The sequence below is a fragment of the Centroberyx gerrardi genome, chromosome 20 (genome assembly GCF_048128805.1).
Source record: "Centroberyx gerrardi isolate f3 chromosome 20, fCenGer3.hap1.cur.20231027, whole genome shotgun sequence".
NCBI classification, from domain to species: Eukaryota; Metazoa; Chordata; class Actinopteri; order Beryciformes; family Berycidae; genus Centroberyx; species Centroberyx gerrardi.
This window is the reverse complement of record NC_136016.1, coordinates 22,206,438-22,278,526: the sequence shown is the minus strand read 5'-3', so window position 1 is coordinate 22,278,526 and position 72,089 is coordinate 22,206,438. Positions and strand designations below refer to the sequence as shown.

The following is a 72,089-nucleotide window of genomic DNA, read 5'->3' as shown; positions in this document are numbered from 1 at the left end:
TTAGAGTTTAAATTCCCCAACAGGATATGGAGCATATTAAAATACTTCTGACAGGTTCATGCTTCAATAATTGAACTCTCTGAAAGAATGAGGACTTTTACTTTTGATACTTCACTACATTTTTACTGCTAATACTTCTATACTTTTACTTAAGTAAACTTTTGAATGCTGAACTTTTACTTTTATTTTTTTGATTATTTTTCCATTATGGGATTATTACTTTTACTTAAGAAAAAGATTGAATCATTTTGAAACCACTGCTTAAGTGTGTATTTGAATGTATAATTCTGAAGGATTGGAAAAACAGGTTACAGGATTTAGGAGCTCAGTCAGACTCAAAATTTAAGGAAGCAACCGATTTTGAATATGGAACAACAGAGTTCACACAATAAAGAGTTGTGGAGGGAAACAGCAGTTCAATATTGGGGTTTACCCTTGGAAAAATATGTCTTCAGACAGTTAACATGTAAAAACTGCCTTTTCATGTGTTTCTTGCAAAGATATATTCAACAACATGGGAAGAAAAGGAAAGGAAAGACATTTTAAAAAGATTAAAGTCCTTGGAGCATCTGTAAAGCCTCCACAGGTGTTGAATCTCGTTCATCTGCAATAAAAATAATCAACGCTAATGTTCATCATGTTTTTGAACCGGTCTTGTCTGCTGCATGTTTAGCTTCGCTCTTCTTTCTTTTCCTCCACTGTTGTTGCTGCTGTGACGTCCTGCTCTGCGGCCGCTAGCCTCAGCTTGGTAGCCACAACCATCTCACTGCTGGCCACGCCCACAGGAAATGGTTAACGCCCCAACATCATTGTAAAACCAAATTCAGGCAAACGGGGGGATTTAAGCATGAACACACAAAGTCACAGACAGACACAAACTGATAATATACTGCATTTATTGCCGTTTTAATGTGAAAGAAATTTCATATCATATTGCAGCTTTAAAATATACTCATTTGATCCTGCTGTATGATGTTCAAGGAATCCTCTAGTGGTATTACTGCAGGTTAGATGATCCTTCATGACTTCTACAGTAGCTGGCTCTGTGGCGGCCGGCCTGCTGGTTGTGCCGGCACGGCACCTCCGACCTCCGACCTCCGACCAGCGGCCTGTAAAGCTGTCAGGAGGCAGGCTGCCCCGGGAGGAGCGCAGCGCTAAGCCTGTTAAACCGCCACACATCACCCCGCTGGGCCTGGTACACAAAAAACACCCTGCCTACTTGTTTTAGGGCGAGGGGTCGGGAAGAGAGGGAAGGTCGAGAAAGAGAGAGAGAGGGAGGGATGGAAGGAGGGAGGAAGAGCGTTGTGAGAAAGGAGAACGGTGCTAATCCGCTTTTAAACACCGCAGATCAGCGCTGGTTTTGTTTTGTTTCCAGAATAAAAGCCCTCGTCTGTTGTTTACCGCACAGCGCTCGAGTGAAATTCCACAACATGAGGTCATTACCTTCGGTCGGTACCATGCACTCCGGCACGTCATATTTCTCTCTGCGTATAATCGTGTCTGCCTGCGGCTAATTATTCGTGTAAAGCCAGGCAGGCTACTGCTGCTGGGTTTTATAGGATATATTAGTTATTTTAAATGACGTTGAGCACAGCAGGGAAACAGTGACGGGTAGTTAAGAAAAGGCTGATGTTTTGTGTGCGTGTCGTGTGTATGTATGTCTTTCTGTGTGTGTGTGTGTGTGTGTGTGTGTTGGTTTTGGGTACGCTAGAGAGAGATGCCACACAAGCACTGGGACTCACAAAACTGAACTGGCAAATAACACAGAGTAATGATAGTGGGATGAAACAGACCTGCTACCCACCAGGATAATAACTGTCATTACCAGAAGACTTGGGAAGATTTTAGGAGACAAGACAAGATTTGGAAAATATATTTATTAGTTTTATTAGACAAATGTATTATCATGTTTTTCATCTTTGTGGTAAATGCATTTTTTTCCTGTCAGATAATAAATAGTCGCAGCGCCTCGGCTTTCTCATGTGATCAGTTGTTACACAGCTTTACTGAATACTCAATTCTGATTGGCCAATGAACACATTCTGAGGTCTGTCATTTAGGAATAAGTCGAGAAGTCTGATCCATTTTTTCTTTTATATTTCTGATCCAATTAACTGGCGACACACAAAAAGTGTTACTGTCAATCAATTAATGTCAACTGATTTTCATTGATCAGTGTTTAGAAAACACTGATGATTCCATCCTCTAAAATGTTACTATTTTGTAAATAATCTAATCACTTATCAATAATATTCAGTAGTGACTTAAACATTCTGTGTGATTCAAATACATCTTTTCCTTTTGTTAGCACACAAGACTAAAGACGTATTTAACATGCAGATTTGCAGGAACAGTCGAAGGCTTTCATTCCTAAATGCTACAAAAAAAAAATCATTATATGAAGTTCTGCATTCAATATGTCTAAAATATAGAAGTTCCAGTCTGTAAAGTGTTATGATTTTGTCCACCAAGAACCCAGGTTACCTTGTATCTTTTCCAAAGTAGATAATTTATTTAAAGTTTGTGCCATCAATCATTTTGTCAGTATAGGTGTTACTTTTTCCAAATGGCGAATATCTCATTTTGGGAGGAAACTCGTCTATGTATATATAAAATACGTACATATGTAAAATCACATGAGGAGAAGCCTGTAAGAAGCGGGCGGCCGGTTTGTTTTTCAGTGTGTGGTTTGGTGGACTCAGATAGACAGTCTGCAGACCTCCAGCCCTCTGCCAGGCGGACCCGGCCTGCGGCTGGATCCTGGCGTCCGACTGCAGAGAGCCGGAGCCGGAGCCTTTCATGTTCCATTCACAGGCTTAGCTCCTACTTGACAGAAAGACATTAGCATTCATTACGTGGTGTGTGTGTGTGTGTGTGTGTGTGTGTGTATGGTTTTTATGATCAGTTAGTGGATAACGTTGGGATGTCCTGTGCTGTGTATCGCCCCCCCCTCCTCTCCCCCTATTTTACCTTCAGCTCTATCACTTCATGAGCAGCTGAAGCGTTTGTGACATGGTGAGGTTTCCATGAACCTGTGAACGCTTTGCCAAGACAAATTCGCCAGGCTTTCACACACTGTAAACACACGCGTGCACACATAACATGCACACCGCAATGTATTAGACCGATATGGGATTCTGAAGGCCGATACTGATATTGAAACTGCTGATTGCTGATATTTTGTGCTGATATTCAACATCTTTAAATTTGACAATTTCATGCCAAAAATTACACTTTTCAATGTTTTACCCCAGAATTTGATTCTTGTCAGGCTGATTACTATTGGTTGCAGTGGTTACACAGCAAACACCTTGTTACTAGGTGGTTGCTATGTGATTACTAGTGGTTGTTAGCATGTTACTAGGTGGTTGCTAGGGTGTTACTAAGTGGTTGCTATGTGATTATTAGGTGGTTGTTAGTATGTTCCTATAGGTGGTTGCTATGTGATTACTAGGTGGTTGTTAGTATGTTCCTAGGTGGTTGCTATGCGATTACTAGTGATTGTTAGGATGTTACTAAATGGTTGCTATGCGATTACTAGTGATTGTTAGGATGTTACTAAATGGTTGCTATGCGATTACTAGTGATTGTTAGGTTGTTACTAAGTTGTTGCTATGCGATTACTAGTGGTTGTTAGGATGTTACTAAGTGGTTGCTATGCGATTACTAGTGGTTGTTAGGATGTTACTAAGTGGTTGCTATGCGATTACTAGTGGTTGTTAGGATGTTGCTAAGTGGTTGCTATGCGATTACTAGTGGTTATTAGGATGTTACTAAGTGGTTGCTATGGGATCACTAGTGATTGTTAGGATGTTACTAAGTGGTTGCTATGCGATTACTAGTGGTTGTTAGGATGTTGCTAAGTGGTTGCTATGTGATTATAGTTATAAACAGAGAGATGGAAGGAGCCGTGCTGCCTGCAGACCAGATATCGCAGCTCTCCATCCTCTAATACTGTTTCTACTGTGTATGTCCAGAGCTGGGCCAATGCTAACAGCCTCAAACACACATGGGGGGAGGAGGGGGGTCATTTCCGTGTGTGTATGTGTGTGTGTGTGTGTGTGTGTATATGTGTGTGTGTGTGTGTGTGTGTGTGTGTGTGTGCATATGTGAGAAAGAGTGAGATAAGAGCATGAGTGCATTTGTGTGTACAGATAGATAGAGAGGGATCAACGGTATCAAGTGTGTAAACAGTATTAGTTTGCACAGTGCAGATAATGCCTGTGAGAGAATGTCAGAAAGAAAAAAGAAAGAAAGAAAGAGAGAGAGAATTAGTGGTCATGTACTGTATGATCAGTTCTGGCCTGTCAGTACAACGCTGACAGTAACTTTCTGTTTATCTGGGTCAGGATTGGCACTGAAAACCTTTTAGCTAGCTCATGCCAACATACCAGTCATGGACATGTTTCTGTAATCCATTTATATTTGCTTGAATATGGACAAGGCTTACACACACACACACACACACACACACACACACACATGCAGCAATAACACTGTCAGCATGTGCAGGGAGATCCCAGCGCTGCCACTGTCTGTCTGCCACCTTGTCATATAAATCTCTCCTACACAACTCCCTGGCACATGCTGCGGTGTGGATGGATGTTCACTCAGTTGGTGCACAGATTGTGTGTGTGTGTGTGTGTGTGTGTGTGTGTGTGTGTGTGTCTGTGTGTGTGTGTTTCTACATGCAAAAGCTCGTCCATAATCAGGAACATATAAAAGTGTGTGTCTGCCCGCAAAAGCCTGTCCACATTCAAGAATATGTAAATGGTATTTGTGTGTGTGTGTGTGTGTGTGTGTGTGTGTGTGTGGATGCTGACAGTATTATTGGGCTGTTCAGGACTGCTTGTGACGTTGACTGATGCCTTAATGTACAGTCCGGAGGTGTTGAGGGACGAGGGGTGTGTTGAAGGGAAAGGTCTTAGCAGCTTGTTCATGCACACACTCCGAATTTCAATAAATTCCCTAAAGCATGTATTATAAAAACACAACAACACCGGAGTGCTGCTGTCAGGTTCTCAGGTCATATTAACTCATGTTTACCTGTGTGGTATAAAGATTTTCTGAGTTTATTTTAAAGCAGCACTATGCGATTTTCACGTTGGCTGAATTTTGAGGACTTCATTACCCAGAAATCCTGTAACATCGCCTCAGAAAACTGCTTTATACCAAAGGAAACCAAAGAGATGAGAGAGGAAAAGATCTAAGGTTGGCGAGTCCAGTTTTTCCAGCTGATTTAGGTTGATAAGACAGATGTGCTTTTACATAAAATCGTGCCTAGTACAGCTTTAAACCCTATATAATAAACTTTACAATAAATAGAGGAAAAGACTAATTAAGGTAAAATGCAGCGTGAGAGAAAAACAGATCAATTTAAAACATTAGACGGTTTAGAAATCACATAAGAGTTAAAACAGTGAGACAGAAACAGAAAATTAGCAATTTGAAAATGAAAAACAGTAAAAACAGTGGCTAATTAAAAGCAATACTAAACAAATATGTATTTAGATACTTTTTAAAAGTGCTGAGTGTATCAATATATATGTAAACCACGTTTCCCTTACAGGACAATAATGAATTGATTAGTTATTTAGTGCACCGAAACAAGTACCGGCTGAATATTCAGATGAAAATCCGTATTACATTACATTGAGGTTGACCTTAAAACGAGCTAAACGTGTGTGTGTGTGTGTGTGCCCTCAGCTCTTCGTCTCGCTCCTGCAGGCTCCTGTCCTCGGAGGCCGGCACCTTGTCTGAATCACGTTCATTATCCTGCTACTGCAGCACTAATGCCGCTTTATGGGAGTGTGTGGCGTCCCACAGGACAAATTAGGCCACAGATCGCTACATTTGAGGAATAAAAGTAGCCATTCAAAAAGCAGATTGTTCCAATTTTGTCATTAGTTTTACTGCTGGCCAGAGAGAGGCCGTCTGAGGCGCTTTGCCGCCGTTATTGGAAGGGTTTCGTTCCAAAAAGATATATATCCATTTTGAACAACAACAACAAAAAAAACTGTTAACTGAAACTCATCAGTCAATATTTCGAAGGCATTTTGTCAGAAAGGGGATACATGTTTTCAGATGTCTCATTTTGTTCCTTTACAAACTATAAAAATCTGTCATGTTGTCCTTCCAGTTAGTACCTGTTATGAGTAATTTACATTTGAATATCTACTATAATATTATAATCATTTGTCGTATGCAGCAGAATATTTAGCCATGCATGGAACTCCTGTCCTTTTGGGAGTGACAGTAACAGATGTAAGATAGATAGAGAGATGTAAGATAGAGAGATGGAAAGGCAGACTGAGACAAAGAGAGAGAGACAAAGAGAGAGAGACATTTACATGCACACAAAAAATTTGATTTAGTTTGTAATAAAGTCATTTTAAATGAATATTTCGTGTCAAATGATGTAAGTAGCTGGGAAGAGTCACATTATTGTGCATGTAAACAGACACTGACCGACCACAAAGATCAACAGACTTATCTCTAATGCTCCTACACCTACAGCCCCAGTGCTGTGCAGTTTTGGCATACCTCCACACACACACACACACACACACACACACACACACACACAGTCTTACTTAAGTCACTTTTGAGGTATTTACATAGACTTACATTCATTTCCTGGAGACTTACCCGAACCCTAACCATAACCACTACTTGCCTAAACCTAACCCTTACCTTAACCTTAACCTTAACCTAACCCTAACCTTAACCACTGACCCAAAAATCATCTTTTTACCAATTGGGGACACAGCTTTTGTCCCCAGTTGCACAAGCCGTCCCCAATCAACTGTGTCTTAAGTCTGGTGTGTGTCCCCCCCCCCCCCCCCCCCCCCCCCCCCCCACCACACACACACACACACACACACACACACACACACACACACACACACACACACAAAAATTCAAAGTGACATTCCTAAATGAGCAGGGCCATTTATCTTCCTCTCACTTATCACTACATCCACTGGGAATAGAGGGGACAGGAGGATTAAGTAATACACACACACACACACACACACACACACACTTTTGTACTACCGTACCTATACTTCACCTTCATCTTTCTATCCTTGTGAGGACATTTGGTCTTCCTCATGATAGAAGAACAAAATTGCACACACACACTCGCACATCTCTCACACTTAACACACACACACACACACACACACACACACACACGCATGCGCGCTATCTAAGGATTATTTTCAAGGCTTGCAAAAATACACAGAAAAAAGTGGCAGCCGCCTGCCAGCAGTGAACACTAATTGTGTGTGTCGTTCCTCTTATAAAGAAGCAGTTCACCAATTCATGTGGAGCTGTTATTGCATGGCCTGCGACCCTTGTGAAAATGTTATGGTAGCGTGGCTCTGGATTAGGTGTCAGCATACAGGTCTACAGCCACCGGGGGTGTGTGTGAGTGTGTGTGTGTGTGTGTGTGTGTGTGGGGGGGGGGGGGGGACTGGGAATGAATGCACTGAGTGAATTTCGAGTGATATGTATAGTCTATTGTCTGTAAGCTATATCCCGCAATGTCCCTTTGCACTAAATGTGAGGTCCTGTTGTCTCTGTATGTGCTGCTGTACTGTGCATGTGACTGTGAGTTGTCGATATGTTGCAGCGCTAATGTGACCAAGATCAATTTCTGTACATTTATTGTACCTCTTGAATAAAGTGATTTAGATTCTGGTGTTGCTGTTGCTTCAACAGTCAAACTAGAACGAGTTAGCATCTTCTAACATGCTAATAGCTACATGTAGCTTTTCTAGTTGCATATTTACGCTATAATCATATCATTATCTCATAGTTCCAGAATACATTATAGTCTACTTGTAATATTGATTTGATTATTGATTTTATTGAGTATACTATTTCTACAACTATTGCTGCTGCTACTAATACTACTACTACTACTACTACTACTACTACTACTACTACTGCTGTTGCTGCTACTACTACTATAAAACTGCTACTATTATTACTGCTACTACTACTACTATAATACTATATTACTGCTACTACTACTGCTGCTGCTACTAATAGTGCTACCACTACTGTTACTGCAACTACTATTACTACTAGTACTACTACTACCACTGCTGCAACTAATACTGCTACTACTACTGTAATACTGCTATTGCTACTAGTTCTTGTGCTACTACTTGTACCACAACTCCTCCTCCTCCTCCTCCTCCTACTACTGTTACTATTTGCTTACAATTAACCACACATTTTTCTCGAGGGAATGCAGCTTTTCTAGTTCTCAAAGAGCCGTGGCATCAGGTGTGTTGTGCTCGACTTGCAACTCCCTTGAAAGGAAAAAACATGATAGTTGATCAAAGCCTAGTTTTGAGCGTACAGAGGTTATTGTAACAGTATCTGCAGTGATTCTCTGTCTGTCTGTGGCGTCCCTGTCTGCAGTCCACATGGTGGAGGTGTGCAGTCAGAAATCTGCTCTCTCCTCCAGAAATCTCCCTCTCTGACTGCCTAACACCCTGGAGGAAAAGCCCAGCCAGACTATCAGACTCCAGGAGCACCGGGCCGACCCCCCCCCCCCCCCCATCACTCCTCCCTCGGCACGAGTCAAAGAGCCCTTCTTCTCCACGCCAGCTGACTGCAAGAGGAAAGAGAGGAGAGCAGGGAAGAGTAGAGTGGCCAGGGGAGAGCAGAGAGGTGTGTGTGTGTGTGTGTGTGTGTGTGGGGGGGGGGGGGGAGTGAGGAAGAGAGGAGTTTGGGGAGGGATGAGCGGAGTCGATTAAGTCGAAAGTGTTATAGACTTCAATTCTGAGCATCAATAGTCCCTTCTGCAGGTTCTGGCTGTTTCTGTTGATTGGGATTATTTATAGTGAGTTAAAGGTGCTACATGTGGCATTTTAACATCAATAAATCATCACCACATTCAGTTTGAGAGATTAGTATGATTACTGTAAACAAACCAGAGCATCAGCGGTCAGCCTGTCAGCCTCTATCAGCCTCTACTCTGCATCCTCCATAGTTTCTCCACCTGGTGGATCTGGAGGGAAATCTGCTGGATCGCTTTACGGCACAAAACAGGAAGAGGTTCTGTTCTTCCAGAGCAAACGGAGCTAAAGCTGAAAGAGTTTCTCACAATGACAGGTGGTGGAGTGACAGTAAAGCCAAAGAAGCAAAGAAGGCAAGGCCAGGGGGGGGGGGGGAGGGGAAATCTGGTGAACTGCTTTATGGCACAAAGAGAGACTCCTTTAAGACCCAAAACAGGAACTGTTTTTACTTTACAAGTAATACACAACTTTATTCCAGCTCCACTATTCTAACTGCATTGTTTTAACTTCACGGTCACTTACCTGGTCACAGTGTATATTGGCTGTTATCCAGGGCTGTAATTGGCTCTTCTTCTTCTTCTTCTTCTTCTTCTTCTTCTTCTTCTTCTGGCTCTTTAAAAGAAACAGAGCAACACCAGGGAGGAAGCAATGGTGTTTATGGCAAAAGTCTTCATTTTGAGAAACAAAATGGAACATGTAGCACCTTTAAATTATAGTGAAATTAAACTGGACTCCACTGTAGGGATCACCAACTTTACATGCAATCAATAGTAGGGATCCATGATTATGGATAAAATGATAATCCCAATCATTTTGCTAGATTTTGTCTAGCAAAATAATTGTTCCACCGCAGATTCAGTGTCCAGTAGCACATCCAAGATGCTGCCATGAAATACTCATAACACCAGCTTCAGTCTCTGACCTCAGTACCACACACACACACACACGCACACACACACACACACACACACACGCCATGCCAATCTTCCACTCCTCTGTCTCACATCACATAACACCTGAACCTCACACACAAACAAACACACACGTCCAAAGTGTTAAAGACGAGACCCACCTGCTGATCTCTCAGACAGTCTGGCTACTGTAACCAGAGGGGGTTACACGTGCACGCTCACACACACACACACACACACACACACACACACACACACACACAGGCATACACACATGCATGCACACACTTAATGCACCTACACACAGAGGAACAGTGCACACACATGCAGCCTACACTTGCCACAAGCGCCTTCTGCACAAACTACACACACACACCCACACACACACACACACACACACACACACAAAGCGAGACAAGGTTTCCCCCACATTTCCTCCCCCATGGGATGGAACATGTTCCTAAAGCACAGTGCACTCTTACAGTCCTTTGCTGAACAAGCAGTACTATTTCTAATAAGCTAGAAAAATAAATATGGAAAGTCAAAATTATACTGTGAGTCATATTGCATTGCATGTTAAATTGACACACAATAACAAGTCATTCACCTAGGCTACCCACAGTTATGATTAATGAACGGGGATGAAAATATTCATTCAATTTAGGGTTTCGTATCAAATTTCAAATTGAAACACAATAAAAAAAAAAAAAAGAAAAACATTCATTTTTGACTGGGAGGTATGTGGATCCAGATGAGAGGGCTGTGTGTTTGGAGGAAGGGGATGTTGGAAGTTTGACCAATGAAACGCCAGAACAGGATGCATCAGGGAAGTGTCAAAGCTAAGCCTGATGGGATAGCTGGCACCCTTTAGGCATAAAGTGGCACACGGACACACACACACGCATGTGCAAATAGACACACACTGTGCAGAAACACACATACCAGCAGTGCACACACATTGGCCACGAGCACACACACACACGCACACACACACACACACACACACACACACACACAGCTAGACGGGCAGGCGTCCATCAGTTGCGTCGCTCCTCTCCTGCCTGGCGCTGGCAAATTAGCAGGAATTTGTTGGGGAGGGCCGATTGTTTTCTCTTTAAACGGCGCTTGTTTTCGCTGGGGAAGTTTCTCTCGCATGCCCCGTGATTACTGGGTGAGCGGAGGTGAATGGAGGCCTTCATGAGCCGTGAGGTGGCTGCGGTCTCCGCCGCCACGCTGCCAGCCACGCGTCCTCGTCCGCAGCTCGCACGCCGATTGGCCCGGCTGGAGGAAGGACTCCGGGACTCGGATTCAGAGAGTCTCAAACTACAGACGAAGCCATTGAAGAAGTCGCACTTTCTACTGCAAGCTTGCTGGCTGAGCTCCTGAGTAGAGCTGAACAATCCATCGGGAAAAAACAAAATCAAAATTGTAATATGAATTTCTGCGACTTCCAAATCGCAGAGGCTGCAATTAATTGCTTAAGAGAGACTCACTTTCATCAGACTCAAACTCAGTAAATCTTGCACACTTATTTTTTCTAACAAAATCACTTTTCTTTAAACAATTTTAAAGTTCTAAAAATTGTCAATCAAGAAAAACTTGATGATATGAATCGCAGTTTATTTGATTTTTGTCAATCTTTCAGCAATTTGGGTGACCGTGCAACTGGTGCACCAACGCAAGATGAACGGTTGAACAATGAATGAAATATTTGAATGAACTGCTTTCTCTGTTCTCAGCTGTTGGAAGTTACAGAGAATGATCCAGCCTGGTCTCAGGAAATTTCTTGAAATGAGCATCATGTCTTAAAATGCAAATAACTAACAAACTCTGAATTCACGGCATCGCAATTAGGAATGGGGCGCTCTCACCTGTTTCAGCCCCACTATAGCTTAAGGGATTTAGACTTTTAAGGCGGGTGTATTGTATTTTCAATGTGGAAATGTTGCATTTTGTACCTTTTTACATCGACAACTTCGATAGTCCATGGCTGAAACTTACTAGTAGAGTTAGTAGGACAAAATCGGGCTTTTGAGAGCGACATCTTGAGGCCATTCAGGCCGGCGGCTCAGCTACTGTGCGTTCCTCTCAGCTTCTGTCACAAGTAAAGAAAATAAAAGTCCTCGGAGTAGCGGACCTCCCATTCTCCCTTCAAAAACAATACGCTTCATTTCCCTTTGCTTCACACTCACACAGTTACGCACATTCACACCTGGGAGCTGCCCAGCACAACCGCAGTCTTCTGCTGTTGGACACCGAGCGGCAAATGTGGGTTGAGTGCCTTGCTCAAGGGCAGCAGCAACCCCCCCTTCCCCACCCCCCGACCACACACACACACACACACACACACACACACACACGCTCGCCACCCAACGTTTTTTCCCAGCTGTTCTTGGCGTCTCAGCCTCCGCGCGTCAAACTCTGACATTTCTATTAATCACATTCACATCCCAGCTAAACCTCTTTTTTTTCTCGCTCTCTCTAGTTTTCCAGGAAGAGCTGTATATCCACTGTCATGTTCTCCATGGTGACCGTCCCGTTGCCGCATGACAGGTGTGTTTACACGCAGCAGGCTCTCCGAGGGAACTAATGAGGGAAGACGCAGCTCAGCGGAACATGACGTTTATAGAGATTTATGGATATTTTCCTTTAAACGCGACGCATGGAGAGCGGCGTACTTGGGAGTCGGTTTTGTCTTAATGCAAACAGCGTCAGCCCCGAGTAAAGCAGGTGCATGTTGGTGTGAGAGCGAAAGAAAGAAAGAAAGACTGGGTGAGATAAAGAGAAAGAGAGAGAGAGAGAGATGCCTGGCATGCATTTGTCTGTGTGTTTGAATTTTTTGGAGTGTGTGTGTGCTGGCACACGTGCACGCCAGAGAACGCGTACGTGCGCGAAAGTCGGTGCGCCGACCGCAGATGGAGAGCATCCACACCAGTGTCATCTATCTCCACAACACCGTGTCTGAATCACAGCGGGTCTGGCCCCATGTCAGGCTGTTAAAACACCCTGCCCTCACTTCCAGTAACAGCACAGAGGCTGGAGGGGGGTGGGGGTGGGGGGGTGGTAATGGTAGCGGTGGTGATGGTGTAGTGTGTGTGTGTGTGTGTGGAGGGTGCTTGTGGCAACTGTGGGATGGGGTGTATTGGAGTTCGACAGACGATAGCTGATATTTTGTCCTGATATTCAACAATTTTTTTTCCATTTTGATGCCAAAAATTACAAGTATTCAGTGTTTCCCCCATAATTTTCTTCTTGTCAGAGTAGAAAAGCCTTTGAAACAGCATTCAGACCATCATGGAACACTAAGACTCTCCTAGGGTGTTACTAGGTGGTTTCTATGTGATTACTAGTGGTTGTTAGGGTGTTACCATGTGGTTGCTATGTGATTACTAGTGGTTGTTAGGGTGTTACTATGTGGTTGCTATGTGATTACTAGTGGTTGTTAGGGTGTTACTAGGTGGTTGCTATGCGATTACTAGTGGTTGTTAGGGTGTTACTAGGTGGTTGCTATGCGATTACTAGTGGTTGTTAGGGTGTTACTAGGTGGTTGCTATGCGATTACTAGTGGTTGTTACGGTGTTACTAGGTGGTTGCTAGATAGATAATTATTGAGCAATTAAACAAAATTAAATGTGTATAGAATATTATACTTTTAATTTCATTGCAGGTTTTCCAAACTGTTTTAATGTATCTGGAACTTCCATCATATCAGACGTAACTCACTTTACTGATTATCTGATATTTCATTAAAGGCCAATATCAGCCCGATAAATGGAAATGTGGGGAAACCTAGTCTCCCTTTGTGTGTGTGTGTGTGTGTGTGTGTGTGTGTGTGCGTACTGTTGGAATATGTCTGTGTGTGTGCTGTGTTTTTGACATTTCAGGCTCCCTGAGGAATCCCATACCCTGTTCTATTAAAAGCAACACATTGTGAATGGATACCTTCAGCATGTTTTCACTCTCCAACCTGTAAATCATCAGTGTCAGACGGTGGCAGATCCTAAATAAACACTCTTTTTTTTTTTTTTTTTTTTTGACTGAGCAATTTGTGATATTGATTATTCAATTACTGTTTTTTTCATGGGCTGGGTGTTTCAATTGATCTGATACTGCTCCACATCGTGAAATTAGTGATCAAATACACTTTTAATAAGCAAATAGACCGGATAAGTTTGTTGTTGTGTTTTTTCTCTCTTTCTCTCTTGGGTTGAGATGTTTCTATAGGTTAAGTCTCTTTGATTCTGTTCTGGACTAATATAAAATCTAATCGAAGGTAAAGTAAGGTAAACTGAGATGTTTGTCTTTTCTCTTATCTCCCGGGTGACATGCTCATCTTTGAGGCTGACAAGACAAATCAAGCGCACCTCAAGCAGCAGCTCTAGATATTTTAAATCCAATCCACCTCCATGATGTTCTTCACCAGGTCGGTCTGATCCTCTGCTCCAGGTGTTTCACTGTGACCCAGTCCACCCAGCTGCAGGAACCAGCTGTGCGTGTGTGTGTGTGTGTGTGTGTGTGTGTGTGTGTGTGCGTGTGTGTCCAGCCAGCTGTGAGCAGAGTGAGAGGTGTTTTCCACAGTAGTCAGCAGCACCTGGGCCAGCTGAGGGCCGGACCAGCAGCCAGCCAGGCCACCCAGCTCATACTGTGGCCTGTTAGTCCCAGACTGTCTGCTGTTGTTTTAAAGGAAAAATCCCCTCAAATGCTCTTCCACTGTTTTATATCATCAATCTGAAATGTGTTCCAGCAGTTATTTTGTGATGAAGCGTTCTAATTTGCTTTTCTGATGTACCGACTTTCCCCTCAACCTGCCTCGTCTACTTCTACTCCAGTTAGTGATTTCCTACATTTCCCAGAATGCCTTTTGACGACAGGGCCTGAACTTCTTGCATTCAGCTGAGAGTGATAGCACTACTATAGAAAGGGCAAGAGAGCAAGATTTTTTTTCCAGTTGAGAAAAAGCGAGTCTTGTGGCTGCATTTATTTTATGGATCTTCCATATCTTCCCCTTCATTTATGACGTTTAACTGATTTTCTACCCAAAATGGACACACAGCATTTTGGAATAAGACCCTTCAACTATTTCTGCAACATTAGAAGGGCCAATCCAGGGCGATTTTGAATTTTGTGATTGAAATATCTGCTTTCAAAATGGCTTTCCATGACTTTCCTTAGACCCACTTTCTCTACAAACCAGGAAATTATATATAATTGTATTCACCCCCTTCAACTGATGGCCTTCTCTTAGATCCCCAAAATCCCTCAGCCTTTCTGGTGTTAAATGTGTCCCTAGTCTTCTATGTCCTATAGCAGAAATAAAAGCTGTAATTGAACCACACCTTGGTTCAGCAGAGCTACAGGCTGCAGTTAAATCTCAAGTCTTTTCTCTTGGAGGAGAAATGTGACTTGAAGCTAAACGGCGTCGCTCCTGCAGAGGTTAAGGCGGCTTTTAGCATGAGCAACAAGCCGTGAAAACCCTCGCTCAGGAAAACAGCGGCTTTAGCTTTACTGCAGGATCCGAGCCCCATCTTTTTCCCCCTCTCCCCCTCTCTCTCTCTCTTCTTTTACCTTGGATAAACAGAACATACTATTCACGTCACATCTTGCCAGTAGCCATCACCTCGACGGGAGCCAGCGCTCCGCGAATGTTCTGGTGTTGAGTTCCACCAATAGGGACAGGTTACCGGCTCCCGCTGCCAACAATGTCCGTGGAGTGCAAATGTTTATTTAAAAAGTTATGTTCGAGTATTGATTTTATTTCATTTTCCCTCCCTCCTCACCCGCCCGGCTCTTGGCTCAGGTGAAGTGCCTGTCCATCACGAGGTTTTCCCGCTGGAGCCGGGCGTGTTGTCTGTCTCATAAAAGCCGCTACTATAGTATAATGTAGCTCCGTCCCCCCGAAACGTCCGCCGCCCCGACTCCGAGCACGCCGCGCTGCGATGGAGGACGAGTGTCTGCAGTGTGTCTGCAGTGTGTATGCAGTGTGTATGTAGTGTGTATGTAGTGTGTATGTAGTGTGTGAAGGCCCAATCCAAGTAAAATAAGTTAGGGGGCCTCGGTTCTTATAATAGTCCTGACATAGAATATCTCACCTCGTAGTAGGAAAAATATAACAGTTAACATTAATACATGATATGTCCTTTTTTTTTGCCTTTCCCCACTTTCTCATTTTTTTTATTTTTTTTTTTTTACCCCGACCCTCAGGTTTGTATTCAATTAGCTTTAAATGGGTTTATGTTTCATATGCAGTCATAGTTCCATATAGTTTCTCTTCCCAAAATACATAAAATAAAATATATTATCTTTCTCTCATCCTATGTGAAGGGCTGCTCACTTTTTACAGCACTAATGCTGGAGAAGAGAGCAGGATGCTGGTTTGTGAAAAGGATAAAAAAAATAAATAAATTAAAAAAAAGGCTCTGAGCTCCGACTTGTTTTGTCGCCATGCGGATGACAAGAGCCAGACGTCCTGTCATGGCATGCAGCACAAAAGACAAAAGATCATTTTTTAATGACTTTTTAATGTTTTGATGATTGGGCTTTTCTTGATTTTAAACTCAAACTCAACTCATATGACAGGTTAAAGCTTCACGAGGCAACTTTGCACGTTTTACGGCTCTAAATAGCAGCAACAGGTAACTTCAATACCCAGAAATCATGTTACATAATGTCAGTAAACTGCGCTCAGGACGCTCATGTTTACCAACCGGCCGGTCTGCGATGTTTTATACCGAGGGAAACCAAAGAGACGAGAGAGGAAAAGATCTAACGCTGGTGAGTCCAGCTTTCTCTGCTGCTGCTCAGGAGACAGATTGGACTTTCACTCTGAAGTTTGGATTCGTCACTTTCTGTAGGTGGAGAAGTGAACATACCTGACACCAGAATCTACAGCGTCTCAATAAGTGAGGATGGGACGCTCTTTTCTATTACAGCTTAGGCTGATAATACAGTTGTATTTTTACATAAAAATCTTGCCTAGTGCAGCTTTAAATGCACCAATTCATCTGTCAGCTCCTCTATATTGTGACATTATTGCATTTTCTTTCCCTCTCCATCTTAACAAGTCATTTAGTCTATTATTGAGTCCTAAAATCGTACTTTTCTTAAAATAAAAATCTGCCAGTGGGGATAGTTTCACTTGTTTCCAATGCAAATCAACTTGTTTCGAGTGTCATTTTCTTGACAGCAGTGCAGTGATCTGCCTTATTCTGACTGGTTTCAACACACTGACACTCATTCATAGAAAACTCCTGAAACAAGTGAAGCTGCATTGGAAACAAGTGGAGTTATCTCTCCTCACTGCAGAATGTTTCTCTTGGTTTAAGAAAAATAAGATCTGAAGGTTGAATATGAGACTAAATGACTTTTTGGCTTATTTCACGTTACATGTAAACTAAAGCCCTGCACACAGGCGTCCTCTCACCCTGCAGCCTCGCCCGTGTGCGTGACCTCAGTGGATCTCCCCCCTCGTTACACATCCTCCCTGTTTGCCCACAACAGACGGCAACAGCCAAGATCAACTCAATGCTCAACTGGACTTTTACAATCATGCCAGTGCCCTGTTTTATTGTGCCAGTGACTTTAATAAGTTTAGAGGACTCTTCCAAGACTAATTCCAGAGGTCCTGAACCCCAAGTTACCATGATACTATTGTCTCTCGCCCTGAATATGGCACAAGGGTTGGTCCTGTTAACCTGGCACAAGGGCACACTTCACATCCAGCTGTATATTTTTCAATGCATGCACGTAGAAATGCAAACATGCCTCTAAGCACAAATGCATGCACACCACACATAAAGACATGCACACACTGTATATATGTCTACACGAAAAATAAAAGCCAATAAGGGAGCACACAGTTGTATTCTTTTCTTTGGAATGGGATTTCAGTCATTGCAAGGGATCCTCTCAAAACATGTACAAACCTTTTTCAACCATCACAAAATATTTCTTTTTAAATATATAAATCCATTGTTTTTCCAGTTGCAGTGGCCGCTAAATCTGATTACTTTACTTATTTTGGCATAAATATGGAGCACAACTTCTCATATCTAAGCATCGGGTCATAAATTGAGCAATTACGGCGGCAAAAATTGCTGTTTGGTCTGTCGTTGAAGCTTATGAACCTATCAGACGGGGTATTAAGCAATCTGAGAGACGGTCAATTTTGCCCTCTTTGCTTCTCATTTTCCCCAACATTTACTGCAAAAACGGTATGAGAATCCACCTCGAACAGCTCAGATGTAATCATTGCAGAAGTCCCACATTTTACTGTGTGCTTGCTGAACTTTGCTGCAAAAATCAAGTTTCTTTTCACCTGTCGGCAGTAACAAAGAACAGAGGAGGAGGACTGCTGTTCACGTTTCAGTTTGCGAGCTCAGTGTCTCGTATTTTTCAGGCAGTAAAGTCTCTCACTATAGTATAAGCCAATGATCGAGGGTAGCATTAGCTCAACTACTACTGCTTATTGCTATTAATCTTATTGCTACTTCACTGAAGCAAGTTCAACAAACAGGTAATTATGAATAAGTTGCCTCCTCAACATATCATTTGGCTACGTTTCTACTTGAAGGAGCGGAGGAACTGTTCACCAACACTATCCAAAGTAATGTTGGTCGTTGAAGTTCACCAACATGTTTTCAGTGCCACACAGCATTAAAGGGGCAGTAAGTAATTTACGACCTCCATTGACAAAATTGCAACAACTTCACTTGCCTCATTCCTCCCGTCCCTTTGAGCTACGGTGGCCTGTAATTGACGTAAACAATAAAGTCACATTTTCATAACCACAGAACATAAAATGGATAGAATAGTCCTTCCACTGTTTGCTATGGTAATAATAATAATAATAATAAACTTTATTTGTATAGCACCTTTCATACAAGAAATGCAGCTCAAAGTGCTTTACAACAGAGAAATGACATGCACCGAGTGCTTCACATAAAACTTGATAATGATAGTGAGAATAAGATAAAGAGGAGAATAGAATACATAAAATGCATCTTCACATGAAAATAGACATAGAATGAGCATAACATAAGATGGAAAATAAAACCCACTGAATAACAATAGTAAAAATATGAGGAATGCATAACATAAGATGGGAAATAAAATCCACTGTAAAATAATAATAAAAATAAAGTTAAAAAATAGAGTACATAGGATGCATAAAATCAAGTAAAATACAAATTTTAAAAGAAGTGCAGCAGTGCATAAGTGCGAAGCAAAGTGAGAAAAAAAAAAAGAGTTTAAGGCCTGTATCGGGAAAGTCATAGCTAGTTAAAGGCTAAAGTGAAGAGATACGTTTTTAGCTTTCTTTTAAAAATATTTGGTAATATAAAAAATATTAATAATTAAATATATGGTAATTTGGCTAGTACAACATGGGGATTATGGGATTTTAACTGTCAGTTGCTATGGCGACAACACAAGTCTGGACATCAAGGCCTTAAAGTCTGTCACACTGTGAGAACTGAGCAGATGAGTCTGTTAGCAAACTGTCAGAACTCGACTGGAAGCTAACGTTAGCGACGAGGCTAACGTTAGCTTCATCACAGACTGTACTTCTCTCTCTAGCTCTTCTAGTCAACATTAGCATGTTAGCGATCCATGGCAGCAAGGAGACAGAGAAGCTGCTTTGGTTCTTGCTGTAAAACCTCTCAGCTCAGTGACTTGCTGTGAGTCCGTTTATACAGAAGCTAGTCCGACGGGTCACAGCAAGATGGCCGCCGCTCCGACCGTCCCGGAACGTTGATTTGAATGGGAATGACAGTTTATCCATTGAAGTTCTGTGGGGAGAGTGAAGCAGAGGCGTGGGCGGGGCTTTGAGAATGGGATGTGGCTCATTAGCTGTCAATCAGATATTACTCAGCCACTGACAGGAGAATTAGGGAGTAATTATGTGTGTTAACCAGGCTGGCACACTGGAACACATTACAAATACATTATATCTGATCAGAGAGAGAAACATACAGTACACACACACACACACACACACACACAGACCGCAAAGAAGCCACTTGAGCGTGTCATTACTCCTGACGATGATGATGATGATGATGAGCTGTGACCAGACACACCGGGCCGGCCTCGCTTCAGGATGGACGAGGAGGAGGAAGAGGAGAAGGTGATGCTGTCAGCCCCTCCTGCTGAATTATGGGATTCGGAGTTTGACAGGGCAGCGTTTCACAGCCTGTCGGGTTTCAGAGGAATGCAGTCGGTGTTACGCAGCGGAGGGTAATCTGTGCCACATGTGCCTCCATGTTCCCTCTCGAACAGAGATAGGAGGCTGCAGGTCCCTCTTTTAGGTTCCTATGAATAACGTTGAAGAAAGAATCTCCTGCAGTATAAAGTCAAGAACTCAAATTAATTTATCACATGTGGCTCTAATCCTCTTCTGCATATAAGCATGAAGGGGGACTTGTACAACTTTTGCACTGGCCTCCTACCCTTACTTTGACCTTTGTGACCTCTTTGACCCCTTTCATGATGCTGATCCCGCTCCTGATCCCCACTAAAAAAGTGTTTTAAAAAAACATTCTAGCCTCCTTTGCAGGTCAAAACTACAGTATTAAGTAACAGGATCAATCCAGGCAGGACTGGGAGCAAATCCATGTTAAAAATGTTTTCATAAAAATCAAAGCATAGTAAAATAAATCAATAAATCAATAAATACAAAGGACTCATTCCTGTGTATTAACGTATGCAAAAGTATTATAAAAGCACAATAATAGGCCTACTATGTTAATACTGTTTTAATACAAGTTGCCTGATGCCCAAAATTGTATTCCAATTTCATCACATTTTATGACTATGATTAATGATTTCATTATTCATTAAATAAACTACCTATACTTGCATATTTTTTATATACTACTTTTTTAATTTTGCATTTTATGTTTACTGTGATCTACAGGAGCAAACCACCAAGTTATAAAACTGATTCCGATTCTAAATACTTACTTAGAAATATTGTGTTCTTATTTCTTATAATACTTTTCTATTGGTAAATACCTAGATTAATACGCTGGAATAAGACCATTGTAAAGCGTTACTTAATTGATAGCAAAGAGAGGGATAATAACACTTTGTTGCTGTGATGGACTGTGCAAGACTGACTTTGAAACAGGAGCTGATGAAGTCAAAATGACCCCCCCCCCCCTCCCCCCCCCCCTCCCATCCAGGTTATTAAACAGTGAGCAGGAACAAGACTGACTGACAACAAAGCATGATGAAAGGAGTCTTCCACCGCTGTTCATCAGATGTCGAGTGATGACAGCTTACTGGTCTTCTCCTGCAACACCTCCAATACACATGATCTTCATGGTGAGTATAAGGACGAGAGTGTGTGTGTGTGTGTGTGTGTGTGGTGTGTCTCTCTGTCTATCTATAAATAACACATTAATAACCCAGCTATGTTGCATCAGTCCCCTTGAAAACCAACCAGCCCTTCCTTTAAATAAACTCAAAGCAAGCTGAGAAAACTCCACTCATGTCCGCAGCCGGGCAGCTCTGCGTATTAGAGTTGACAAACGTCATTAAAATTCACCGCTCCGAATAACAGATCTTTCAGCGGCTACACACACACACCATATAACCCCACACACACACACACACACAGATACACACACACACACACACACACAACTTTCAGCAGCTCAACCGAAACAGGGATCTGCTAGCCCCGGCGGAGGCTGTCCGTCGGGACGCCGCGGCCAGACTTGGGTTTCCCTCCTGGGGCCGACGCTGGCTAGCGCGCATGCTAATGCTTGGATGGCTCTCCTGCCTCTCCTTCTCTCTTCATAAAATAATCCGCTTCATCTGGGCCTCCAACCAGGCTTTTCACCACCTATTAGCTCTCAAACCGGCGGCGCTGACCGAAGACGGGTTTTGACAAAGCGCCAAAACATGTTGTCACAACGCGCTGGTTTTCAAAACCTCCTCGCCCGGCCGGATTACTTCCTCAGAGCGAACGACTACTGATTAGCAGCCGCTTGAGAAAACCGAATGTCAGGAGTGGTTTGCGAATGATTTAGTCATTCAAATCGGTAAACAGTCAGTCAGTGGGCGAACAGAGAGCGGAGGCGGCTTCAGTTGGTCGGCGTACTTAAGCCTCTATGTGGCTGAAGACAAGTAGTCAATACAGTCGAGTAAAGCTCAACCACAATCTCTCGAAGGCCAACAACCGGAGTGCCAGCCTGTTCCAACTGAGGCGGAAATTTGGCACTTTGGGAAGGTGCAAAGTTTCAAGGCTTCAGGGTTTGAAGGTTTGAAGGTGGAGGTGAAAGCTGCTCCAGCCGCTGAGCTCTGCTTTCCCTGCAGGAGCCTTGTCAGCACTGTGCACTCAGCAAAATGATTTTGGGCATCAGTTGGTTTAAAACTAACAAATTATGTCAATTTTATTCAAATATAACATGTTATTATAATGGCACATATTTATACCTATTAAAATCCATTAAAAAGTCAGTGTATTGGCACAACTTACCCCTGCCCTGGGGCAAGTTGTGCCAAAATACAAACTTTTTCTCGACGGGTCGTACTTCTACAACTGTATTAACAACAGAAAATGTTTTAATTTCCATGGATGCCCAACAGCCTTAAGTACACACAGCAATTATTGTTTCAAATAAATACACATTTACTTTGCTGTAGTTTACCCTGCTCTCCGCCACTACAGGTGGAAATGTTATGAGAACTGGAACTGTTGCATACGGAGCCGGTCTAGACAGCAGCGTTGATTAAAATTAATTTTTGTTCCAAGAGACGGACGATTAGAAAATGCAGCTGAAGCTTATTTTATACTTTGATGAAAGTAGCGTCTCTGCACGTAAACTGATGTTATTTGACGCATATTTGGGGTTGAAAAGTGTTGGAACCTGCCCAAAAATCTGAACTTCACCTCAAGTCTATGCGGAGTCGTGCACTCTGATTGGTCGATCATAGGGCCGAGTTGCTCATCCAAGCATCCGACTCTTTGAGCTCCAGCTGCTCCAACACATCCCATTCCTCCAGCTGCGTTGCAATATTGTTTTTACCGGTGATTGTTGTCACGTCTGCTTCCTTTCTATGTTTAATTTTGGTGCAATATATATATATGTATAAAACCTTCAATGTAAGCACGGCTGCATTCTTTACATTTGCGCTTTATATTACATTTATGTTACGTTCGACTATGAAATGCTTCTGGTGCAGACTGGGCTTTAGGGTCTGAAAGCTCGATTTTTGCAGCCAGTTCCTGTTGGGGATGGAGCCAGATCACCGGAGCCAGATCACCGGAGCAGCTCAGTAAGCATGCAGATGCAGTCAAACCTGGGCCTTCTACTGTGGCTATATCTGTAATTGCTACGAGCATAAAAACATAACAGCCATTAATAATCCAATAATTCACACAATCACCCAATTGCATACCAATGACGCGGTAACTGAACAGCAATAACTGTCATTTATAGAGCAGCTACATGATGTCTGAGCGGAGCGGGGCAGCAGACAGGCGTCTCCGGGACAGATTGTAAACCCCGCTGCCTTGTAGAGGAGCGGGCCCAAAAAACAGACAGACAGCATGGAAACTGACTGACTGCTGACATACATGGCACAGGGAACATGCCTGGCTTTGTCAGACTTCCACATGTGTTTCCAATGGGGGGGATATTAGATCCCGGGCCGGTACTGAGTGTAGGCGACACGTGTGCACGGGGTTTCGTCCACGTACGCGCACGAGCGTACGCACGTGCACGCCGAAATGTAGTACGGGATGTAGAGGGGTTGTGATAGGAGTGCGGTGGCAGTGGGTCGCCCTTGTGTGAGTTTAAGTGTGTGTGTGTGTGTGTGTGCAGGGTTCAGGTTACCGCGCGGCTGCTGAATGTCTAACGAGGGAGGACGTCAGTCTTGTTTGAGAAGCGGGTGTGACAGCAATGAGATTCAGAGGAAAATGAAACCTCAGCAGAAAAGATTATTTACACAGCGGTAGCCATTTTAGAAGTCATGCTAAAGTTTACCCTGCATCCAGCCTGCAGTACTACTGCTGTCAGGTCTTTTTTAATGTTGTACAGCACAGCCAAATTGGTATACTGTAAGACAAAACTCTTGCGTCTCTCAACTAACAATTTACCATTCCTTGTAACTTCCGACGAGTGAAAAGAGCAGAAAACTTGTTTCCAAGCAAAAAGAGTTCAGCAAGCAAGCAGAAAGAACTGGGACTGCTGCAGTGGTCACATCTGTATGTTACTGGGAGAATGGGGAGGGGGAGGAGGAGGGGAGGGGAGGGGTACTTGACATTTCATAACACTCAGAGCGCTGAACACCACAAGTTAAAAACTTTTAGCAAAAGGGCTTCAAATAAGTTTTCAGCAGCCAGCACTTCTCCCAAACTTCTGTTAAGCACTGCCAGTTTAAAGGTTCTGCATGTAGCATTTTGACACATCAATATGCTAATAATTTTGATACTTTGACAAAGCCAATATGTCGAAACAAGTTGTTTTTTTTAAACAATAGAGAGAGCTTAAAGGAATAGTTCACCCAAAAATGAAAATTCAGTCATTATCTACTCACCCCCATGCCGATGGAAACTCTGGTGAAGTTTCTTAGTCCACAAAACAGTCCTGGAGCTTCACAGCAGAACAGCGTCGCAGCATTCTCCTAAACAACCGAAGTTGCTGGGGACTTTGAGCTCGTGCGCCCACTTCAGACGAGGTGCGCGCTAACGTGAACGCGGCTTTGAGCTCAGCGGCTACAGTGAAGATTTCGGCTAAAAAAAGAAAAAGGGTGTAAATGATGTCTTTTCAAGTCAGTTTGGGATCTCGGGGCTTCCGGAGACTTGGATTACGCCGGACGAGCTGTATGGAGCCATTTTATGGATTATTTTCGGTTGTTTTTTTACGTTTTAAGACAAGTCCCCAGCAACTTCGGTTGTTTAGGATAATGCTGCGACACTGTTCTGCTGTGAAGCTCCAGGACTGTTTTGTGGACTAAGAAACTTCACCGGAGTTTCCATCGGCATGGGGGTGAGTAGATAATGACTGAATTTTCATTTTTGGGTGAACTATTCCTTTAAGAGAAACAATGTTGCAGTCCGGCTTTGGAAGTTGCTGTCCTCACTGATTGAGAATCTTCTTCATGTTATTGTGACTTTTTTGACAAAGACCTAAGAATAAATGTTTTGTTGCACCGGCAAAATACTAGAAATAATTTTAATATTTTTGTATAATTACTGTAAACAAACAAGACTGTGGTTGGTCGCCTCTATCTCACACCAGTGGTATTGTTAGTGCCAGTGTTTCTCCAAACTAAGACTACATTTCCCATAACCCCCTTTGCTTCCTGTCACTCGAGGATGTTTCTACTTGCCCTCCCCTCCCTCCCTGGCATTTGTTTCGAAAGAGGCAAGAAGAAGAATAGGAACCAATAACAGCCCTTGATAACAGTAAATATGCATTTCGATGAGGTAAGCTAACGTTGAAAACTATTTGCCGGAAGAATGGAACCTCTTCCTGTTTTGTGCCGTAAAGCGATCCAGCAGATTTCCCTCCAGAGCCACCAGGTGGGGAAACAATGGAGGATGCAGAGTAGAGGCTGATACAGGCTGACAGTAATTATACTAATGTCTAAAAATGTATATGGTAATGATTTATTGATGTTAAAATGTTACACACAAGCGCTCGCTCCTTTGTCAGTGACAGGATAGACGAGGAAAACCCCCCAACTCAAGAAACACAGACACGCCCACACACACCCTGCCTCCATCCCCAGCCTCCTCTATGGAAAAAGGCTTACATTCTAACAACACACAGCTAAGTAAAAGTTTATGTTTTCAGCGGCCGACAAAATAAATGAAAGAGAGCAAACGTGGACGCAGGATCCCGGCGCTCAGAGTGGTTTTTCTCGCTGGAGGAAGCGGAGAGAGAGCGGAGAGAGGGCGGAGCGGCACCTGTGTATTTGTCCAGACCGTAACTCTCATGATGTCATCTCTAGACTGTAAACATTTATCTGTGTTTTATGACGGTAGAGCAGATCCGGGGTCATTAGCGAACACACTGAGTCCGGGAGGGAGACCACCGTCTGAGTGTGTTACAGCGTCTGCAGGTTTTTGTTGCTGCGTTAAACTTATCGAAGTACAAATGAAGTGAGTTCATCCAGGACACATTTAATGAGTTGGTCTCAGTGTCTTTAATGTGTCAGGGGGTCAGGAGGGGGGCAAAAAGTGTCAAAATGTCAAAAAATGCTGAATGTTATTGTGCGTTCACACTGCGAGCCACATGATCAACAAGTCACCACAAGTCCACTAATTTCCTCCAGAGCGATAATTATTATTATCGATTCATCTATTGATTATTTTTTCGATTAAACATTTACTCTATAAAATGTCAGAAATAATAACAAATGCCCATCACAAGTTACCAGAGTCCAAAGTGATTCTTAAAATGTCTTCCTCAGTCTGACCAGCAGACGAAAACCCAAAGTATTCATTTCATAACGATATGAAACAGAGAAAAGCAGCACATCTTAGCATCTGTGAAGCTGTAACCAGCCAATGTTTGGTATTTTTACTTGATAAATGACTAAAACGATTAGTTGATTATCAAAATGATAATCGATTAATTTTCCATCTATCAGCTAATCAATCAATCAAGTACAGTAATCATTTCAGCACTACTTACAGCCATTCAAAGCTCCTCAGTTCTCTTAACTTTTATTTGAGCGACTACAGGAATAAACGTCTAACAAACGATTTATTATTTATTTATTTATTTATACGTTTATTTTTGATTATTGCGACCTAATTAGAGCTCGCAAGCTAGCTATGTTAATTTAAATGACGTTACATTTTGACAGGCGATACCAAAACAGCAAAAATACATGATCGATCAGAACAGAGCGACACATCAACCAAGTGTATCAAATGTATACAACAATTATTGAATATTTATTGTCTGAATTTGGTTGGAAATGTCAACTACATAAACACCTGTTGTGGGTCAGATCTGGCAACATAAATACCTGTATTGATCAGTCTAATCAACATCCACAACTACCAGTCATCACCTCTTGATTTAGTTTAGGTTTTATTTTTGATTGGGAAAAACAGTTTATCTCAATTCAGGTAACGCTCTAAAACCAGAAGCAATGAGTTGCTGATTTGCTTTACATCTAAATATATCTGCAGGGTATGGTGTGTTTATGTGTGTGTGTGTGTGTGTGTGTGTGTGTGTGTGTGTGTGTGTGTGGCCCCTCCATACCTCCCACGATGAGGGTAAACCACCATGTCTTCCCCAATACCTTTCCCTTTAGCTGTGCTGGTTGGCAGGAGCTGAAGTGGACAAACTGTGGTCAGAGAGGTATTAACTGAAATGCGTGTGTGTGTGTGTGTGTGTGTGTGTGTGTGTGTGTGTCCTTACATGTGTGTAACTGCAGCATAAAGTGATTGCTGTACTCGCACTGTTTAAAGGGTGAGTGTTGATGGAGAGAGTTCGATGCAGTGGAGATACGGAGTGAAGCTGAATAGTAAAGTCAAAGTAAAGCCGATGCAGGAGGATTTCAACACTGCTGCTCTTTGAACTGCTGGCTGTATTTCTGCGTCATGCTCCGGCCGCCGAGGTAAACAAGAGCGCCACAGACTAGTTTCCTAAACTAACCCAATGCAGCGAGCGAGGCCTCGCTGCTAAATCTGCCTCAGTTCCTGTGTTTTGCCCTATTCACCTTACGGTTAAAGTGATGATGAACTGTGGTAGTGTCTTGGGTTGTGTATCTTCCTCCGAAATCAGTGATTCTGTGATCTGTTGCTCCGGTAGGTAGAGGAGACTGGAGAATTGCGTTTCTGAAAATCACTTCTAGCACATAAAGGAACGCCGACAAAGCAGATTCTGACAATATATTAAAAAAAACGAGTCATGCTGCTCAGTTGTGGTTAAGTGAATCGCACGCCTACTCTTACAAAGTGCTTGATAACACAGAATTAAACCAAATTATGGTGTTTTTTTTAAAGGATGGTAGATAACTTAAGACCTTGGTTGTCAAAATGATTGATAAAACACTTATAGACTGAATCATCTGTTAGAAATACTGAATTATGAACTTCTGGTAATAATTTCTTTCTCCAAAATGAATATATAGCGACTTGGAAATGTACTGTTCATATGCAGATGATTTGTATCTATACCATCCACAATAACTGAGGCAGCCAACTGACTGAGTGGGATGTGATGTGAAACAGTATGAATGAAATGGACTTGATGGTAGGAAATGACACGCCCTCTCTCCCTCTCTCTCCCTCTCTCTCTCTCTCTCTCTCTCCCTTCCTCTCAGTTATTTTCGAGCCGTCGGCAGACTTTGACAAACCCGGTGCCAACTCATAATGACTGGTCAGTGTTTGTGTTCATTATGAGTGATCAGGGTGGTTGCTTAGTCTGGAAAACCTCTAGACTGTAGTGAGTGACACATGCTGTTTGTACAGAGGGCAAAGTGTTAGCTTCACCTGAAAACAACCAGCGAAGAAGAAACTGCATTTCTTGTTGATCAGAAAGGAGCAAGCTTGGCTCCGTTCAAAGAAGCTCAAAGAAGAAAGGATGCATCTTATCTTATACACTGTAAGATATCTTTGAAAATGAGAAAGTGAAGCAGTGGGCAGCATTTAAAACAGCATGCATGAGTTTAACAAACTTCACATTAGTATTATCGGTATTATTATCAGTCTGTGCTCATAGAGAGGACAACAGCATGTACAGTGGTAGGTTTATATCAAAGTGTCATCACTTTTTCTTCCTGGAAAACTGAAAATCTTTAGTGGAGACTTTGTTGTGTACCAGGAGGCGTACATAAATACCAACCAATAAAACGCCTTTCTCTCCCTAACTGATAATGATACGTTCCCGAATTCGACAGGAAATACATCACCTTAAGGAAGCAACATGCTCCCAAAATGTTGTTTCATTGTGACTTCAAGGGTTAGGGCTTCAATTCCCACTAGGGCCATTTGTGATAAAAAGGATAAATACATAGCAGTCAGCATTGTACACGTCTCTGAAAGCTCATGCATCATTCCTGCATTAGTACTGCAGGCAGTTCCCTCTTGAATATTGTACACAGAAATCAAATAAGTGTACTGTAACACAGAACTCAAGTTTCTCCATCAACTAATAACCAGACTGTTCCTTGTAACTTGTGATGACTGAAAAGAGAACAAAACTTGATTTTTCTGAGTGATTCCACTTGGGGATACAGCCAAGTTGCAGCAGTAGTTCAGCAAACATGCAGCAAAAAGTGCGACTTCTGCAATCCGAAGCGCCGTGAGAAAAGTATCTACCGAACGGCGAAACATTGCGGTGTTTCACGGCTCGCACACAAGCTGTTCTGGTGAGCCGGTCGTCCGGGCGTGCGTGACCTTGTCCACACAGCGGGAGGCGATGCTGCTGTTGTTCACACTGCTGACAGTGGCTTCACAGCCGCTCGGCGGGGGGTCTGGCCCACACACACACACACACACACACACACACGGCTTTACTGCGGTCCAAGCATGGAGAAGGTAAACAGTGATGAGGCTCTCTCCTCCCCAACGCAACATGTGGCCTCAGCACAGACAGGAGGAAAAACAATGAAATGGCAGAGATGATCCATGTGAAGGTTCAGACCAGAAACCCCTTCTTTAGGTCTTGACAGGTAGACAACAGAGGGGTAAACACTGTACAAGTCCCCCTTCATGCATCTATTATTTTTATACAGCACAGCTAAATTAGTATATTGTAAACCAAAACTCTACCAATCAGCTAGTTACTAGATTCCTTGTAACTTCCAACAGCTGAGAAAACTAGATTTTTCTGAATAATTTCTCCTGAGTGTTAATGTGTAAACAGTGTTAAAGTGTAAACCAATGGGAGATCAGTTAGAGAGAGAAAAGGCAGTTTTATTTGATGGGAAAAATCGGTGATGTTTTTATTGGTTGGAGTTTTTATTTACCTCTCCTGGTACACGATGATGTCACCACTAAGGATTTTCTGTTTTCCAGGAAGTAAAAGTAATGAGATTTTGACACAAAAATACAAGAAAAAACATTTTGGGGTAATTTTTTGGCGTAAATGATCAAATCCGCCGTACGGTATGATAGTTACAATGGTCTGGTTTCTAATTGGCTGTGTCAGTGGCCGACGCTCCAATGGGAGGCCTCCGGTCGAGTCGGTGTTCCCCGATCTCCATGACGACGACCCCGGGAGGGTTCTGTGTTCCGTCTCATTGGGCCGCGTTCAGAAAGCAGAACTGAGAAACAGAGTTCAGAGAGAGAGCAAAAAGAGAGGGAGAGAGAGAGAGAGACATGGGGAAAAAGGAAGCAAGAAAAAGAGTGATAGAAGTGAGACGGACGAATGGTGAAGAGACAGTGGAGAGGTTTTGGTTTTGGAGTCATTTTCAACATCAGAGACACCGACAGGATGCCTGAAGATCAAAACATCACGTGTCGCTTAGTGGACCTTTTCATCCAAAGTGCCTCACAGAACCAAGAGTGCACATTTTGGGGATACATGACCCCAAACGAAGCCCTAACTCTGTCAGCATTAACACCAAGACAGATGGAAACGCATAACTCTATGTTGATGATATGAGAATTACTTCAGATTCATAAAATACAATGTCATTTCCAGCCATGAAATCCATTTCATTCATACCATTTCATTTCATTTCTGTCAGATATGTACAACCTTTGGCATTTCCTAATGGTTTCATATACAAAGAGTTGGTTGCCTTGGTTGCATATGAAGAGTCCATTTCCAAGTCACTATATATTCATTTTGGACAGAAAATGATTAAAGAAAAATACATTTTTGCACACATGAAGGTATTTGAGTGACAGGTGCGTGGGACAAAAAGATAGATACTGAGAAAGAAATATAGTCCCGCACACTGTTTACACTTGCATAACACTTTAATGCAACGCTTCGGTTAATAAAACCTTTGATTGCGTCGCATTAAATTCTCATGCAAGTGTGTGAGACAGAAAATGATTACCTGAAGTCAATCATTCAATATTTCTAAAAAAATAGACTCCAGTTTGTAAAAGTGTTATAATTTTGTCAACAAAGGACTTAAGTTACCTACCATCCTTTAAAAAAAACAAAAAAATGTTGTCTTATCAAGGATTAGGCGAGTAGTAGACGTGCCATTTTTCAAAAGGTAGATATCATTGTTGATATTTGGTGACATTCCCACACATTGTGGCCTATAATTAAGAGAAAGAGTTCAGCCAATGAGGTGAACGGAGCAAAAAACAGGAACTAACCTACGGCCGCGCGTCGCTCATTTATGCAGCGGGACTGTTTCTGTTCCTTTGACACCTCCGTAATTACAACTCATAAATTACACTGCTGAGGCCGGCAGGCAAGAGTTAACCTGCCGCTGGTGTGTGTGTGTGTGTGTGTGTGTGTGTGTGTGTGCGTGTGTGTGTGTGTGTGTGCGTGTGTGTGTGTGTGTGTGTGTGCGTGCACAAGTCAAAACATCCATACATAGGTGCATGCAGGCCTGTGAGCCAGACTGAGGAAGACACTTTGATTTACGGCAGCTAAGCGGAGCATCAGGACTCGTGCGTGTGTGCTAAAACAACCTCAACGGCGAGATCAAAGGATGGAGGAGGAAGGGATGGAGAGGTGAAGAGGAAGAGTGAGAGACAGGGTGAGAGTCTTATCTGACACATTACTGAGAGAGAGAGAGAGAGAGAGAGAGAGAGAGACAAGATAAGGAGAGACAGGAGGAGGAGGAGAAGTTTTCCTCAGATGCCAAAAAGATTGAATGTAGGGCTTCCCAAAGTAATTCTCATGCTTTCAAAACAAACACTGTGACAGAGATGAAGCTCTGGGCTTTGTAAGAATTTGAAAGTGTGTGTGCGTGTGTGTGTGTGTGTGTGCATGTGCATGTTTCATGTGTTCATATGTGTCAGCTTTCGTCTTAATGAGAAGAATCTGAGGAGTAAAAGAGAGAGTGGAAAGAGAGAGTCTGTTAATGTGTGGGAGCTTTTGTCTGTATAAGAAGAATTTATGAGAAAGAGAAAGTGTGTGTGTGTGTGTTTTATGAGTTCATATGTATCTGTGGTCGTGTGTGTGTGTGTGTGTGTGTGTGTGTGTGTGTGTGTGTGTGTGTGTGTGTGTGTCAGAGGTTTCGGTTCAAATGAGAGGCAATCAAGCAAAGTTTGTGTACCTAGGCAAGGCATGAAGCATCTGGGTAGTGCTGGGCTTTGCTTCCCACAACACTTCCCATATCTCTCACTCTCACACACACACACTCACACACACACACACACACACACAGCCCCCACAGATCGAAAGCTATTCCTATGATCTACGTTCAAGGGTAAAGACCCAAATCTGAGCCTGGACCTCCAGATTCCACTCTTGTCCCCTTTAATCCCGTCTCATCCCGCTGACAATCCTGCTTCCTCCCCGCCTGCTGTCCTGCCGCTGATCCACAGCTCAGACAGAAAAACATACAGCGCTTCCACAAGCCACACACACACACACACACACACACACACACACTCACACACACTCACACACACACACACACACACTCCCTCCCCTTCCCTTTTTCTCACCCGCTCCTCTCTCCTCTCTCTGACCTTCTCTTCCCTCTTCTCTCCCTCACTTGACCCCTCTCTGCTTTTTCCCTCCCTTTAACCCTTTCCCCTCCCTGTAGTTTGACCTTTGACCCCCTGTGTTGTGTCCCAAATGTTTTTTTACCTTTATTATTGTTTCTCCAAGCAAGGTTGAGTGAGAATTTACGCTCTTTTTTTGCAGCAATTTCATGCTTCAAACTCACAAAGTTACAATCGTTCACACCTGGGAGCTGGAGCAACTGACTTCCCCAATAAAGTAATGAAGAGGATGTATTGTATAGGGATGGGATGATATATCGAAATTCAATATATTGCAATACAAAAATGTGACAGTACGTATTGTGGGGCAGAAAAATTTAACGTGATATTAGCTCCATGTTATTCTGCTGTAGTAATACAAATGAGACGCTTGACCATCACAGTTTCACAAGCTCTCCATCCAAATTATATTATTGTCACTTTGTAACGACATTTTGAAATTGTTGTTTACATTCTAGCGAGCCAATGCCATCGCTAGAAAGATTTGTGGCTCAGAAATAAATATAATTCTGCACAGTCAGACTTTGTTGACACTGAACTTGAATTGAACTTTCATTTACTGCATCGTATCGTAGTTTTATCGAATCGTGAACCCCGTATCGTGTATCAAATCTCATCGCGAGATAAGCATATCGTCCCATCCCTAGTGTTGTACATTATCAGTCTATGTCTGTCTATGATCATATATGTATATCATCCAATATCGTTTGCCTGAAATTGGCTTTTCAATGATGTTCGGGACGTGTGCGGTGAGCTGGTTGTGGCTATCAAGGTGAGGCTAGTGGCCACAGAGCAGGAAGTCACCACAACAACAACAATGGAGGAAAGCAGGAAGAACAGAAAGTGGCCTACATGCAACAAACAAAGAGTTTATACTGCCACTTGTCGGGGGATGGCGGCTGGGTTTGTTTGAGAAAGACCAGCTGACTCCCTCGGAGAAACGAAGCGGTCTGTAAACACTTAGGATGGATTAGGTCCGAACATGCAGGAGGTGGAGGAGGGGAAGGGAGGATGGAGGGAGGGAGGAAACGGAGGAGGAGATGGTGGAGATACTGAGCGACAGGGGGGGATGAGGAGCGTGATAACAGAGTGAGGAAGGTGAAGGTGTTAGATGAAGAGGATACAGCTGATGTTTAGATGTTTAACACCTTTTTTTCCACAGCTCTTTGGTTCTTTGGTTGCTTGAAATTATCTGAACTATTGCAAAATATTTCTATTTCAGTGAGGTCAAAACAATTTTAGGAAAGAGGGAACATTCATGCCAAGTCAAAGATTAGAAATTTTAGTTTGTAAATGTTCCCTTATGTCAGAAGAGATGGGCATCTTGTATGAAGACTATCAATCAGCAAACAAAACAATCCTTTCTTCGTCTTATCTGAACAATCACCACAGTTACAAATCAAAAAAATGTGTGTATATGTCTTAGAGCAGTGGTTCTCAACTTGAGGGTCGGGACCCCCCCGGAGGTCGCGAGATAATTTTGAGGGGTCATGAGATGATTTATGGGAGCAGAAATAAACACATTTCTATCGTACAATTTCATGATCATGTTTATTTTTTATTTTTGCTTTGTTCTTGTGACACACTGAATAGTTTTCAGCCTCTAGGCCTTCTCTGATCTCAGATGAAACAACCTGAAAAGGGAAAATCATTCTCTGGTCGGACTGTCTTTGACGGGGGTCGCGAAGAGGCATCACTTCGTTTTAAGGGGTCACAAGCCAAAAAAGGTTGAGAACAGAAGTGACACAGAGAAAAAGGAAAGATTTCTGAAGCTACCAAACGTCAAACAGAGTGGGCTCGAAAACTTTTAAGCACATAATGACGGGTCACAACCACAAACCTAATGGGTATCACAGACTAAAATGCTTCATAATCGCGTGCCAGACATTGAATGTCAGAGATACACCTCCTGCAAACAAAGCACTCTGGGTGAACTTAACAGCAGAATCCAAAAATGGCATCTACGTGTGGTAAACGCCATTGTAAACAGGACCCAGAAGAATTACCGGGCCGGAGCTCTATATTACCTTCCACCTCGGTTTTGACCGGCTGAAACTGGACCCACACAGGCCCATTTTGTCTCCTCACACACTGGTATTTGTGATCTGTGGTTTGCAGGTCGTGTTCTGGACTGTTTTAAGTATAAACCAGAGACCCGAGTTAAAGCCTCGCCGGGTTCAAAACAGAACCGGAGAGCGGCTAAAAGAGAACAAACACACAACTCAGCTCCCCCAATTTTGATTCCCAAATCCTTTAATTGGTATAACAAGTCACAAACGAATGCTAATGCACGCCCTTTACAAGCCCGGTGTTCCTTTTACTAGCAGGTAGCTTTCCGCCCTCGTCCATCATCCGCTCCGTTTCCAAAAAGCCGATGTAAAAGCCATGCATATAAAAGTCTTGGTTTCCAGAGCGGTGCCAGAGTAAACTGGGTGGTATATGGTTTAGAGACATTTCCTTCTTCAAGAGTGAGGGTCCCGGTCCCTGTTTGTGATGGAACGGTCCGCCGCTCGCCAAACGCCGGCCGTTTCTTAGGCCTCTTTGTGGCTCTGACGAACACTTCGAAAACCGCAAGTTATCATTGGAGCGGGGGAGGCCGGCGGCGCGCGAGACGACCATCCCTGTCACCCTGCACCCCATTATGTTCTCCTCCTCCGACCCCGCACACCTTACCCAAACCCCACCTCGCTCTTTCCATCTGTCCGCCCGCTGCCAGTTTACACACCTTTCTCCTCTCCTGTCCTCCGCCCGTCTCTCTCTCTCTCTGCCAGTCTCTGCCACCTTTCGTCTTTCTTTCCTTCCTTCCCTCCCTCCCCGCCCATCCATCCCCGCTGTCGGCACTCCATCAGTCTGGTCCGGCCGAGCTGTCAGGAGGAACGGCAGCGCTGCCCGCCAGGTACGTGCTGTTTCATAAACACGGCTGATAGTTTGGGTCTGGTGTGTGGCCCTCCCAAAGACTTAAAGGTGCAATATGTAAAGTTTGTACTGCCCCCGTAGCGCTAAATGATCAGAATATATCAGCGGGGGGGGTTGATAGGGTTGTTGATCAATACTTACGACTCGATTTCTTTGCAAGATGCTGAGATTTTCAACTACGCAACGAAGGACGCCGCTACGAGCGTCCAACCGGAGTTTCAAGACATTTTAGCAACAAAGACAAAAAAAAAACCTCGTTCTGAAGCCGAAAAGCTAATTTATTTGCTTATAAGCGGTTTTATTATTCCAGTATTTAGCATGGTGATATTTTACCTCTTTACTAGATGAGACTATGGCTCTCTGTTGTGAAAATGTGACTTTGTTTGTGTCATCTACAGGCCACCGTAGAGATCGATAAAGGTGATAGATTACTTATTGCCCCTTTCAAATTTTGCTCGTTTGGACTCATTTGGCCTTAAATAATGGGTATTTATTGACTTGTAAAATCCATGCTTGTAGTCTTAACAATGCTTTAATGAATCCACACTTCACCGACTTCTCGAACATGTTTTCTTCTGTCTTGAACACTCCACTGTATCTCTTCTCCCAGATATTATCTCCAACATCTTGGGCATTTTCTCCTCTCTTCTCCTCTTCTTCACCCCCCCCCCCCTCCCCCCCCGCTCCCTCCTTCCCACCTCATGTAACTTGCCTCCATCTACTCGATACAATATTTTCACGGGAAATGGAGTGAGGTCTAAAGAAAATACTTCTAAAAATCTTCTTCGTCTATTTTCCTTCTGTCAGCCAGTCACGCTTACGTGCAAGTACAGTGCCCTGTGAAAATATTATCATATGGTTTTGCAGTTATTTTTAGTTGCCTTTTCCTGGTTTGTTTTTTTGACATGTATGGTGCACCTTGTTCCACAGAATAACTCTGATTTCTTATATGTAAATACTGAAAAAGTGACTTGAATTAAATGTTATTTTGCTCTGATGAATGTGGCCTTTTTTTAAAATGGAACACACGAGGCAGTCAGGACAATATACACTACATGACCTGGACTTAGGAGGCAATTAAGTTTTGTACCCAAATCATTTTTGCAAAATGTTTAAACACACAGAAAGCACACATTCATGCACATGGGGAACATTTGAAAAGCCACAATCAGGAATAAGTTGTAAAACCTGCGCTGAAAGCATAAAATATACAGTCATTTAGTCAGTAACAATATACAGAACTGACATTATATAAAGTTTAGCTTAGAAGAATGATGACCATCTGGTGTTTTACACCCACTTATATCCCACTGTGTTTCTTATTGTTATTAACAGGTCTAACTATTGGGTCAATATATTGTGAACTCATTAAAAGAACATTGACATGATCAATGAACTTTAATCTGAAATTCCATATTTGACTCCTAAACAAATTGCAGCAATTATTGAAATCTGAATTTCCTAATTAACGACCCAGGCTTTAATATCTGCAAGGAAACATCATGAGTCATGAGGGGATTCCTCTGAGACAGCAGGTCGGACCAAAACATCCCCTCTCACCGGCCTGCTGGCAGATGAAATATTAAAGCTAACTCATCCAGAATATTCTCTCCTGATTAGACAGAGGTTGCTTTCACAGCCGGTCCCAGGGTGCTACTGTAGAGAGAGTAAATATAACTGAGATCTGCAGAGTGCTGGCTGGGCTCCCAGCTTTTTTTTTTTACTGACAACTTTGCTCCGTTGGCAAGGAGAGCTGATGATTAATACCATTGCAACGCTCGCTTACTAATTCAGGAACACGTAAACATTCGGAAATGGTCCAAGAGCAAATACGCCGTATTTATCTAAATAAAATGATTTAGAGTTGCAGTGAGCGTTAGAGCTGGAATTAGACTTAGAGATCTGAAAGTGTTGTTTAACACAGCGATAACACCCAAGAGGGAGTTTTTTTACTGTGGGCACAATGGGTACAACTCTGATGTGGCAGCACTTAGTGATGTTGACCTCTGGTAGTACCTTGGGTTGTGTCTCTTCCTCCATGATAAAACCCCCAAAATCAGTGATTCTGTGATCTGTTGCTCCGGTACAGGAGACTGGAGAATTGTGTTTTTTTTTTCTCTCTCCATTCACTGCCATTGTCTGGAGGAACAGTCTGAAAATCACTTCTAGCACATAAAGGAGCGCTGACAAAGCAGATTCTGATAATATATAAAAAACTAGTCATGCTGCTGAATTGTTTGAAATGAATCTCTTTCTTTATGTTTATTGAACCTTTCAGTTTGAACAAGTGGAACACCAAAATCCGGTCGGAGAAAACTTATGCCGATGGAACGAAGAAAATATGTTTATCAATAAAAAAAAAAAGGTGTGAGACAGGACTTTGACAAAGCAGATTCTGCCAATATATAAAAAACTAGTCTCACTTTTTTTTGCTTATTTACAATTATTGATAGACGTACAATTTTTTTCATTCCATTGGCATAAGTTTCCTTGATTTCAGGGTTATATCATGTCCACAACCCAAGGCACTCTCTTTCTCTCACTTGACCCCTCTCCCCTTTTCTTCTCCTTTACTCAGATGCCCCCCCCCCCACACCTCCTCTTCTCCACCTCCCTCTCTCTCTCCCCTTCACCCTCTTCCCTCTCCGTTGTTTGACCCTTCACCCCCTTGTGTTATGATCCAATTTTTTTTTCACTTTTATTCATCCAGGAAAGGTTGACTGAGCATGCACGCTCTTTTTTTCAGCAACAGCCTGCTTCAAACTCACAAAGTTACACAAGTTCACAGCAGTAAAACCACAGTGTTGTGCTGTTCTGCTGCACTGGAGCAGCTGTTGGTTCAGCGCCTTGCTCAAGGGCACGCTGACAGTAGTTCTTAACAGAGGGGGAAGTGTTAATTCATTCACTTCCCCAACCAAGACTGTCCCAGTAAGTCAGGGATTTCAACCTTTGGTCTTACAGTGCATGCAGACTAAATACAATTTCATTTCATTCTGATTGGCCATGTGGTGTTGAGATAATAAGCTAAAATGAATAAAAGTGGCTTGAATGTGAACAGGCAGATCTCAGGTCCCATTTCAGGTCCAGTCATGAAAATGTGAAACAAGTTGGTAATGTGGCATGGAAGAAATTGTTAACTTTTGGTGAAAATCTGACATGTGGAACTGGCATTTATTGACAATTGCATAGCGTGGGTGGAGGTATGTGCTCTACTGAGTGTGTGTGTGTGTGTGTGTGTAAGACACTGCAAAAGATAGCAAGCTGTCAAGTAATTTTATCTTGTTTCCAGACCTATCAAGCTTATTTTGTTATATTTTTAGTCAAATTATCTCACTGCACTGGCAGATAATCTGCTGGTTTCAATAAATTTCACTTGATTCATGCCAATATGACTTCTTTCAAGAAATCATCATAAAGCAATGAAGAAAATCTTGAAACACAAAACTTTCTCCGAGACAGTTGAACTTTTACAAAGTAAATGTCCTGAGACAAGTTACATCATCCTGAAAGAAAGCCAAATTTGTTGAAACCAGTAAAAATGATCTGCCAGTGCAGTAAGATGATTTCCCCCCCCAAAAAAACCCCTAAAATAAGCTTGATGAGTCTGGACACAAGATGAAATAACTCAAGCTGGTCAGTTTCTGCAGTGCACATGCGGGCTCACTCGTGCAGCAGAGGGACTTTGGGGATTGCCACGCTTCGGTATCTTACCTCGGGCCCGGCAGCCTGTTGGCAGCTTGAATCCATCAGCTGCGTACCTGAGACTGTCTGCACTGTCTGAGCTCTGCTGGGAGCCCGGGGGAGCGGCGGCCACAGCGGTGGTCCGCTATATGGGCTCATTCAGCGAGCTGCGGACCCGTTAAAGAGAGTGGCGGGGGCCGCTGCGGACAAACCCTAGTCACATATGAAACCCGAGGCACGCCGCGGATTATGCGCAACCCTGACGGCGTTGCCAAATGAAAATGTAGATTTTGGCCCGGGCCTTCGAATGATTTTATTATTACGTTTTTTTTTTAATCCCCTCTGCTGCGCTCTGCTGTTTAAGTCCCCCGATGCACACGGTGCTCGGATGTTATAAAAAGGCTTTGTGTATTCAATAATTGCTTAATAGTTATATAAAATGTCATTAACTGCTCTTGCTGGTTAGGTTACATCCACACTGGCTACCAGAGGGACCGAGGCCTCTCACCCGACATCCTTCACTCTCCTTCCCTCTCTCTCTCCATTTCCCTTGTCATTTTCTCGCAGAGATCTCCTCATGTTTCCCCCTTTCCCCTCTTGCCTCTGTTACTCTTCAAATCCCTTCTCTCCAGCCTCTTTTAACTTCTCCTTTTTTCTCCCTCCATCCATCCATCCATCACTCTCTCCCTTCTTCCATCCATCACCGTCCACCCTGTTAGCGATACGCCTCTTGACATCTGTTTGGTGAAGCAGCTCCTTGGCAGCCCGGGCGCCTGTCAATCTGCGGCACGCGGGTCAGTCAAAGTGCTCAGGTAGTGTACCGACCCCCCCCCCCCCGTCAGCCCGCCTCATGTCCCATCACCCATCACTTCCAGACGCTCAGGGGGAAGAAGAAGGCCGCAGCTTCCTGTATGAGGTCATCACCGCGCTGCCGCGTCCCAGCCGCGGGCGATTTATGCCTTCCGCTGTTCACTAGCTCCGCGCGCCATTCTTTTTTCAGCTCCATTAAAAATAATTGGCATATCGCTCCAGAATAAATGTTGAGGGGAAACCGAGGCTGGTCAGACCGGCTTACTCCAACATATAAAGAGGATGGAGAGTATCGGTGAATAGTGTAAAAGTTCACAATGTGTTTATTTTGTTTCCTCCGTCACTTATCCAAAATGGTGGTCAATATTTGCTCCGGTGATGATCGCTTCCAGCGGCTAATTTTCTGAAAAGGATATCTCTCTGCTCATGGTAGCCAACGCTGCCAGCTCATAGCAGAGACCACACTGAAAACATTATTCACCTCTTCTGCCAGCCACCACTGTGTACTTTCCCTATTAATCCACCATACTAATGACATTAATGATAAATAATTCTAATCTAATTAGCCGTTCTATCCGATCTGTCTCACGTCCCATTTCCCGCTTAGGTTTTGTTAATCTGTGGTATTGGGAAATTGTCATTTGATTCTCTCTGAAAACATTTCAGCTCATTTTGTAATCCATGGAGCCGTGTGCGGCTAAGGAATTAAGTCTAAAGACAGATGTAATGATATGACAATAGGGTTCGACTGATATGGGTTTTTGAAGGCTGACACTGATACTTTTGTACTGAAGCTGCCAATAGCTGATATTTTGTTCTGATATTCAGGGGTGAATTCACAAAAGGATTGCGCGGCTTTTGCTGACGCTAAACCTGTGCAAATAAGACAAAAAGAAACCGTGTAATTCACAAAGCACTCCGTAAAGGGTGAAATGCACCGCTAACTGCTCTGCCACGCAAATAGCGTCTCGGTGCTCCTGTGCTATTTGCACGTATTTAAATTAGGTAATATGCATACATTTGGCGCAAAATTGGCCCCTTTCTATGCAAATGAGCCTCATTGCAAAAACAGTCCAATTCACAACGATCGGCGCTAATTGCCACACGCAGTTAGAGTGAAATTATTAGCGTCTTCAGAGAGTTGGTGGTAACTGAAGTGCATTTATGCCAGGCGTGCTCATGAGCGGATATTTCGAAGGAGAATATCACTTGTTGATTTAACTGAGAATTGAATTGAATTGACCTTGCAAATGTCTCTGCAACAATTCCACCTTTGTGTGACCTAAAAAATAAAATTGTCTGTAAATACAGTCTGTAAATAATATTTTGACATATTATTATTATTACTATAGAACTTTAACACAGATTGCTTCACAAACAAAAGCAAATAAATCAGTACAACCAAACAATCAATACAACTCAATTTCTCACTCTGAAAATATTTTCACTTATCTCACTAGTCAGCACAGTGGGCTTTATTTTGGCCTAAAGATTCAGCACCATGGACAGCTCCGCTCAAACTCATTTATTACCTCCGCCATGGAGGTTATGTTTTCGGTGCCGTTTGTTTGTGTTTGTTTGTCTGTCTGTCTGCAGGATTACGGAAAAACTACTGGCCCGATTTTCATGAAACTCTGTGGAAGGGTGTAGCATGGGCCAAGGAAGAACCCATTAAATTTTGGAGCGGATCCGTATATTGGTTGCGCTTGCACATTTGCATATCATAGAAGACTGGATTGGCCTTGGCGGAGGTCTGCGCTCTCCGAGTGCCCTTCTAGTTTATTTTGGGATGCACTGAGATGCAATGACAAACAAAGGATGCAGTGACAGGATGCAATTGTGTCATGAAAAATAAATGGATAAAGCTCCCCTACATTCTCCTTTGTTCTCCGCTTCAAATCATGCCATCTTCTTTTGCAGTCTGAAGTAGAGCCCGACCGATATGGGATTTTTGAGACCGATACCGATTTTAGAGGGGAAAAATTCACAGATTACCGATATGGCGGCCGATATAGTGAATTTTTGAGCTGGAATGAAAATAGACCTTTTCTATGTGGACTGTGCACCGATTTTGCACCGATAGGACTATGTAAAGGTACTCAGAAGGCTGCTTTCTTAAACAAATAACTTTATTAAAGAATATTTAACATTATTATACATTGTCAACCAATTCTAGAAATGAACACTGAGAAAATAAAGAATATTTCCTACTTTGTTGTGCTGTAGCCTACAGACAAAGTTAATACAGTTAAGTCCAGTTATGAACGACATGGATCAAAGATTTGTGGCTGTGTTTTAGTTGTTAAAAATACATTCATCCTCATAATTATTTCGTATCCATATTTCACATACAGTGCCTGTTAGCAGGAGGAGAACTTGCATTTCTTCTGTGATGTGATGTGATATACGATCGGGAGTCTGCACGGGGTGTTTTATTTTGAAAATTGACCGGATGCTCTATGCCGTTCCTGTGTCTGACTTCCTGCCCAGCTCGATCTGCTCTGTGCAGCTTGACGCGGCTCAACGGTGGAAAACCGTTATTTTAACTTTTGTAAACGCAACGACTGGAATTGTTCGGTACCGCCATGTCACTCATGCTTATCACATAGCCAGTTATAGTTTGTCAGTACAGTCAGTAACATAGCAGATTGAAAGGCAACGTTAACAGTTAAGCATCAGAGCAACTTTCTGCAGCTCTGCAAACGACGGTGCGGTGGTGGAAACTGTTAGTTGGTGAGACGCAATGCTGGAAAGTAAATAAACAACGTCCCCATCTTTTACTCTCCGTGACAACGAGCTTATCATACTCGTTTGTTACATTAGCTAACTAGCTAACCACGTAGCTACTTTCATACCTTGTCAGCTGAGTGAGCATGTATTCACACCAAACTGTTTTGTTCAGGACTCGCAGTTTGGTACGCCCTCCGTTGTCAGGGACAGGGGTAACGTTACATTAGAGTTATATTGAAAAGGGAAAATGATGGGGTCATTGTTTATTAACTTTCCAGTATGTATTTCACAAACTAGTTAGCAACTTACCGTGAAGACGCCGCTTGACTCCGAGTCCGCACCACCTGCTGAGAGTGGAAACACTGGAGTCGGAGCGCACTCTGCTGGACAAACTACGTGATGACACCATTTCTAAATCACCCAAGCATCATAAGTTCTGTAAAAAAAGTTTTAATATCGGCGCATATCGGAAAACATATACGCCGATACAGATATATCTGTGATAGGCCCGTATCAATCGGTCGGGCTCTAGTCTGAAGGTGTACGTTTGGAAACACCAACAGCGATGACAGACTGGGATATTAAATCCCAAATATGGTTTCTCGCAGTCCCGGTTAAATTTCTTGCCTGAAGTTTTTTGAGGAATGCCTCTGCACCTCGTCCGTCAGGACTTGCAGCTCGCGGTCTAAAAATTTCATTTTTCTCTTTCTCTCTGCCATTGTCCTGCCTACTGTGTTCTTGGCGCAAAGGCAACATTTATACTTTGCCACATTGATAATTGCAATCAGACGCAAAACAGGGGCAAATTGCACTCAGTTGCAACAGGTTATGGGCGTGTTTGCGCGGGCATATCATAAGCGCAATATCTTTTGTGAATCGGTCCTTGAGACGGAGCAAATAGCGGTTGCAAATGATACGCAATTCATGGTGCTATTAGCGGCCGCAGTCCATTCTTTTTTAATTCGCCCCTCAGTATCTTTAAATTTTTCCATGTTCCTGCCAAATAAATTACAAGTATTCAGTGTTTTCCCCCCCGAGTTTTCTTCTTGTCAGGGTGGAAAAGCTTCTGAAACAGAATTTAGACCATCATGGGACACTAAAACTCTCCACTGAAACCCACACTAATGAAATTTTTTTTAGGGTTAGCAGCTCTTTAAGGCAGATATCTGTACTTGCATGAATATGTATTTTTGCGTGTGATAGATTTCATGAGATGTGGAAAATCCTCCAAAGTGACATTTTGGCGGATCTCACTTCTATAAGGGGCTATTATATGTTAGGGCTTAGGTTTTGTGTGTGTGCGTGTGTGTGTGTGTGTGTGTGTGTGTGTGTGTGTGTGTGTGTGTGTGTGATTGAATGCCACATGCTGTTCCACATTGGGTGTCCCATCCTCACAGCAGGATAATCTGCTGGCTCTAATTCCCATCCATAAATCACTGGACTAATTTGTTTTCACAATGTTGCGCTGACAGAGAGAGGTTGTTGTTACAGCACAGGCGCTCGGGGTGCACATGCAGAGTGTGTGTAGGTGCATGTGCTATGTGTGTGTGTGTGTGTGTGTATGTGTGTGTGTGTGCCCTCCTGCCAAGCAACCCTGGCAGGAGTGCAGCCATGCTGTCAGTAACCGTGACGTTGGCATTATCAGATAAAAAGGCCTTGGCTCCAGCGACACAGGTCAAACAAGAGCAAACAGAGTGACAGAGTATAAAGTTATGGGTGTTGAAGCTTTAAATGAGCCCTCCTTCTCGTTGTTGTAAAACAGTCAAACACTCCCAACAAGTGTCACTTGATAAATTCTTGTTAACTTTGTCAGAGACTTGTACAATGGTAGCTATTACAGAAGTCCCTTTCATGCATTTATCCTGAATCAATCCTGCTATAGTAATGCAGACAGCTTTTTCTTGGAATATTATACAGTAGAACCAAATTAGTAAAACCGAACTCTACTGACTCCCAACCAGCTGAGGAATGGTCTGGTCACCAGTAATTACCAGGCCATTCCTTGTAACTTCCACCAGTTAAAAGTAGTTTAAGATTTGTTTGATTTCCCTGTTGTATCTTCCAACTTTTGCTGCTGCAACATCCCAATTCCCCTGCAGGGATCAATGAAGTTACAGTTTACCTGATCTTAGAGGAATAATATTTTTCCAAACTATTCCTCTTGGGTGTAGAGCACAAGTGCAGCAGAAGTTCAGTGAACTTCTTCTGGTCACACACACAAATCTACTCTAAAGTGCTAAGGATAATATGATAAACGAAGGTTAATTGATATTATTCAGTTATGTTTTTCACATTGTATGGTCACAGATGGTTAATACAGACGCAGTCCAGAATCTCCTGTTGGCATGCTGTGCAGGTTTTGTTTGTAATCAGATTGTTTATTTGCTCTGATAATAGAAAAAAGGAAGCAGTAAATATTGAACTGGTCCTGACTAAAAGAGGTAAGAGCTGGATAAATGTCTGAAACAGCACAATGAAGGAAATTATTCTGACTTTGTAAACCTGGGCCAAGAAATAAAACAACTCAATTTCAGCTGCTTCTCAGCGCTATGTGTTTTTTGACTCCACCTTTTACAGTGGCCTCCTTTTTCCTCTCCACCTCCTTCTCTTAAAGCTGCACTAGGCAAGATTTGTATGTAAAAATACACCCGTCTTATCAGCATAAATCACAAAGCAGGGCTGCAACAGAGAAGACCATCTCATCCCCACTTATTGAGACACTGTAGATTCACTCAGTTGCCCAAATAAAATTCTGGGGTTAGGTATAGTCACTGGCAAGAAAAAAAGTGATGAATCAAGCAAAATCCAAGAGAATGAGCGATTTGTCTAGAGAAAGATGGACTCACCACCTCCACCCCCACCAAAGAAGAAGACATTTAGCTCACAGTTTACTGAGGTCACGCAGTTACCTCTCACTGCCATTTGAGGCCGCCAACGTGCAAAGTTGCTTTGTGTAGCTTCAAAGGGATGGTGAACTTTGATAAGACCTTGGGTTTATTTAGCTTCCTGGACATAATATAACCCCAAAATCGATTCTCTGTTATCTGTTTATTTAGTTAAATATCAGAAAAGAGCTGCAACAGCATTAGTTTATCCTTGATTTCTTGTTTTTCTTTCCAGGTACTATGAAATCACGGGGGGCTTCGACCACCTCCCGCGGGCCTTTTACAATTCTCTGAAAGCCCCGGTCCTTCTCAACTCAAGGGTTAAAGTCATCAGCCAAAGCGATGACCAGGTGACTGTTTCATACCAGGGCTGGCGAAACTCCGCCACCCTGACCAACCTGTACGCGGACTACGTCCTGGTGACATCTACAGCCAAAGCCACCCTCCTCATCGACTTCCAACCCCCCCTCTCCAACTTCAAGCTGGAGGCTTTGCGCTCTGTCCACTACGGCAGCGCCACCAAGGTCATCCTCAGCTTCCGAGAGCGTTTCTGGGAGAAGGAAGGGATCATGGGGGGGAGGAGCATCACAGACCGGCCTGCGAGGTTCATCTACTACCCAAGTCACAAATTCAATAACACAGAAAGAGGGGCCCTGCTGGCTTCCTACACCTCCGAGGACGACTCTTCATTTTTCCAAGCGGTGGACGACGAGGAGCTGATGGCGCTGGTTCTGGAGGACCTGGCGAAGATCCACGGCCCGGAGGTGAAGGCTCTCTGCACAGGGGGAGTGGTGAAGAAGTGGACGGCTGATCCGTACGCCCTTGCACCATACACTGTCTTCACACCTTATCAGCAGCTGGACTATAATCAGGAGCTGTTTGAACATGAGGGGAGGGTGCACTTTGCCGGGGAGCACACGGCCACTCCACACGCCTGGATTGAGACTGCCATGAAATCTGCCATCAGAGCGGCCAAAAATATCAATAATATGGATTAAAGGTCCCATATTGTGGAAAACGGGATTTCCCTTGCCTTTTTGGTTATAAAGGAGTTGGATGGTCTATCTAAACATGGTGAAAGTATCAAAACGCACGGTCGCCAACTAAATCCACACAATCCATATTAGAAAAGCGAGCCTCTAAACGAGCCGTTTGGACTTCCGTAACTTTGTGGCGTCACAAAGGTTCGCTCATTATCATTTCTGTAAGAAATAATAGACTAACAAAGTGTTTTTTTCAAAGCGGTCGAGCGGTCGTCATTGTTTATTACCGGAGAGTTTTCCCTACCTGTAGCCGCCGGGCCGCGGCGTCTCACGTTTCACTCTCGAAACGGTTAGCCAATCGGAACAGAGGGGTCGTTAATATTAATGAGCCTTAAAGACACGGCGACAGAAACAGCCTGTTCTTGGTAAGGCTCAGAGAGATGCTGGAAAATGAACGTGGAGAAATGGATTGAGAGTGTTTTTGGTTCATGACACCACACACACAGCTTTGAATGGACCTCAGGACACAAAATAAATCACTGGAAAGTGGAGAATATGGGACCTTTAAAAGTGAGTTTAATTTATCAGTGATGAAAAAACCCATACACAGCACAATAAAAATCAGATATCTGTAACACTTTTGAGTTTTTGTGTTAGAGATGATATAATGATAATAATTTGTGAAAGATCAGATTGTTTATTTGCTCTGATAATAGAAAAAAGGAAGCAGTAAATATTGAACTGGTCCTGACTAAAAGAGGTAAGAGCTGGATAAATGTCTGAAACAGCACAATGAAGGAAATGATTCTGACTTTGTAAACCTGGGCCAAGAAATAAAACAACTCAATTTCAGCTGCTTCTCAGCGCTATGTGTTTTTTGACTCCACCTTTTACAGTGGCCTCCTTTTTCCTCTCCACCTCCTTCTCTTAAAGCTGCACTAGGCAAGATTTGTATGTAAAAATACACCCGTCTTATCAGCATAAATCACAAAGCAGGGCTGCAACAGAGAAGACCGTCTCATCCCCACTTATTGAGACACTGTAGATTCACTCAGTTGCCCAAATAAAATTCTGGGGTTCGGTATAGTCACTGGCAAGAAAAAAAGTGATGAATCAAGCAAAATCCAAGAGAATGAGCGATTTGTCTAGAGAAAGATGGACTCACCACCTCCACCCCCACCAAAGAAGAAGACATTTAGCTCACAGTTTACTGAGGTCACGCAGTTACCTCTCACTGCCATTTGAGGTCGCCAACGTGCAAAGTTGCTTTGTGTAGCTTCAAAGGGATGGTGAACTTTGATAAGACCTTGGGTTTATTTAGCTTCCTGGACATAATATAACCCCAAAATCGATTCTCTGTTATCTGTTGTTCCGGTAGAGATGATTGGAGAAAAGAGTTTTTTTTTCTTTCCATTCACTGCCATTATATGGCGAAACTGGTGTGAAAATCACACTTTTAGCACATATACAAGCGCGAACAAAGCAGGTTCTAACAATATATAAAAAAAACTAGTACTTCTGCTAAAATGTTTTGAAGTGAATCAGTCTCTTTATCATATTAAACCTTTCAGGATTACTAGTTCTCTTTATATACTGTCAGCGCTCCTGAAAGTGGTGGGATCAACTACTGTAGGTAGGGCAGCTTGCTATGAAGCTTAGGTAGGTGCCAGCATGAAAAAGTAATATAAAAGCATATTCCTCTTCCATACTACCAACTACATGATGGTATGAACTGAAAGACTGTATAAAAAAGCTTTGAAGATATTTAAGACCCATTTTCATTCTTTTTAAATTAAATCATGAAATCTTTCTGTCACTTTATTTTTTGTGCCACCAACTGTAAACATTAAGTGGGGTTCAACCCCTCTGTGTGGTTAATTTGAACTTTGAAATTTGAGTGGGTGCACCTACATGCTGTATGTGTGTTTCTCTGCAGGTTTGTTTTGAGTCATCGTTGCATCATCTGCACAGCAAATACAACTGTGAACAATAAGCTGTCTATATAAAGGGGGTCATTTGGGGGGAGAAGCAGCATCTGACTCTGAACATCAAAGAATGAGAGAGAAACAACATGGGACTCCACTCAGCTGTTCACCTCTGTCTGGTTCTCCTCACCTTGCCATGGGTAAGCCAAATGTACTCTTTATAGATAAACCAGAATGCTGCGTTACTCCATGTCATTCACCAGTTGTGTCTAGACTGAGGAAAGGATGTACAGTGGTAGACATTTTATACTATGCCAGTGTCTATTTAAGCCTGCGCCCATGAGAGTAAACTTAACACTTTTGATCGTTTTGAACAGCCGCCCCTGTGCCATATCAGTTGTATGAGAGGACAAACTGTCCCATCAACACTTGCCATCTCCAAATACTTTTAGGGCTGATTTAGGGCTGCCACGATTTGGCATCATGACTATCAAGATCGGAGCGAATCCATGCTGCTGTTGTTCTTGAATGTTGCACAGTAGAAACAAATTAGTATATTGTAACACAAAACTCTAACATTTTTCAAAAAACTAGGGGCAAAATAGGGCAAAACTTGATTCCTCTTGGAGATCCAAAGAAACCAGTACGGTCAGCAGGCATATATTAAAAAGTGGGACTTCTGCAATGGCTACCTCTGTACAGAAAATGCATATTTACGGATGTTTTACAGAATTTAGAGCTCAGTTGCAAACAAAGATAATTTCTAAGATAGACTTTGACTCACCTGCAGTGCAAGAAAACTTCCCCAGACAATGTACTTCAGGATCAGATTGCATTCTCTCCTTGTCTCTCCAGGTCCAAACCGTTCACAGTGCCGACCCTACAGCTGACCCCTCTGACGACGTCTCCCCCCACCCTACAGAGGACGCTCTCTCTGTACGCATGCAGGATAATAATAATAAGTGCTGAACACCAAAAGATTAAAATGATGACATAAAATAAATACAAGAAATAGCATAAAAATACACTAGGAGAATAAAACAATTAGAAAAAGCGAGTTTAAAAAAGTTTTCAATTGTGATTTAAAGGGGGGGGTATCCTAGGATGTGACAATTCTTAGTATTTCTGGTGATTTTGGTACTTGGAGGTGTGAAGTAATCACAGTAAAAAAATGAAATCATGTTTCTATGCCGTTTCCCCACAGTCACTAACTATAAAACACGCCCCCTTGTACAAGCCAGTCAGATTTTGCTCCAGTGTCTACATAGGCACTGTCTGAAATCGACCAATCAGCGCTAAGAGGAGGGTGGGCCTTCCAGAATGGCCAGCCAATCAGTGCAGTAGCTCATTAGCATAAGAAGCTGCTTATGTAAAACGACCTATTTTCTTGTAGGTGGGAAACAAACACTGGGAAGTGAATAGCTAAAGCTAAAACTAAACGATTTTTACTGAAAAAAACTTAACAGATGTATTTTATAGACACCAGGTAATTATATAAAATTGCTGAAAAAGCAAATGATACCCCTCCTTTAAAAGCAGTGACAGACTGGGCCCGTCTAATATTCTCAGGCAGGCTGTTCCATAACTTGGGGGTCCTCACCGCAAAAGCTCTGTCTTCTCTCTTTGTCTCTCCAGGCCCAAACCGTTCACAGTGCCGACCCTACGCTTGACCCCTCTGACGACGTCTCCCCCCACCCTACAGAGGACGCTCTCTCTGTACGCCTGCAGGATGAAGACTATAACAAACTCCTATAAACTCCCAGACAGTGTACTGCAGGATCAGCATTTGCATTCTGTTAACAATATTCTTTCTTTGTCTCTCCAGGCCCAAACCGTTCACAGTGCCGACCCTACACCTGACCCCTCTGACGACGTCTCCCCCCACCCTACAGAGGACGCTCTCTCTGTACGCATGCAGGATGAAGACTATAACAAACTCCTATAAACTCCCAGACAGTGTACTGCAGGATCAGCATTTGAATTCTGTTAACAATATTCTTTCTTTGTCTTTCTAGGCCCAAACCGTTCACAGTGCCGACCCTACACCTGACTCCTCTGACGACGTCTCCCCCCGCCCTACAGAGGAGCCTCTCTGTGTACGCCTGCCGGATGAAGACTATAATGAACTCCTACATACTCCCAGACAGTGTACTGCAGGATCAGCATTTGAATTCTGTTAACAATATTCTTTCTTTTTCTTTCTAGGCCCAAAGCAGTCACAGAGCCAGTTGTACACCTGACTGCTGGGACGACGTCTCTCCCCAACCTAGAGACGACCCTCTGTCTTATTGCCTGCAGGATGAAGACTATGAACAACTCCTATACATAGTGCGGCACGGTCTTTGTCTGGCTAAGAAACCTCACCATGTGGTTATCGTTGGAGCTGGCATATCTGGGCTGACCGCAGCCAAGCTTCTGGAGGATGCTGGCCATAATGTAGGTAGAATAGATTTTTTAGCTGACTGTAAGGAACCTTTAAGGAATACGTAACGTTTTTGAAAGATTGGCCCGTAGGTCAAGTTACCAGCTAGTTAAACAACAGGCCAATCCCCCAAAATCCCAGTTGGTAAGTAATTGGGTGGGGCAAGTGAACAGGGCATGTTCTGCTTTCCCTCAACTATAGATGTCCTTGAGCAAGGCACTTAACCCCTTAACTGCTCCAGTGGATCTTCTCAACATTAGCAAACTATGCAAAAGTGTAGTACTGAGCAACTTAGAGGTATGAGTGTCTGTAACTGGTGGAGTAGGAAGAAGGGAATTGCTGAAAATGAGCCTTCATGTTCAGCAGAACATCCCTGGGTTAATAAAGGTCAATAAAAATATGTTGCTGATGCAGTTTTATAGTTTATTTATCTGTCTGTTGTGTTGTTGCTTTTGGACCACAATATTGTGTTTTGAGATGGGGTCCTTTGCCACTAACTTCTGAGCCATTACTAATGTCTGCTGTATCTTAAATAAAATTTTAAACATCAATTCTTCACAACAACTCACTTCGTTATGTAGAACACTGTTACTAAACTACTGGTGCACTCTGCCCCAAACAGGTAACCATAATAGAAGCAAGTGATCGTGTTGGAGGACGGATTCATACGTTCAGAAATCAGAGGGAGGGCTGGTTTGCAGAACTGGGGCCTATGAGAATTCCTGACTTCAATAAGTGAGTATCAGTGATTAAGTCTGAGGCCTGTGTCGCTCTGCAAGGACTAGGTAATGTGCTTTATGAGAAAAATCAATAGGAATAACTAATCAGGGATTTTCTTGAGATGTGAAGTACTTATTAAGGATGAATCAGCAAACTATCAGCAAAAAAAATAAAATAAATTGCCCTACCTGATTGTTGACGGTCCTCTGCATTTTCCACATAAAATAATTCCGGTGTTTCTTTAAGTTTCTGCCAAGGGTCCAGGTTCCTTTCCATTCTTCCTGGTTTGTCTGCACAGTCAGCATAAGTGGAGATATCAGGGCTTGTTTTCCTCCTTACAGAAGAAGCCATCTGCTGCCATTCATTCTATGAAAAACAATTTCCACAGACTTGAAAGTTGGCCAAACTAGATAATCCATCACAGTTAACATGAATCCTTAATTTGGAAGGTGAATCCTTCATTTCTCCTCCAGGAAATAATCCCTCAAAAACATGTCGCCTTACAAACTTCACTGTCACATCCATGTTTGTTTTATTTAGGGCATCTGTGTTAGCCGGGACAATAGTTAATTTCAAGCTAGGTTTGACGCCGTAAAAATCCAAATACATATAGCACCCATTACAAAATGATTGTGGGAAATATAAACTAGACAAAGACAGAAGTAAACTGTGTGCTCAGTAGAGCACCGCCATGTCTAACAACACCTCACAGGGAAGTTATGCACCTTCTGGTGATATGCCAGGCCCACCACCACGCCCCCTTTTGGCCAATGACATGAAAAGTTAACAGACGGACAGACGGACAAACACACAGACGCGGGTGAAATCCTATAAATGTATATGACATTGTTATTCTCATTTAAGGCATTTCAAGCATGCTAATGTGAAAGGTGTTCCTTCAACAGAATCCTGCTGTGTTACATTTGCAAGATGGACATCCAAAAGAACGAATTCATTGAAGATAACAAAAACACTTACTACTTCATGAATGGGATACTAAGAAAATCCTCAGATGTAGATAATAACCCTGACATATTGGACTACCCTGTACGAGACGACGAGAAAGGAAAATCAGCTGGAGAGCTCTTTGATGAAGCCCTTGACACGGTAAACAAACAAATAATCACATACAGTGGTAGTCATATTAGAAGTTCTCCTTCATGCTAAGGGGGGAATGGTCTCCCCTTATGCCACCTTAGTATACCTACTTAATATGGTCATATCCATCTTGTATTACATGTATTATTCGTGCAAATTCCTTCAAATTCAACATGCTTAAAAATTATGTATTTGCAGGTGAGGGAGGATTTGAAAACACATGGCTGCACAAGGGCCATGTTGAAGAAGTACGACTCTTATTCTGTGAAGGTAAGGAGATAAAAAGCAGCACCCAGCGCCATTTTCACAGCAGGACAACAGAGATGCGAATGGGGTCATTACCTCCGCCTTGGTGCAGTTTACCTGGTTCTGAATTACTTTCTTATATCAAATTCGCATTCACCTATGTCTGCTGCACATTCTTATGCTAGGAACTGGGGATGAGTCATGTTCTGATTAGGCTATGTGATTTTGTATCACCACGTAGGGAAGGGCACGTTTCAGTCTATAAGATTGGATGCATCCTTTATTACCTCTGCCAAAGTGGTTATGTTTTTGCCTCCATTAGTTTGTCTGTCTGTCAGCAGGATATCTCAAAAAGGTATGAATAGATCTCCAAGAAATTTGGTGGACAGGCATTTGGTTAGGGAACAATTGATTAGATTTAGGTGGAGATCCAGATCTGGGATTTCTGCCATTATACGATTATTGTTTTTTTTGGCTTTAACTATGACACTAACAGAGATAGAGAGATAGAGACTCCAAAGATTCCAAATCTAAGGAGATGTTTGCAGAGAATCAGTCAAGAGTTAAGAAATCAATTTAACCCCTTAAACTCGGATCGGCCGCCCGCGGCCTCATTTGCATCATGCTGTTTAGATGGCTCTAAAATCGAAACCATAATAGCTAGCATCATAATTCTTTTTGCATCTGAAAGCTAAGACTTCTGTCTTCACTGCAAGCCCATGCATGTTTTTTTTTCACTCTTGACCGAGGAGGAAGCCTGTTTGTCGGCGAGCTCCGCTCTCAGCTGCGGTCTCCCTGAAACGTCTCCTGCCGCCGACCCTCCCACTCCGGCGAAGAGGATAACTGATGTCTGGAGAAACATTAGCAGTTGACTAGCCAACTCCTAATATTGGCTAGCCAACTGCTAATATTGGCTAGCCAGCTGCTAATATTGGCTGGCCAAATGCTAATGTGTCTCTCTCGGGCAGAGAGGCAACAGAGAGCGGGCAGGTGTCTTCCAGACATCGGTTACCCTCTTCGCCGGGGTGGGAGGGCCAAAACTAACAAAAACACCTTTGCACTCTGCTCACAAAAGTGGTTTTGGAGAGTTGAGAAATATTTTGTTCATGTTCCTTACATTTACAATTTCTGTGGCTAAATATGTTTAGTGTGTGCATTTAGCAAATTTTGGTCAAAAAACGGCCAATTTTGTCCGATTTTTAATTTATGACACAATTTCAATATTTTTTTCCAGTTATTATGGTTTATTGATTTACATAGCCTTTTAGCGTGGGTTGTGCAGATTTTAGGGATATGAAACATTTGAAGATACTCAAAAAAATGACATCACAGTAAGCAAAAATACCAGTGTAGGCTCTGGCACCACCTAGTCATGTAGCATTACAGTTCAGAAATGCCAAGCAAAAATGTAACATATCCCATTGCAAACTGTTATAAATGTTTAGAGCCCACAGAGTCACAGAAAAATTATAATACCCTTTAGCCACTTACTAGCAACAGGTTGTGAGCATATTGCTATATTCATTTATGTGCAACAAAGTTGTGGCAAGCTAACTTTTGGTATGTTGCATTAGCAAGAAACATTAGCTAGCTAGCTTGTGTGGCTAACGTTAGCTACATCATAGGTTGACATGTCTCATTATAAGTCCTAAGCTCCATTGGTCAGTGTTCACTCAGGTTTTCTAGCGGGCTTTGTTGTTGGCTCTTTAGGCTTTGTTGCAGAGTTGTCTTGCAAAGTCGATCATTTGGTGTCTGTATGTTCTTGCATGCTTGCACAAATGAAACTGAAAGAAGTTCTGAGCGCAAGGGGGTAGTTCAGGAGGCGGAGCTTGGGCGTGTATTGAATGGGGGGCGGGATTTCCACCAAAGCAGAGAACATGCCGGATTGCTTGTTCAGAAAGCTTGAATTCTCAGCAGCCATTGAGGTAACAGTGGAGAGACTGTCATTGATGAAAAACACTTGTGAACCCCCGCTGATATATTATGGTCATTTTGTGCATCGAGCCAGTAAAATATTACTGGTTGTTCCTTTAACTTTTAAGTGTTGGATAATTTGGATAATTGTTCAGCGTTGTGCTCTCTGCATGCCTTCAACTTCTTTTGTTTTCATTGCCTACATCTGATGCATCTGATGTGATTGCTAGGTCTCAGGGAGGAAAGCATTGCTGCCTTTGTTGATGTTATGTACTTAACACCATAAGATTTTGTAAAAAGTTCAATTGTGGTATCCGACAATTCTTTATTGAATGTTATACAGTAGAACCAAATTAGTATATTGTTTTAACCATTTTTGGGGATGGAGCAAAGACTGTAGCAATATTTTAGCAAGCAAGCAGTAGAAAAATCTTCTTGACCTACATCTGTTTGTCTGTTTGAACAGGAATATCTAGTGAAGGTGGCCAATCTGAGTCGTGGTGCTGTGGCTATGATTGGTGACATCCTTAACGTGAACAGCCTCTTTTACACATCACTAGTGGAAACGCTGTACACGCAAAGAAGCATAAATGACCAAACTAAGTAAGCATGAAATTTAATACACTTGTTGCAAACAGCTGGATCAGCTGAATACAAGGCCTTTACTATCGTGACAGAATGGGACGGGAGTTGCTTTTATTTTGTTAAATATAAGAAAAGAGCTGCAACAGCATTAGTTTATCCTTGATTTCTTGTTTTTCTTTCCAGGTACTATGAAATCACGGGGGGCTTCGACCACCTCCCGCGGGCCTTTTACAATTCTCTGAAAGCCCCGGTCCTTCTCAACTCAAGGGTTAAAGTCATCAGCCAAAGCGATGGCCAGGTGACTGTTTCATACCAGGGCTGGCGAAACTCCGCCACCCTGACCAACCTGTACGCGGACTACGTCCTGGTGACATCTACAGCCAAAGCCACCCTCCTCATCAACTTCCAACCCCCCCTCTCCAACTTCAAGCTGGAGGCTTTGCGCTCTGTCCACTACGGCAGCGCCACCAAGGTCATCCTCAGCTTCCGAGAGCGTTTCTGGGAGAAGGAAGGGATCATGGGGGGGAGGAGCATCACAGACCGGCCTGCGAGGTTCATCTACTACCCAAGTCACAAATTCAATAACACAGAAAGAGGGGCCCTGCTGGCTTCCTACACCTCCGAGGACGACTCTTCATTTTTCCAAGCGGTGGACGACGAGGAGCTGATGGCGCTGGTTCTGGAGGACCTGGCGAAGATCCACGGCCCGGAGGTGAAGGCTCTCTGCACAGGGGGAGTGGTGAAGAAGTGGACGGCTGATCCGTACGCCCTTGCACCATACACTGTCTTCACACCTTATCAGCAGCTGGACTATAATCAGGAGCTGTTTGAACATGAGGGGAGGGTGCACTTTGCCGGGGAGCACACGGCCACTCCACACGCCTGGATTGAGACTGCCATGAAATCTGCCATCAGAGCGGCCAAAAATATCAATGATATAGATTAAAAGTGGGTCAGTGATGAAAAAACCCATACACAGCACAATAAAAATCAGATATCTGTATATAATACTTCTACTTCTACTTCGTTTTTGTGTTAGAGATGATATGATGATGATATTTTGTGAAAGATCAGATTGTTTATTTGCTCTGATAATAGAAAAAAGGAAGCAGTATTGAACTGGTCCTGACTAAAAGAGGTAAGGGTTGGAACAGAGAGACGCTGTAGATTCGCTAAAATTCTGGGGTCAGGTATAGTCACTGGCAAGAAATCTTCTTAGCACACACGAGGTGATGAATCAAGCAAAATCCAAAGCAGCAGAGAGTGAGCGATTTGTCTAGAGAAAGCTGGACTCACCCCCTCCACCCCCACCAAAGAAGAAGACATTTAGGTCACAGTTTACTGACGTCACACAGTTACCTCTCACTGCCATTTGAGGCCCGCCAACATGCAAAGTTGCTTTCTGCAGCTTTAAAGTCCCCATGAAATGAACTTTTGCTTCCTGGAAAACAGAGTATTTTTAATTGTGACCTAATGCTGCACTAGTAGACGTAAATATAAATTCCAACCAATAAAATTCACAGATTTTTGAACAATCCTGCCTCTCCACCCCTCCCGTCAAATAAACCTTTCTCTTGCTCACTGATATCCCATTGGTTTACACTTTTGAATGACCCCTCACTGGGTTATGAAATACATCAAATCAAGAAAGTAAAGATGTCATCTCATGGGGTCTTTAATCTCTCCTCCATGACCGAGGTGAAGAGACTCTCATTGCCTTCCCTCTCTGAGGAAGATGAATGTCTGAACAAAGACCAAGATTTAAATTTGGAAACTAAAACAGCCTCACCTTACAACTCATGCTCAAAATTGAGGCCTTGCAGTTTCCATCTGTGTTTATATCCGTGTATAGTCTACTGTGCGCTGTAGTGTGTATATGTTTGCACTAAGCAGCACGTGCACGGGAGTGAGGTACGTGTCTGTTTCCTCTGTGTTCGTTTGATTATGTCTTTGTCCGTCATCGGGGGGCTTTTAAGTGCAGGAGCAGAACCCCGATCCCTGGGTGACATAATGTTAAGACCCACAGTGCAACCTTTCCCCTCGTAGTTAATGTATGGGGCCGTGCAGCTTTTAACTAAGCTAGACTTAGATGGGAGCGGAACCAAAGAAAACACTATATATCTAAATGCCAAGACTGTGAATTGGTTAATGCAGTGGTGGAGAGAAAGAGAGAGAGAGAACTGGACAAAACTGTAGATCTCCACTGACGAAAAGAGAGACAATAAGACATAAGAGAGCAATCTGCAATTTTCCAGTAACATACTGAAAGGTACACAGAACTAAAGAAGTAGAAAATGGACAGCAAGAGTTGTCCTGAATATTGAAAAGAATGCAAAGGAAGGAAAAAGAGGGTCAACTATAAAACATGATGTGTGGTAATCGTCAGAAATGGCTTTTAATGGGGTATTGAGGACACAAAAAATTAATTAAAATTGCCATTATTTGATTTTTAAAAATGCTAAATGAAGGACTTTTAAAATGTCTTTAGCTTCTGAGCCTGACAATTTCTGCCAAGCCAGGAATAAAGCATCTATGTGTGGTTTGTGAGGTTTTGTAGAGGTTTAAGGGTTGAACACATGTAGGATACACACACACACACACACACACACACACACACACTCACATACATGCACAAATATGACACAAATATGCACATACACATGTATACATGCACATAAACAAAACAAAAAAATCACAAAACGCACATATTTGACCATTCTGGACACAGGCATGTAGGAAATTTTTTGTTCACTCACACAAACACATACACACACACACAAACACACACACTTTAAGACACTTACACTGTACACACCCTCACTCATATACAAATGCACCCTACTCCCGACTAAAGCTACAACTCAAACCCGCCGCTGATTAGCGCGAAACCATCTCAACATATAATAAACTCTTTACTAACCTGTTTATTATTTCTGCCCGTGACGCCATTAGCAATTAATCCCAATCAATAAGAACTCTTCAGCCCTTCCTCATTTGTTTTGTTGATTTTCTTTCCTCTCTCTGGGAGAGGCCAGCGTCCGTCCAAGGTACACAAACAGGCCGTACCGCACGGAGGCATGGAACCTGAACCTGCGTCCTACTGGCGCTTTTAATATCCTGCAATGAAAGCTGGCTAAATCTGATCGCTCCGGGCAGACGTGCAAAACACAAACAACCGCTCTGTGTGTGTGTGTGAGTGTGAGTGTGTGTGTGTGTGTGTGTGTGTGTGTGTGTGTGTGTGTTTGATGCTATGTTGTTACCTGGCCAGTGGGCTGGGTACTTCCCTCCATGTTGATGTCCAGCTCAAACAAAATGTTCTCAATTACGCCAGTGGCTTCTGTGTGTTTGCAATAGTTGCATCTAAATATGAAGCGCAATCATTGCATCTGGTTTAATGTGGTAATGTGTTCACCATAGCCTTCTGCAGTAATGTAGTGGTAAATAAAAAAGTGGGTAAACTGTCATCATAAGGCAAACAACCACCAACATAAACAAAAAATCAATTATGTTTTCAGAAAAGCATTCATTTAAGCTTTTTTCCTTAAAATACCCTATCTTCATAAAACTTACATCAGTTTGATGATATTTAATAGGACGTATACTATGAATTTACATAAAGATTTATGTCAGCCCTAAAAAGGTGGGCAAACTCTATTTCGCAAATAAAAAAGTGGGTAAACTAAGTTTTCGGTGGGTTTACCCTCCACCACCTGCCTAGCGTTGTGGGATTTGTGAATCCAAATGTGCTTTATGTGCCAATCGTCCGCCCTAAACATCACAGGACAAAAACCACAAGTCCAGAAAAACACACGGCAGGAACATACGTGTATGTAATAGAGCATTTACAGTTACTGTATGTATTGACATTATTCTAAACTTATACATTTTATATGTCCCTGTATTTATTGCTTCTGCTCTTGAAGTGAGGGGCGAGTGGAAAGCTAAACAGAGGTGAATGAGCTGCTTGTTTACCTTCCAGCGCGAGTTCGAGAGGCAGATAAGAAGTTAACAGTCTCCATGGAAACCAAAACCCTCTCGGTGCCGGCGTCCAATTTCCCAAAAACCACAAATTCAACATGAATATAGGAGAGCGTGAAAGAGAGAGGAAAACAGAGTGATACAGACAGATTTTGACTTTTGATGCTCGAAACATGAAATATCTCACAACAAGACAGAAGTACAGATTGTGTACAGTCGCACAACATATCTGTGGCAATGACATAATGACCTGATTAATTATCAGTTAATCTGAATGTGATCTCAGCTCTCTGGCTCCCTAGTTGATCAGCTGCCTTCATCTCTTCTACAGAGAATACAGTAACATCTGGCTAACTGGCTTGCTAGCTAATGTTAGCAACTGAACTGTTAGCAAACATAGCTTATAGCCTTTTACAGACGAAGAAGCACTGCTTATACAACAATATGCCTTATTATAAAGTGCTACAGTATGTGCTGTCTTACAATCATAGAAAGATTTAGGCATGTATATCACTATATATATGACTATTTCGCATTAGTCCATGCAAACTAATAAACAAAGAACCCAGAAGTAGCTTAATGCTGCGCTCCGTAGAGTCAGAAGTCAGACATTACAGCTGTTAGGTCTTATTTACAACCTCTGTGCCTTCCAGTGATCCAGCTCAGGGAAAACCAGGGAAGAAACATGGACACCCGCGAGATTTTCTTTGCCCCACATAAAATGCTGTTCCCCATGCTACAGCTAATGTTAGGTCAATGATATCTTTCCACGTTAACTAGCTAGTTAGCATAGAATGATAGCAACTTAAACTGCAACTTTACATTCAAATTTATGTGTTTATCCATTTACCGTGGGTGTTTTGATAGATAGATTTAAGGTCATGCGATGCTGAAAATTGACATCAGTGTATTTTAAGATTTCTCACTATGTAAAAAGTAATGCTGTGTAGTGTTTACGCTGTGCTGACGTGACGTCAGATCTCAGAAACCTCGGGGTTGAGAAATCTTGTCCGACTTTGAATTCCAACTTTCAGGGACGTTTCATTGCATTTTTCCTAGTAAGAATTAAGTCAGACTCTCTCTTCATATGCCACACGACAGCAGTTGTGTGGCATATGAAGAGAGATTTTGTGAGATTAAAATTGCAGGTAAGGCATGGGCGCCTAACTTTGTATAAATGTGGGGTGGGGGGATTCTGAACAGGGCGGGGTTTGGTTTGTATACCGGTTTGTATTCACAGGCTATATTGCACAAAATGACAAATAAGCCAGTTACATGAAAACATTAATTCATTTTGAATATTATAGTTCTCTTTTTTCCTCTAACATCATCCTTTTGCTTTGACATCCTACCTGTTGCTGCTGCTCTGCTCTTCTGGCACTGCTAACAGTTTCATCTTCAGTAATCTGTTGAAAACATCTCACTTTAGCTTTGCTAGATAGCTTGCCAAATGTTTGAACAGTTTCAGAGAGAAAGAGAGAGACATACAGCACAAAGAACACGTTAGCCAACCTAAGCCTACTCTCTCTCAAAAAAAAACAACAGTTGTTAGCTAACGTTAGCTAGCTAAACGTCGATTACATAACTTTTTGCCTTTACCCTCTGGTGGTTACACAGTTAAGGTTGTCAGAGAAACACACCTGTGCTGTTTTTTTTTTCCTTTTCTTTGCCCATAAATTATACAATGTTAGCTGGTGTTTCATGGTTCAGTTATGCTGCTGTTCACTCCATTCACGATCGCATCGTCCCGTTGTCTGTGAAAATATTAGATTAAATATTAAATTTTGACGGGGTGAAAAGTGGAGGGGCAAAAAAGACAATTTTGCCCCTCCTAATTTCTAAGTGGAGGGGCAGCCCCGCCAGTAAGGTATAAATATTTATAGCCAAAATTAAATTTGAACAATCATACAACTTTTACTTCATCATACGGCTCAATAAACAACAGTTAGTTGGTTTGTACAAATTGAGTTTTACCATATCAAGACAAAGTTCCCTTGTGCCCAGGTATACAGGAGTGAAGTGTCTTGCTTTTGGATTCCCTGGCTTAATTTGACCATGGAGCCATGAAAAGAGAAAGAAAACAAAAAAAAAGTGACATGAATTGTGCAGGAGCAGATATTTACTACTGCCATGTCTTTAGGGGTAAATGGAGTTTTTGACCGATTATATTGTCGTTCTGTTGTTTTAGGAAAGGAAAACAAATTCAAGGGATATTTCTCCAAGTAAACCAAAGAGAAATGGAAATGTACAGCCGTTACCTGGGAGACCCGGCTTTCAAATATTTAGCCAGAGGTAGTGAAAAATCTACATTAAACGGTCTTAATCCTATATTGGCTGGAGCAATCACCTCCATAAAAAGGGGGGAGAGAGAAAAAAAAAAATCTTGGCCGTTAGATTTATAGACAGAAAACAGGCCCGGTGTGACAAGAACCTGAAGCTAGGAGCAACCAAATTCACAATCCCTAATCACCAAACGGGGAGTTATAAATTCACTGGCTTTTTAATAGGCTGTCGGCACAGCACAGTTTACCAGCGCGCTACATGTATATAATGCCATCTCATGTGGAGCCCCACATTTTGTGTATGAGAGTCTTTATGTGTGTATTGGTGTGTCTTTATGTGCTCATGATGTGTGTCTTTTTAATGCATGTGTGTTTGCCTTTATGTCTATTCTTGTGTTTCTTTATGCCTCCATGTGTGTCTTTATATCTGTGTGTGTGTGTTTGTGTCTATGCGAGGGAGTGCATTCGTTCATGCGTGTGTGGCCCTACAGTCAATGGCCCGTTGCATTTTCCCTCGATAGCCGTGAAGGGGGAAATGACCTTTAATACGCCCAGCCCTCTCCCCCAGTCCATATTAATGTTAATCTATCAGACTTAGAGTCTCCCTCGCCATACAACGCCGCCAATGTTCACTGGGCCTTGGGGTGCAATCAGTGGTGTCCAACCGAGCAGCGCTCACTAAGGGTGGGAATTAAAAAAACAACACACACTGCTACGATCTCTTGCAGATTTCTTCAGCTAAACAAGCTGACAGCAAACACCGAAGTTGCCGCGGAAGACGAATCGGCGCGCTCTGGAGAAGGATGTGAAAAAATGACGAGGATAACTCAGGAGGGGGGTGGAGCGAGCGGCTGGGTGAAGCTGAGAGTTTAGAGAAGCAGCGTTGTGACTGCAAGATCGCAGGTTTGATCGCAGGAAAAAACTGCGTCCGATAAGTGGATGAGATCGCTTTCCCCTCACTGCAAAAAATGACAAGCTGTCCAGTGACTTTAATTTGTTTCCAGACCTATCAAGCTTATTTCATGCTATTTTTAGTCAAATTATCTCACTGCACTGGCAGATAATCTTTCTGGTTTCAATAAATTTCACTTGCCAATATGACTTCTTTCAAGAAATCATCATAAAACAATGAAGAAAATCTTGAAACATTCTCCAAGACAATTTCACTTTTACCAAGAAAATGTCTTGAAACAAGTTACATCCTCCTGAAAAACAAGTAAAATTTGTTGAAACCGGAAAAAATGATGTGCCAGTGCAATAAGATGATTTCACTAAACAATCCCTAAATAAGCTTGATAAGTCTGGATACAAGATAAAATAACATAACAAGTTTTTGCAGGCTCAAGCTGCCTTTGAGCAAGGCACTTCACCCCCAGTCGTCCCACTGCAGCTGCTCTGTGGCCAGCAGCAGAAGGCTGTGGCTGCACTGGGCCGGTACTGTGTGAATATATAGCACAGCGTTGCTGAAAACAAGCCCGCGTGCTCAGTCAACTTTCCCTGGATAAATAAAGGCTAAAAAAAAAAAAATCATAAGCAGCGAGCAGGAATCTCCAAAAGCTTTTGGCCAAAATAAATAGGTAAATAAACATAAACTGTTCTATTGACGAAGCAGTAAGAAGTACAGCTCGTTCCATTTTAAAGGCTCGAGGGTTGCGGTCTCAAGTGACCGTTTGATTCGATTTCAGTAATCAATTTAGAGATGTGCGTAATCTGACTTCTCCATCTCTGACTGCCCTGATTCTCTCTGGCTTCCTGTTCCACCGCTCGCCGCTCAACCCGGGCAAAACCAGGTTATATACGAAAGAGCGGGCGCAACCTAAAGTCCGGGGTTTGTGGTATAAGGATTAACACTGTGTTTACAATTGAGATTGAGGCCATAGGACACACAGACCGAATGTAAAAAGATAGAGAGGAGGAAAATAAAAAGAGAGAGGGAGAGAGAAAGGTATTAACGGATAAAGGAAAAATGAAAGTTGCATTAGGTGAGGAGCGCCATACAATTGATATTGCGGCAAATTTTGTATATTTATGCCCCAATTTGAGTAACAAAGATGAATATTGAGTAGTCAAACCGAAATAAAGATCCTTAACTTCTTGCAGTCCCTGAAAAGCATTGTGGGATCTGTTGCAGTGTATCTGCAAATATTGCAAGCATGTATAAACTTGCATTTTCTTGCATATATTTGATATCGATTCTTATGAATATCCATGGGTGTTTTGTCATGCTAATAAATCCAATCTGATTCTGAAAAGAGAAAGAGAGAGGGAGTAAAGAGAGACGAGCAGAGAAAGAGAGAAAAGTTGAAGTAAAGAGAGAAATAGAGGTATATATAGAGAGGGAGAACTTCTGTAGCTGACAGAAATAAACTGTGAGGCCATTACAATCTGAATGGATGAGAAGAATAGAGGACAGAGGAGGAAAACAGCACTTGGGAGGTCATTAGGTGCTGTTCGGGCCGGAGGTGGATGAACATGGGACGGGGGGTAGAGGTGGTTCAGCAGACGGAGAGAAAGGCTTCGCTCATTAGAGTAATCTTTGTGCAGATCTGGCCACTTGTATGGAAAGTCTATGCTAAGTGCATGCTGGGAGTAGCAGGTTTGAGGGAGGTTTGTGGAAACAAACTGCTAATGTGTTTTTTATTTGTGGCAGGGAGATCTTATCAAGATGCAAAGGATAAACTGTTTGGACTGTTTAGAAATCTCTCTCCCTCTCTCTCTTTCTCTCCCTCTGCAGTCCTCAGTCTCTCTTTCTCTTCTCTCACTCAGGGTTCCCATCAATTCAATGACTTTCCATAACTAAATCAAAGTGCTTCCATGACCAAAACGTTTCTCTCTTTCAGCTCAGAAAAGGTTTGAAGGACTAACCAGTCCTGGTTTGGCTCCAGTTGGGCTGTAAACCTTCATTTATTGTGATGAATATGTGGAACAAGTTGTGAAATGCATTCTGGAAATGCATATTCCTGTGAAGTGGCACATTTGTAAAACCCCCAGATATTCCATGACTTTCCCAGAAAATCTATTAAATTCCCTGACTTCCCCTATCCGGAATTCACCTCTGAAAATGCCATGATATTCCAAAAATTCAACAATATTCGCTTCAAAAACTGTATTTACTCCATTTCAATGAAATCCTGTCGTAAGTAGTCACTCCAAATGAGAGAAAGTTAAAATCTGGTCTCACACCGTCTTACCCTTTATTTAATCAGGTAGACAATTGATATTGAAAGACCTGACAACAAAAAATGTTGAATTGAAAAATCAGATATCGGCCAGTCGGTGTTGTTCATCACTGATATGATGGAGGGGAGGGTAAGATTTTACTCAACAGCAGTGTGTAAAACCTGCAGTGAAACTAGGAACCTAAGAATTTCAATAGTCTAAGTTTTTGGCATGAAAATGATCAAATCTAAACCTACAGAATATCGGATATCAAAATCTCGGCTTCAATCTAAAAATAGCGGTATCGGCCTTCAGAAACCCATATCAGTCAAACCCTTGTCTGTTCCGTAGCACCAGAACGAAGCAGTTTAGCCAAGATTAGAGTTCATGCCCCGTTCCGCCATCTTGGAGTCCAACACTGACCGATCAGCGCCTAACGACCTCCCAGCTGACGTCTTCTTCTTCTTCTTCTCTCTCTCATTAAGCTTCTCATCCTTTCATTCCTCCAGGCTTCCAGCTTGTAATGAGCGACAGTTCATGTTTGTCTCTCTCTCCACTCTCTGTTCAATAACTTTAATGGCACGTCATTTATTGCCATCTATGGCTGTTTAGCAGACGCAATATTGCCAAAGGAGTGTGCACAGTGTAAAGTTTCAAAAACGGAATTTATACATTCAAATCACGTTGAGATGATTATACAGCTTGAAAACATGCACTATACAATAGTACATAATTATTAATAGCTATATTTTTACTGTCTTGGATTTTCTCAGTTTCTATTCTTTCCCCTCTTTCTGATTATCTTTACCTCTCCCCTCTTTTTCTTGCTCTCTCTTCTATCTTTACTTTGTCTCTCTTCTATCTTTACTTTCTCTCACTCTCTCTTTCTCATATCTTTACTTTCTCTCTCCTATCTTTACTTTGTCTCTCTCTCGTCTATCTTTACTTTGTCTCTCTCTTCTATCTTTACTTTGTCTCTCTTCTATCTTTACTTTATTTCTCTCTCTTTTCTATCTTTACTTGCCTCTCTTCTATCTTTACTTTCTCTCTCTCTCTCTTTCTCATATCTTTACTTTCTCTCTCCTATCTTTACTTTCTATCTCTCTCTCTCTCTCTCTCAGCTCCCAGAAGAAGTCCCTGCAGACATTTTCATTCATGTCTCCGAAGAAGAAAAACAAAAACCCAAAACTCGAGCTGGAGAGGAGAAATAATTCAGAGTTATTAATGTGAGCGGAAGAGGTCAGGAATCCCTCCTCTCCTTCTTCCCGGTAAGGTTAAATTAGTCAAATAACGGCTCTCAAACGCGCGGCCAACAGAAACGGAGTGAGTCTTCTGGTGGAAGGAGTGAATTATTTTTTATTATTTCATTCTCATTCTGAAAAATGAGGGCGGTTGGCGAAATGATCATGGATTTATGAGGTTCTGCAGTCTTTTAGAAACGCAGTTGCATCAAGTGTTTGGCTTTGGGGGGAATTAGCAAACACTTTGGAGAGTGGAAGATCCATTGCTCAAAAACGAAGATGTGTTTTCGTCTATGCTTTTTTAAAAATAATTGTATCGTATTACTGTGATTTTATTCAAGTTTCATCAGTGTGGAAACAAAGTCCAATATGCAAGAGGCAAGATGTATGCCACACTTTATCACCAATTGATATTACACAATAGTGATTCAATCTATGTCCAATTCATGAAAGCTTTCCCACTGTCTGTTCTAAACAGCCGGTGTCTGGTCGCTCTTTCCTGGGAAAAATCCTCTGCTGCACAGGAAGTGATGCGCTTTACGTTTCCGGTTTGTTTTGGAATAAACAGAAGAAGAAGAACTGGGTAGTTAGCATGAGCAGCGATAGCCACCATGGCTGAACAGACAAAGAGAAGAGAAACTCAAACTGCATCAACAGAAAATCCAAGCTCCGCCCACACTGTTTGATTGACAGGTGATCTCTGGGAAGTGCAGTGCAGAAACACCACAGTGAGGCTGAGCAAGAAATAAGCAACAAACATGCAAACAAAATAAAAAGGCAAGGATGTTGCATATTACCACTTTTACTGTGCATCCAAACTACATCAACTACTTTGCTACATAATGTCCGCTGGCCGATTTGAACTGACTGATTTCTCGCTGTACAGCCAGTGGTGTTTCAGTCATAAACGTTATTGACAATTTTATATATTTAATATTAACAACAAGGAAATGGCGCGACTGTGGACTAGTTTCTCCAGTTGTAGAAACAACAAACAAAAACAGAATTTAAATTCAGTCGTCTGCTGGAACAAATCTCATCACTTTCAATCTAAGTCATTTACACAAACACAAGATCTCAAGTCAAGACTTTAGAAACCTTTTCAAGTCTTCAAAGTACAAGTCAGAGTCGAGTCCCAAGTCACCAGAACCCAAGTCAAGTCAAGTCTCAAGTCTTCTCTGCATGCATCAAGTCAAGTCTCAAGCAGTTAAAACTGTGACTCGAGTCTGACTTGAGTCCCCACCTCTGATGCCAGTAATATTAAAAATCACACACATAAAGTCTCTTGGAGTGATGTACATGTTTTCCTTGTTTTAGTATCATTTTCATCTGGATTTGTGTCTGCTGTTTCCTATAAAACACTTTGTGACCGACCTGGATGTTATAAGCCCTTCATAGTATAGGTGTGTTTGACTCAGCCGTGACACATCCTGACTCACACCATTACTGCAGGGCGTTCAAGACCACAACCCCCCCCCCCCACCACCACCACCCTTCCTCCTCCCGGCAGCCTATCATGACACCATTTCTTCATCCTTTGTCTCCTTCCTCCTTTTCGTTCCTCCTCCCCTCCGTGTTATTTTTCACCGAGCTCGGACCAAAATAGACATTCCCCTTCCCGTTTTCGGCTGTTGTGATTCCATCTCTGACACGTCAAACCGTCCGACCAGGTGGTTCCATACCGTTGCTTCCCATCTGCTGTCACTCCGCACCTCACCGCGCCGATGTTGCTGTCTGGTCGCCGTGGTAACCGGCGCGGCGGGTCCCGTTTGGCCCTCGCCTCGCCGTAGCGGGGGCCCTATACTGTGTGTTTGGCGACGGCCGGGAGCCGCGGGTTTGTTATGGCGTGTCGCCACCCTCGGCGAACCGCACGGCCCCCCTGTTTGTTTGAACAAGTTCCCCGACGCCCGGCCGTTCTCTCGCTGTGGCGGAGAAAAATGAAATGTAAAAAGCTGTCAAAGCTCAGCTGTCACTGAGAGAAAATAGGCAGAGCGTGTGTGTGAGAGGGAGAGAGAGAGAGAGAGAGTGAGAGAGAGAGAGATGTTTACAAAGAGGGAGAAAGAGACAAGCTGATAAAGAGAAAAGGAAAAGAGGAAAAAGAAGAGAGGGGGATAAACTGGAAAGAAACTGAATGAAAGGGAGATAGAGAGGGAGAGAGAGGTATTGACTGAGAGTTAAAGAAAGAGAGAGAGAGAAACTGAGAAAAGCAAAGGGATAGAGATGTAGATGGATGATAGAGTAAGGAGGGAGTAAGGAGAAAAATAGAGGCAGAGAGAGAGAGAACTTGTGCAGCTGACAAAAATAAACTCTTAGGTCAGAAGAGTCTGCATGGAAGAATGAAGGAGAGAAGGATGAAAACATCACTTGGGAGGAGATCAAACTGAAAAATGAAAAAAGAAGGGAGAGGGAGATAGAGACCATGAGAGAGAGAGAGAGGAGGAGGAGGAGAAGAAGAAGAAGAAGGATTGCTAATGTGTGTCAGGAGGACAAGTGAGGTCTGTCACCGCTGCAGCAGGGTGGGCCTCGCTGCTGTTTCCATGACTAATTGAAATCTTCCACTGGACTGTTGAGGCCTCCCTTCTTTCCGACGCCACCCGTCTCTCTCTCTCTCTCTCTCTCTCTCTCTCTCTCTCTCTCTCTCTTTCTGCTTCTCTGTTATTTTCTCCCTCCCCTCCCTCAATCACAACTGCGCTCCCTCAACATCACGGCACACGCACATGTATGTGTGTGAAGAGAGAGAGATGTGTGTGTATAGAGGGGGTTTACAGGTGATGTAACACGCACTCTGGCGGCCATATTGGAGGTCCTCCGCTCTCGGGCAACAGTGGCTGAGATTAGCTGATTGTGTTTCTAAATGTACAATTTGGCCATTTAGACAGAATTGAACAAACATGACAAATTTCTATGTTGTTTTTGACTGGGAAATTATTATTTTGCCACTAATTACAGCCGATCGATTTTGTGTTTAGATAATGTTAGCTTGTGGGCTAGCTAACCATTTGTAGCTAACTATCACTTAACACATCTAGCTAACGTATCTAGCAGAATCCTGTGTTTATGTGTTATGTCTTTTTACTATTTTCTGGTCTCATTTGTACTATTTTACTCTTGCAAAGCACTTTGTGACTTTGCTCTGTGAAAGGTGCGATACATAAATAAACTTTGCTTACTTAGCCTACTTACTAGAAGCTAGCATTAGCATCAGTCACTTTAAACTAGCCTGCTTGCTAGCTAGCTAATAACTGAGCTGATTCTGTTAAGCTCCAACTCTGGAACTGGAATAGAGCCTAGCGCTAAAGACAAGACAGTTTACTTTGTCACAGTAAACTAAATTTGGAAATTAATCTAACTAATCATTATTCACTTTTAGTTAGGCTGCAACGTTACTGAACTACAGCCACCACAACAGATCAGATATCTCTCTTTTTCTAATCTGGTCGTTAGCCATCATTTGCACACAGCCAGTTCTCCAGCAGACCTCCACGACGGCACCAGATGTGGTTGATAGGAGATTTGTGATTCAGCTGCAAATCCTCTATAAAGAGAGAGAGAGAGAGAGAGAGAGAGAGAGCGCTGAGAGAGAGAGACACACTCCTCCAGGTAGACATAATAATTCATGGGAGAGCAGAGGGGGGCCAATCACGGCTGATGAACAATGAGTTTCTTCCCCAGCAAGCGCCCAGTTCTCCAAACAGCATCAGTCACCTTGTTGAACTACGTTACCCATCAGTCACCCCTCACATCAGTTGCAGTAACAGATGTGAGGTCTTGACTAAATGTCTGGCCGCCTACTGCTCAGGACTATTAATTGGGAATTAGGTTCTCTTAAAGTGTTGCTGTTCTGCTCGGCCAAGACAGGGAGAAGGCTGCGAGAGACATGAGCAGCCGCTCTGGACGGGAAACAAAATGGAAAAATACAGAGATTTTAAATTCAAATTGAAGTAGGGGGTTTGGGTAGAGAGTATTACTGTGTTGTAGGATTGGGATTGTACAAAAACATCTGTGACAGCATAAATGATATATATATTTTTCAGCTTTTGCATAAGTTGTGTAGGCAATATAGGTGTGTGTGTGTGTGTGTGTGTGTGTGTGTCCTTGGCATCAATACATGTTTTGTTTTTACATGTTTTGCTGATGAGAAGGAGAGAGAGGGCTGAAGAGCTACAGATAATGATTGTAGTGTCATTTTTTACTGCACACTTGTTGAAATAATGCTGCACTTTTGCTCGATCCCCAGGAAGAACGTGGGGAGATGGAGTGTTTTCTTTTAAAGTTACTATATGCACGTTTTTTTTTAAGCAGCAACGTTTACTGTCCTGCCCTCCTCCCCCTCAGTCGGGTAAGTTCACATCCCAACACTTGTCACTCATCTTGATGAGCTTGGGGATAACGGGATAATCTCCCTCTGCTAGTTTGCCACATCATATCAAACTGTCTAGCAGTAGAAGAAGCTCTGCCTCACTTCCCAGTCCTTTCCGTCTCCAGGTAGGCCAGCAGGTAAAAACAACACAGATGTTCTCTGTGTTTTTGTCTGCTGCATGTTTAGCTTCGCTGCATTTTCTTTTTCTATTGCTTTCCACCACTGCTCACTGCTGGCCACGCCCACAGCAAATGGTATACGCCCCCAAAAATCCCAAACATCATTGACAAAACAATTTCAGTCAAACAGGTGCATTTAGGCATGTACACAAACTGATGATGTATGATATATCCCATTTATTTGTTATTTTAATGTGAAAAAAGTTGCATATTGCAGTATTGCAGATTTCAAATATACTAATTATGATCAAAAAATGCAAAAGAGCAGAGGGATTTCTACAACTTCTCCAAGCCTTTGCTCGCTCTCAATCAACAGCAGTCCAAATAAAACCCATGCTGATATCTCTTTACATCTAAAATTGACCATAAACTTTAACAAGATGTTCTGTGTGAGAGAGGGGCCACACAGGCGTGTGTGTTGGCGAGGCGGGGGCGGCACCCTAGCGCTACGCTAGCGGGTGGCGGGGGGGTACAGGGGGGGGTCCGGTAACGGGTCAGTAGGCTATACAGACACCGAGGGGTCTATGTAACGCACACCCAGCAGAACATAAGCCCGCTGGGGCAGGGCTCGATCCCAAGACTGCCTGCCTGACTGACTAAGCCACATATTTATCGCTAACCCCGCTTTGACCGCAGCTATTGCAGCGAACACGTCAACCCGAGCATGATTCATATCAACTGCATGTATTTTGTCCAGAAATCAGTGATTAATCACCTTTTAATCAGGCTATTACAAGCCCTGTCAAAGCTGTAACAGCATTCCCCCTCCTACATTGACCAGTGTGTGTGTGTGTGTGTGTGTTGGAGACCACTATAGCGGACCGGGTCGAGTTTCTTCAAGCAAGAACCCGCTTTCTGTTTTCTGGGGTTCAGCAGAGCGCTCGGAGGTTGAAACCCAAACACGGATGATTTGAGAGAAGGTACAAGAGCGTGAAACGCGATTAGGTTTCAGCGAGCTACGACCAAAAGCTACTATTTTATTACAGGTCGCTTGATCAAATTTATAAATTGAATTAGGAGTCTGTTATCAGTCCGGACAGCTATTCATTTCATCTCAGAGGGGATACTTGGAAAAATATGAAAAATAGAAAAGAAAGTTTATGGGGTCTTTTTTTTATTATTTTTTTTTTTCACAGCACAGTAGTTCCATATGGATTTTGGAGTTGTTTTTGTTGGACGGAGCGATGGGAGAGAGATGCTTTACAGGCCGGGCGCTCCAGTCAGATTCATCCGACCTCTGCCTTCACCTCATCAACACGTCTCACACTTTACTTTCCCTTTAATCATCTTGAATCGTTCACCTCACGGCACCGTCTCCCCATCAGATCCCCTCTCTTCTTCTCCCTCCAATATGAGCTTATCTTGATTGAAAAGAGAAAAAAAAATCCCTTCTGCCTCTCTCCTTCGCTCTTATTTTTCTGATTTCTTTTCCAAGTGCCCTGGCTCTCACCCTTCACCTCCTTACTATTGGCTGCTTGTAATATTGTTGATATAAGAATTTAATCATATTCTACAGTTGCAGTCTTTTTAAGTCATTCTGGATGAAAGGGCCAGCTAAATGACGAAATACATGTATCTATTATTTATAAGTGATCATAGATATATTACTAATAGCTGAAATATCACCATT

General features: G+C 42.7%; 1 protein-coding gene and 1 pseudogene across 1 annotated transcript; both read left to right on the top strand.

Moving 5' to 3' along the window:
* Positions 1 to 19,823: 19,823 nt before the first annotated feature.
* Positions 19,824 to 46,365, top strand: LOC139918174 (L-amino-acid oxidase pseudogene; annotated as a pseudogene).
* Positions 46,366 to 48,421: 2,056 nt separating this feature from the next.
* On the top strand, positions 48,422 to 56,206 carry LOC139918173 (L-amino-acid oxidase-like). The gene is made up of 11 exons (XM_071907462.2): positions 48,422 to 48,475; positions 49,131 to 49,211; positions 49,911 to 49,991; positions 50,101 to 50,181; positions 50,291 to 50,371; positions 50,481 to 50,711; positions 51,320 to 51,432; positions 52,323 to 52,524; positions 52,714 to 52,785; positions 55,142 to 55,278; positions 55,444 to 56,206. Exons 1-11 carry the CDS (start codon positions 48,422 to 48,424, stop codon positions 56,204 to 56,206), a joined length of 1,896 nt encoding a protein of 631 aa, XP_071763563.2.
* The last annotated feature ends 15,883 nt before the right edge of the window (positions 56,207 to 72,089 follow it).

Bases quoted from the DNA above. Each gene is read 5' to 3' on its own strand.
- LOC139918173 (XM_071907462.2), top strand. From the start codon at position 48,422: ATGGGACTCCACTCAGCTGTTCACCTCTGTCTGGTTCTCCTCACCTTG. The intron at 48,476-49,130 runs GTAAGCCAAATG...TTGTCTCTCCAG, and splicing joins TTCTCCTCACCTTGCCATGG to GTCCAAACCGTTCACAGTGC. The intron at 52,525-52,713 runs GTAAACAAACAA...ATGTATTTGCAG, and splicing joins TTGATGAAGCCCTTGACACG to GTGAGGGAGGATTTGAAAAC.